General features: G+C 38.1%; 2 protein-coding genes and 2 non-coding genes across 9 annotated transcripts; 3 read left to right on the forward strand and 1 right to left on the reverse strand.

The window, feature by feature from the left end:
* The first annotated feature begins 17,234 nt into the window (after nucleotides 1–17,234).
* LOC122068790 (uncharacterized membrane protein At3g27390-like) lies at nucleotides 17,235–22,486 on the forward strand. Of its 6 annotated transcripts, none has more exons than XM_042632695.1 (11): nucleotides 17,235–17,643; nucleotides 17,756–17,942; nucleotides 18,046–18,154; nucleotides 18,578–18,770; nucleotides 19,347–19,477; nucleotides 20,020–20,308; nucleotides 20,486–20,592; nucleotides 20,737–20,875; nucleotides 21,281–21,473; nucleotides 21,781–22,024; nucleotides 22,097–22,486. In XM_042632695.1, exons 2-11 carry the CDS (start codon nucleotides 17,849–17,851, stop codon nucleotides 22,245–22,247), a joined length of 1,650 nt encoding a protein of 549 aa, XP_042488629.1. In that variant the 5' UTR covers nucleotides 17,235–17,643; nucleotides 17,756–17,848; the 3' UTR covers nucleotides 22,248–22,486. The 6 variants fall into 6 exon arrangements, with proteins under 6 accessions (XP_042488629.1, XP_042488630.1, XP_042488626.1 ...); XM_042632696.1 differs by having other exon boundaries at nucleotides 18,578–18,591; nucleotides 18,682–18,770; nucleotides 21,781–22,486; XM_042632692.1 differs by having other exon boundaries at nucleotides 17,740–17,942; nucleotides 21,781–22,486.
* Nucleotides 22,487–30,467: 7,981 nt separating this feature from the next.
* On the reverse strand, nucleotides 30,468–30,574 carry LOC122068797. Its single transcript, XR_006137245.1, has one exon. It is a non-coding gene; the product is annotated as a small nucleolar RNA R71 (small nucleolar RNA).
* Nucleotides 30,575–46,472: 15,898 nt separating this feature from the next.
* LOC122068798 lies at nucleotides 46,473–46,579 on the forward strand. Its single transcript, XR_006137246.1, has one exon. It is a non-coding gene; the product is annotated as a small nucleolar RNA R71 (small nucleolar RNA).
* Nucleotides 46,580–55,013: 8,434 nt separating this feature from the next.
* On the forward strand, nucleotides 55,014–60,584 carry LOC122068796 (two pore potassium channel a-like; the record flags this gene model as incomplete). Its single annotated transcript, XM_042632704.1, is given in 3 exon segments — nucleotides 55,014–55,137; nucleotides 55,140–55,558; nucleotides 60,261–60,584. Coding segments are annotated over 3 exon segments (696 nt in total), but the record flags the coding sequence as incomplete, so codon positions are not given.
* Nucleotides 60,585–63,524: the final 2,940 nt, after the last annotated feature.

Here is a 63,524-nt window from a genome sequence, read left to right on the forward strand (position 1 = left end):
AACCTAAGGTGACACTCTCTCAATTCATACCTGGTTATGGAAAGGTTGTGATAGAGATTAGACCTCAACAAATAAGGCATAGGGACATAACCATCAGTACCCAATCATATTAACATTCATTAACAACCATGCTCTAATACCAAGATGATGTATGAGAATAACTAGACAATGGGGGGTAGCACAATACATTGTTAAGCATGTATATATTAGGAACAAAAAAAAAAAAGCAATGAAGCAATGACCAATATTAATCTAAAAGGAAAAGCAATTAAGATACCTAGACTTCAAGTGGGAAACATAGGGAAGGGAACATGGCAGCATACTGTAGTTTAAGCATAAATCAGTTCAAGAAACAAAGAGTAAATTTCATACCTTCCATTATTCAGTCAACCAATAAAGAAAACAACAGAATTTTAATAAAAAAGAGACTAATACCTTCCTCAATTCAGTCAACCAATAAAGAAACCAACAAAACTTTAATAAAAAAGAGACTAAGTCTGAAAATAGTAGTAGCAGGTCTTGATTTTAGTAGGATAGAGATGAGGGGAAAGGGGAGAGGGGGGAAAAACCTGAAAGATAGTAGGGGGGAGAAAGAAATAGAAATATGTTAATACCTTACCTAATGTTTAGATCAGAGGAGAAGGAGAAGAAACCAAGTCCACCAAGAAGAAGAAGAGTGGTGCTTCACGTTGAATATAGTAGAGGCGAGAAAGAGAGAGAGAGATGCAAGACTGCAATAGTTATTTTTTATTTTCTTCCATTCACTAAAAATAACCGTGGCCCGTGGCCTTACATAAGTAGGAAAATAATTACGAAAAAAAAGAATTGGCAACTAGGAAATTAATTGAACATAAAAGAAGCTTCCTAATTTAACCCAACCACTTGGGGCAAATAAGATGATATTATTTAGTTTCTTACATTACCTCAAAGACCTAGAAAAACAAATAAAGATACTAGGAAACTAAAATAGATAACTACTTAATCTGTGGGATCCACGATAGGGAGGCCAATATGGACAAGAGGAGAGAAAGGAAAGAGACTAGCAGTAGTCTCTTTTCTCTTCATTCTCACGGCAAAGCAGGGGAGGGTCGACAGCGGCAGTTCCTCCTTCTTCTTTCTTTCTTCCTTCTTCTTCTCTTCTAGTTTCCTTCCATGAAAGTATCTTATAGCCATAGTGAATGTGGCTGGTTCTTGCATCGGCATCTCTGGTACACGTGGATGTCCCCATCACTCTCCCAAATGAAATTGGTGTGTGAAATGGTGAACAATAGTTGGGTTTTAGGTTTTTATAGTCCAGCAAAAATGGTCCTTAGGGCTTTTTTGGCTGAACACATACAAACCCATTTTTCCGTTTAAATGCTAATAACTTGAGATGGGTCCCACCAAGTATTGACATATTAGGTGCAACCTGATCAGCACTAAGAACTCCACACATATGGTGAGTAAGAGGGTAAGGGGTGTAGGGCTATGGGCCCAACAAAGGAAAATGCTGAATTTTCCTGGGTAGCACCATCGGCTTGCTAGTGGTCAGCAAAGTGACCTACCAGTGACCCCAATTATGTTCACCATGCAGTCACCAAGTCTGGGTCCTGAGGTCAGATGTGTGTGGGACCTTGAGACTCTGTCTTCGTTCCAAATTAGCTCAATGAATATATGCCAAATTAGGTGAAACCATGTTCACTGTGTACGCATTACTGGCTAGGTAAGTATCCCAACTGCCCTTAGTGCCTCTAATGACCTAGTGAGGAATCACATAACATACATAAACTTTGAATTTTCATTGAAAGGAATACAAGAATATGATCAACAGTATATGACTCAATAATAGACTCGATAAAAGACTTGGTCCTTTCATCAGTGATATTTGGACCAGTTGACTTTAGAGCATTAATAAACTTAAAGTTGTCTCCAAGGCCTATCAAGTTTAGGAGTGGTTCACCGGCCTAGTGAATTAGTAAGTGTGGTAGTGGACAATCTTCACCTTCGACAATGACCACTGCAATATCTTCCACAGTGCCATAGTTGCTTCTTTCCACTTAAGGATGCTTGGTCACAAAGGCGAACTGGTCAATCTCATGCTCTCGAAATCCAAATTTTTTAGAGGCTCATCTCTCCTAAAGTCGCTTAACCCATTTGGAATGAAGTCAAGCTTCTCCAGCCAACTATTTAAATCCATTCCCATTCCTTGATCACACCTTTTCCTACCACCTTGGGCTTTCCCACTACAATTGATCCTAGTGCAATGCAAGCAGACCATCATTCTCCTCACTCTTCTCTCAAGCATACGTGCTCTTCTCACGGAAAGGCCTGGGTCAGAGATCATGGAGTTCTTTTGCACACATTTCTTGGAGGAATGAGCAAATATGATTTTTCATATCTTTGGGCAGCTGTAAGCACCAGACAAGCTTCACCTTCTTATCCCACTCTCTCTTTAGAAGAATCCAAGGATTTTTTGTTTCCTTAGGTTGGATTAAAGTGGTTGGGCTGAGAAAGGATTCCTCACTTCCAATCATCAATACTTAAGATATCCTGATGATGTGACTTTCTTTGTCATCATCCTTGAGCTGGAGTTGTTCCAATTCATGAGTGACCCAGTCAAACTCATCCTAGAAGAAGACCTCACAATGTGGCTGCATCTTAGCAGGGGTTTCATCAAACCATGGCTCAGCATTTCCACAAAATGGGAAATCTTCCCCTTCCCTAATGAAATATCCATTAAGAGTGCGGTAATATGATGCCACTATTCTTTGGGTCATTTTTAGCACCTTGTGGCCACCTTCCTTTTTACGGCCCTCTTCCTCATCTCATCATTGGGGAACATGTCCCAATCCTCCTCTGCCCCTGTTCTCAACAACATTTGGGAGCGTGGATACACCTTGGTGATATTTACCGAGTCCCATCCTTGGGAAATACTGTATATTCTTCATCAGGTGACAAATCGAGGGACTCCAGATTGCCTCATAATTTGCCAAAATATTTTCTTTAACTGCTTCTTTGGCAAGGAAAGCACATGTTTTTCTATCTCAAAACCTTTGATCATTACTTCCTTCGCCTGACCTTCCCCTTTTTCAATATTAGCTAAAGTTTGTAATAATTCGGGGTCCGTTGAAATGGTTATCACCTTCCCTTTGTGTATGAACTTCACTTTCTAGTGCAGAGTGGATGATACTGCTTTTTCCTTATGAAACCATGGTCTTCTCAAAAGCATGTTGAAAGAAGCTAGGATATCTATTATTTGAATTTCAATATAGAACCTCATCGGTCCAATCTACATGGTTGCAATGAAAATTTCCAAAACTTCCTCCTGAACTATCATAAGCTCACACCGCGTCATTCGATGGCCTCATCTTTTCCAAATTCAAACTCATACTTGAAGCAAACCTCAAAGGTAACACATTCAAGTTTGACCCATTGTCTGTTAGGAATTGGGGGACTATTTTGTTGTTGCATTCTATAGTTACATGTAGATCCTTGTTGTGCATGGCCCCCCTATTGAGCAATTCGGAATCGGAGAACATTAGATATTACACTGCATATGTGGCCCCTACTATCTATGAAAGTTGTGTAGGATCAATTTCAATGGGCACATGTACATTGGCGAGGGACTTGAGTATGTCATCATGGAGTAAGGGTGAAGCCATCAATAATCCCTAAATTAGAATGTTGGCCTGAACCTTTTTGAGTTGGTTTAGCACTGGGTTTTCCAGTTCCACCTGCGAGCTACTATTGCCTGCCCCTTTGGCATTTGATTGTTCAACCGCCAGTCACTTTTTCTTAAACTCCTTTCCAATCTGGGTTTCCATCATGCTCGGCTCTTGACGATGATCTCTATGGTATACTGATTTCCTTTAGCGACGCTATCAGTGATGGTGAAAATTTCGACCATGGGGTTGCTTTCTCTTTTGGGTACTCTTCTAGTTCTCCCTCCCCACTTGGAGTTGGAGTGGGAGGACCTCTGCAAATGTTAAGAGCGTGTGCCCTTACTACTTCTATGACATTAAAGAGTCGATGGAGTTCTTTTTCCAAGACATCTCCTCTTCTTCCTTCTCTGAGGAGTTCTAATCGCTCTGTGCATGATAACAATGTACCCAACATCTGTTCGATTTCATGCAAGTGATATGACATCATGCTCAATAGTCAATCCATGTTCTCACTTCATTCCACAAAGTTTAGATGTATCATAAGTATTGTTTCAAATTCTTCTTTGAAGCCATCTTCATCTTCATTTTCATTAAGGTCTTCATCCGAGTTTGAACATTCACCCTCTATCCAGATGGGAAATGCTGAATGAATGGCATCAGTGGGGTCTGTAAATGGGTTATATCTGCTTCAGAATGAATTACCTCCATAGGGTTGGATCCTACATCGTACCCTTAGAGTTCATTAATGACATTGTCAGATTCTTCTTCTTCAATCTCGCTGCCCATATGGATTAGAAATGAATGATCCTTGACCTGTTCATCGGCTATTAATGCCATTATCGCCCTGAGAAAATCCTTTGTAACTTCTTCGATAACTTTGACTGATGAGTCATTCCCCTGAGGCTTAGTCGGATGAATCAAAGGGGTGGGGTCCATTCCTGAGCTTTCTCCTTCTATCACATTTATTGATCCGGTTGAAGATGTCGCATCTAAGGACTCGGGTAATGTGAAGAAATTATTCCAATTGTATCTGTCTATCCACCCTTTTTCCAAGTCATAGAAAGGAGGATCATCCACCACCCCTAAGTCACATGATGATTGGGAATTAGGACAATATGGTGGTGATAAGGGATATGACGTGGGATGATATGAAGGAGATGAGATGTGGGAATTGGGACATTGTGATGGAGAGAGGAGTGATACGAAGGAGATGACCCCTGGTGATATGAAGGGGATGATGGGTATGACCTCGGGTGGTATGGAGGGGATGACGATGGTGGTGGTAAAGAAGGATGATATGGCGAATCATACATTAGTGAGGTAATAAAATATGATGACTTGTGGAATGTGGGGACCTCAGACTATGGATAGGGAGGTTAAGGAGGTGGAGGACTTGGCAGTCGAGATGGAGGGTAAGTGGGTGATCGTCCCATCACAATGATTTTTGATACTCCCTCATATGCGGCTTTTGTCTTAAGGACCCCATTAGATTCATCCTCTGCAATTAGTGTCCTGTTGCCCATGACTCTTTTGTATATGTGGAAATCAATGAGGCCCTTCCTGGCCCTTGCCAAATGAGCTGAGTCAGATTGCCCTCTTGCATCTCTTCTTCCAAAGCATGCATCTGGCTAGTGTAGGCCCCTCCGCGATCACTTGCCATGGGATAGGTGAAATACATGTTGGCATAATAAATGTACCTTACCTCTTGTCTGGAATTGCATTCTCTTTTACTAGCTTCTTAAAGAAAACCAATGATATGACTTATGATTTTTGGAGGGAAAGGGAATCTTCGTCTAAACAACAACTTTTTTCTCCATTCATGTATTCTGCGGAGATGAAATTTTTTAGTATTCCTGATGAGATGGGTTGGATCAAAGAAACGAGGATCAAAATCTTGGGATTCATTGGCCATAATATTAATCGTCCCATAGTCCAGGAGTGGATTAGTGGTGACATTAGGTGTTTGCTTGAGTTTTACCTCAGTGGTCCCATTGTCCACTAAGTCTTGGATTGCATGCAATAGGTCAATGCATCGGTCCGTAGTGTGACCCTTTTGAATGTGGTAGGAACAAAACGCATTGTCCTTATACCAAGGTGGTGGGGAATTGCTGATGACCCTAGGAGCAATCGTCCCTAAAAAGTCTTGCTTCTTCAACTTTTTGTACACTATGGCCAATGGCATTCCCAGATCTATGAACTGCCTTTTTGGTCGGGGGCCTTTTGGGCCGGAGAATTTGTTTGTATCACAAATGGCTTGGGAGAAAAAGCTGTTGCCAGTGCTGCAGATTGTTGAACTGTATTCACCATATTGGCCCCAAAAAGGTGAGAGGAATTGAACACACAACCACACACTTCCTAAGGCGAAGAACCCTTGCCAACTTCACTACTCCCTTGGGGTTTTAAATATATATATATATATATATATTTTGAAACAATGTGTGATGCCCAGGCAGGTGTTCCCTCAGCCCTCGGCCTAGGCCGCAACTTGCTTTCATAGACTTGATGGTTCACGAGATTCTACAATTAACACCAACTATCACATTTCACTATTGTAGTTTATTGTGTGTACAACAAACTACAATAGTGAAAGGTCAACTAGGCTTGTGTTCCTTAATGCATTAAAATTATCTCTCTATGTAGAGTTTCTAGAAACTAAAATCCATGATAGAGATGAGAATAATTTTAAAAAACAATGGAGAAAGGATTAAACAGTATGTTCCTCATGCTTTTGTGTCTTTACAAATAATTCCTACTAATAACCCTCCCCAATTCAACTATTTAAAAGGAAACAAGTAAAAAAATACTAAATTTCCCAAATTAACCCTGAGCCTCAAGCCCTACGGGCTTTTAATAGCATTTCGAAGGCATCCTGATACGCTCAAAAATTAACCACCCAGTAAGATATGGACACATGGCACCCAGTTACAGGGGATATCCAGAACACCACATCTAACCTTGAACTTCGGATACTAGGATAACAAGGAGACTAGAGTCCTCTTCGGGTAGCAAAGTAGTAATAAAACTCTATCTACCTGAATGGGGATAATACTTGAAAAAGGAATATTCCCCACGAAGGAAGGAAAATATGAAGGATGGCGTCCTCCCCAACAGCCCCAAGTTCATCAAGAGCAAAATGACATTTCCTAGTAGGATTCTACGGGACCCGACTCTATAAGAAGGAGCCTAGAAGGAAGCTGAAGATAAGTTCACTGACTCACCATTACGCTCTGAATTCTGTTGCGTGGGTCTCTAGCTTGGGCGTCAGAGGACTAATCCCATAGCCACCTCCGGGCCCCAGCCTTCTGTGACCATGTAGGACCAACGTTCAGCCTTCTACAGATTCTCAGTAGCAACAGATTGGCACCGTCCGTGTGAACGACAGAGTAATGGTGAAGAAAACTTACACTCATAAGAAAACAAAAGCAGTACCCAAAGCAGTACCGAATCGGGATATGAATGCAGGGGAGCCTTTGGAACCTTGGCCACCTATGACCGCTGAAGGTGGAGAACAATGAGAAGGTCTCTCAAGTGACAATCGTTCGGCTGGAGGCCAGACATGGAGGGAGTCTAACCGTCCACCTGCTCCAATTGGAGGGCAAGAATATATAACTAAATATCATTTCAATGAGCTTTAAGAGAAATACGACTGATTGGATGACACGATGCAGGAACTCTCCAAGGTTGTCAATCAAAGGACTAATGGAACATCAATAGATCCCAGCATCTAGCTGAAACGAGTCTGAGATGAAGCCCGAAGTAGCTTGAGGCCGGTAAGATCTGGCAGAAACCCTCGGAGTTGAGTAGCAAGGGAGAAGCCCCCACCTAGAGAAGAGGCGGGATGCATCACAGGAGTGAGGCATGAAGAGCCACGTTAGAAGGTCGATCAAAGGGCCGAAGATCAAGGTTTGAAGTAGATGATCCTCGACTTGAAAGAAAAAATCTGAAAAGTGGCAGACCACCAAGCAGAACATATAAGTCGGATCTCACTAATGATATGACTTTAGCTGAGGAAGTCATGAGAGAACCACTCCCTGTCGGGTTTCGTTTACCAAAGTAAGACCCTTACGATGGAACGGGAGACCCCTTCGATCATCTGGAAGGCTTCAAGGTCACAATGCAATTTCATCAAGTCTCAGAGAACATTATGTGTTGTGCTTTACCCCTAATGTTCAGAGCAGCCGCAAGACTATGGTACAATCATTTGCCGTCGAAGTCGATTCATAACTTTAACGAGTTGAGCCACACCTTTGTGAAGGGTTTCTCTAGTAACCAACCTCTCTAGAAGATGACCTACAATTTGTTGAGCATCAAGCAACAATCCAAAGAGTCACTGTGGGATTATATGAAACACTTCCATAAATTACAACTTGAGATCAGAGGCTTAGATGTGAAAGAAGAGTTTATAGCCCTCTTAGCAGAAGTCAAAGATAAAGAACTCAAAAGATCCCTGGCAAAGCGTGCACCGAGAAACCTGGCCCAGCTGGAAGCCCGATGTGAAAGGTATATCCACATGAAAGAAACCCTAGAGGTTGATGAGGAAGATGAAGAAAATACCAGAAAAAAGTGAACCTCATTATAGGAGAATAGAGTTTCAGAAGGGAAGAGGCAGCGGTCAAAGCGCAAGTGTGCACCTAGTCCCCCGAAAAAGTTTAAAAGGTATGCCCCTCTCAACAGAAAGAGAACTGATGAATTAACGCAAATAAAGGATTCCTCAAACGCCAAAGTACTAAAGTGGCTAGGAAAGATAGGGTGACACCCTGAGAGGCGCAACATGGACAAATACTGCCACATCCACAGGGATCATGGCCACGACATCGAAGATTGCTAGCACTTGAAGGGAGAGATAAAAGTATGATCCTAAGAGGATACCTAAGTCGGTTTGTAGACCGAGAGAAAGAAGATGCCTAAGACAGTAATGATCGTAGAGACAATTGCCAAGGAGAGAGAAGGGGTCATCATGAAAGGGGGGAACCAAACCGTAGAGACAATCAGGAGTGGTAAAGAGCCCGGACACCTGAGAGGACCAACCCTCGCCCCCAAAACGACCAGAATAGTATAACCAGGGTTATAGCTATAATCAATGGAGGACTAGTTGTAGGAGAAAGTTTCCTCTCGGTCCAAAAGGCTAAGGCCTATGCCAGAAGAGTACATGTGACCAAATGGTTGAATAAGAAGGAAAAGAGCAAACACCCCATGATGATGCCCTGGTGATAAGCATGACGATCGCCGATTACAAGGTGAAGAGGATCCTAGTGGATAACGACAGTTCAGCTGATATCCTATTCCTCGAAGCTTATCAAAAAATGGACCTAAGCAGAGAAAAGTTGAAGAAGGTTGAATACCCTTTCTAAGGGTTCTCAAGGGCTTCGGTTAAAGTCAAAGGCTCAATCAAGCTACTAGTAAGAGCAGGTACCAGGGATCGCCAAGCTTCATTGATGATAAACTTCTTAGTGGTCGACATTACCTCTGCATACAACACCATACTCGAAAGGATTTGCTTCAACCTGCTGAAGGCCATAGTTTCCATGCCCCATCTCAAGATGAAATTCCTGACAAAAAATGGAATCGGGGAATGCAGAGTCGATCAAGAAGTGTCCCGAAAGTGTTATGCTACCACACTATGGGGAAAAGAGAAAACTGGCAAAGTGCTACTGATAAAGAACCTACAGATGAATCTGACCCCTGAAGAGGGGAACCAGCTAAGGACCTTGTCCAAGTTGATATTGAAGAGGGGGACACCACCTGTCAGGTTCAGGTTAGGGCGTTAATGCAAGAAGAGCAATGGGACGAGGTCATATCATTTCTCCAAGCTAACTCAGACGTCTTCACCTTGACAACCTCGGACATACGGGAATAGGCTGAGAGGTAATAGAGCATCAACTAAGTGTTGATCCAACGAAGATACCTATACAACAAAAGAAAAGGACCTTGCCCCTGAAAGGCAGCAGAAGATAAATGAAGAGGTAGACAAGCTAAGTTAATTTGGGAGATTTGGTACCCCCAGTGGATTTCCAATGTGATGATGCTTTCGAAGGCGAATGGGAAGTGGAGGATATGTATAGACTTCACGGATTTAAACAAATCCTACCCAAAGAATAGCTACCCCCTCCCGAAGGTAGACCTCCTAATCGATGCTACGTTAGGGCACGAGATATTGAGCTTTATAGATGCCTATTTGGGATACAACCAAATTAAAATGAGCAAGGTCGATGTCCCGAAGACCTCCTTCATTAATGAGGGTGGGTTGTACTGCTATGAGGTAATGCCCTTTGGGATGAAAAATACAGGGGCCACCTATCAAAGACTAGTGAACACGATCTTCAAGGAGATGATCGCAAGACCATAGAGGTATCTGTAGATGATACATTGGTCAAAAGCTTGAAAGTTGAACACCACATTCAAGACCTAGAACAAGCATTCAAAGTGCTGAGGGAGTACGACATGAAGTTGAACCATACAAAGTGCAGCTTCGGTGTCACATCAGGAAAGTTCCTGGGATTCATCGTGTCGAAAAGAGGGATCGAAGAAAATTCAATGAAAATACGAGCCATCCAAGAGATGACATCCCTGTGGATTGTGAAAGAAGTACAAGAGCTGATAGGGAGAGTTGCCGCATTGGGCCACTTCATGTCTCGGTCAGCCGACAAGTGCCTCCTGTTCTTCAAAGCCTTAAAGGGATCAAAGAAGTTTGAATGGATAGAAGAGTGTGAAAAGTATTTTGAGCATCTAAAAGAGTACCAAAAGACAGCACCACTACTCACGAACCCGGAGATAGGGGACATCCTACAATTATACTTGGCAGTGTCTGTCGTTAGCCGAACCTTACTAGATAGTGAAACAAGATATAAAAAGATGGAGAAAGTAGCATATGCACTTGTGATAGCAGCGAGGAAGCTAAGACCCTACTTCTAGTTGCACATGATCTGTGTGCTCGTGGACTAACCCCTGAAGAAGATACTGCAGAAGCCGAATGTGTTTGGTCGACTTGTCAACTAGGCCATAGAGTTAGCGGAGTTTGACATCCAGTACAAACCAAGGAGTGCGATAAAAGCTTAAGCCCTAGCTGATTTCATAGCTTGGACACAGATCAAAGAAGAACAGGAGCTGGCCGAGATTAGGGATGACATGTCTTGGACACTGTACATAGATGGTGCCTCTAACAGGATAAGGAATGGAGCCAGAATCATACTTATCAGCCCCGAAGGATTTAAAGTAGAGTACGCCTTACAGTTCAACTTCAGTGCCTCCAAAAATGAAGTAGAGCACGAGGCTCTAATAGCAAAAATAAATCTGGCGCAAGCACTCATGGTGCGAAGGTTAGTAGTGCACAATGACTCGCAGCTTATAGTACGACAGGTCAATGGCAACTATGAAGCAAAAGAGCATAGGATGGTAGAATACTTGAGGAAGGTACAAGAAAAGGTGACAAACTTTTAGAAGTTTGAGGTGAAATTGGTACCATGTGTGGAGAACGCTAGCGCGAATGCACTGTCGCAATTGGCAACTTTGAACTTCGCAGAACTAGGGCACTCAGTGTACTTCGAAGTGCTATCCCGACCAAGCACCAAAGACTGCCAAGTGATGCTACCCATAGAATAAGGCAACCCCTGCTGGAAGGACCCCATAGTAAGGTATTTGAAAGAAAGAATACTCCCGAATGATAAAGAGTAGTTAAGGAAAGTACGAGTCAGGTCGGCACACTTTTTGTTAGATGGCGAGCCATTATACAAGATAGGGTTCACAATGCCCTACCTCAAGTACCTTGACCCCACCAATGCAGAATACGTATTCAAGGGGGTGCATGAAGGAATCTATGGGCAACACTTAGGTGCCCGGGCCTTGGCCCATAAGGTGTTGTGACAAGGCCTCTTCTGGCCAACAATGAGGAAAGACACCAAAGAATTAGTCAAGAAGTGTTTGAGATGCCAGATGTATGCACCAGTGCCTCGACAACACTCCACCGAACTGTCTCCCTTATCCATCCCAGTATCCTTCACTATGTGGGGAATGGACAACTTGGGGTCATTCCCACTAGCGACATGACAGAGGAAGTTCGTAGTGGTAACAGTCGAATACTTCACAAAATGGGCAGAGGCAGAAGCATTAGCCACAATAACGGAGAAGAACATCTAGGACTTTTTCCAAAGAGCATTGGTCTATTGGTTTGGAATACACAGAGTGGTAGTAACTGACAATGGGACTCAATTCGTAAACCCTACTTTCGGAGCATTCTGTGAAGCCCTCAACATTGAGCACAGAAAGACATCTGTCGATTACCCCCACCTAATGGGCTAATAGAGGTGACAAATCAGACACTGCTACAGGGAATAAAAAGAGGCTAGACGATGCCAAGGGGCTATGTGTAGATGAACTGCACAACATCCTTTGGGCATACCTAACAACAGAAAGGTAAGCAATGGGAGAGACTCCTTTCACTCTAACTTGCGCACAGAAGTTGTACTCCCGGTGGAGATTGGAGTCATGACCCACAGGGTCCAATATTATGTTGAAGGCTTAAATAATAAAGGCCTTCGAAAAAACTTAGACCTACTGTATGAGGTACAGGAAGGCTCGCAGGAAAGAATCGCAGCTTACCAGTAGAAAGAAGCAAAGGCATTACAACTCCAAAGTGCAAAGGAGTGAGTTCAAGGTCGGAGACCTCGTATTGCAAAGAGCAAAAATATCAGACCCGAGGAACCAAGGAAAACTGGCACCCAACTGGGTAGGACCCTATAGAGTCTCTAGGGTGATACGACCTAACTCTTATCACCTGGAGACTATGGGGGGAGAGAGGGTTCCCCGATCATGGAATTCAAAAAATTTGAGGAAATTCTATCAGTTGTTGTAGCATTTTTAGTTTCAGCATTTTTTTCATTCAGTACTTTATCATTTTTCGGGAGTAGGACTTCCAATTTTAGAGTTTGTAGTTCTTCTTCCCCGAATCTTTCAGAGGATTTTATAAAAATCTGATTCACAGCAAACTAGTCTCATATGACAATACACTATTCAAAGAACCAAAAATCCAAAGGCATCAACGGAAGGGTCTTCCCTCGATTGGGGGATCAGGCTAAGGCCGAGAAGACTTGACCGAAAGACCTACCCTCGGTTGGGGGCTCAGGCTAAGGCTGAGCAAACCTGACCGAAGGGTCATCCCGTGGTTAGGGGCTCTAACCAACATCAAGCAAACCTGACCAAAGGACCTACCCCCAGCTGAAAGCTCGGAGCCGAAGCAAGCCAACTTGATTGAAGGCACAACCTCAAACAATTAACCCAACGGTGAGCACCCCCATTTATAAGGCCCAAATACTAACCAAGTATTGGCCTTTGGGCTTCAGTCAAAAGCTTCTCTAAGAAGAAAATACTAACCAAGTATTGGCCTTCGGGCTTCGACTGTCAGATACCAAGTCAAGGGGCGGTCAACTTGTGAAATACACTAAGTGTTTGCCTTCGGCTTTTGGGTGAAGACAAGATCAACATGTGAAATACACTAAGTGTTTACCTTCGGAATTTGAGTGAAGACTTGATCATAAAAAAAAAAACACTAAAGGAGCGAGAGAAGTTGAAACACAAAGGATCCTTTATTTAAAATAGAAGCCCTAAACGGGAAAGTACAAGAAGAAGGCCGATGGCCTTAGTTACATAACAAAAGAGGCCCAAAGGGTGAAAAAAACATTATGATGGCTACAAAAAGGAGGGACCCTCACAAAACTTCAGCTGACAGGTTGGTCTCTTCGTCAGCATAGACAGGGACATCTCGGTTGGAGCTACCATGGTCAGGGGTAGGATGGACTTCATGAGTCTAATGAACCCATCCCCGTCGCTGCCTTCCTCGTCAACTACTACATCAGTAATAACTAGAGCCAGCTCACCTCCCTCATTTTCGAAGATAAGACCATTTCCTTCGAAAGAGATTTCTGGGTGGTGCTTGAGTATCCAATCTCGAACCACGGTGGCCCCCATGATGTATCCCAGGGCAGCTACACAGGTCACCTCCTACCTGTACCTCTCAACCCCTTGGGCCTCGACGTCCTAAAGCTTTTTCGTAACTTGCACTTTCAGCTCCGACAACTTACGTTCGTACTCTCGACGAGCCCAATCGAGCTCAATCTCCAGGTGCTCCACCTTCTTAAGGACGGTGCGCTCATTATTGATGGTCAACCACTCACGTTCAGACTACTCGAGGTCTCTAGCCAAAGCCTTGGCACGGATGGTAAGTTGGGCGACGTGATTGTTGGCCTATGAAATATGCCCACACTTAGTCATTTTTTAAAGAAACAAAAAAGAAAAGAAAAGGATAAAGTAAGAAGGACGAAGGATTACCCCTGCCATAAAGATGCAGGTACTAGGTACCATAGCCGAGGCCCCTGGTCCTGGATGTCAGTGGCGTCCTTCAAAAGCCTGCCTTTCTACACTAGCTCCCGTGTTGCTCGCCCAATGGCATAGGAGTCATCCTCCTTAACAAACCACCTCAGAATGAATCCGACCATGATTCGACAATGGGTCACTCTGGGGCATCGGTAGTTGGCCTTAGTGGGAACCACGGTTGGAGTCGACACACTGAGACTCGGAGTGGCAAGGGCCTGGATAGCATCGGAGGTAGGGTCATCAACCTTAGCCTTATTCTTCTTCGCAGGAGGTTCGGAGGTCAGAGCCCTCCTCTTGTCTTCTTCTTCTCTTACTACCTCTGGAGCTGCTCCTCCTTCTCCTTGGCTTGCCTTTTGGCTGTCGCCACCTTGATCTCAGCCCTAGTGAGTTGTACTACAATGGAAGCAATATAAGTCAGTACGAAAGACGAACAACCGAAGAAATAACAAATTCGGGTAGGCCTAGGACTCACCCGGGCTAAGCCTAAATCTGAATAGGACAATGTCCATTTGGAGGCTATCGAACTCGATAGGGGGACATCGTACTTTATTCTTAGCCATCTCTAATGACTTTGCATCTGTCCCGAAGAGGGAAGGCACGAAGTTCACTGTCTTCAAGTCTGGGAGGTCCTAGAAGGTACCAAAGGGAAACCCCTCCGATGACCTCACAAAGTACTTAAACTTCCAACAGTGGATCGACAAAGGATACCCCTTCAGTAGCTTGATGTCCTTCCGAGGGCTGAAGTAGTACTAGCCCAAGTCCCCCTTGCTAGCATGGAGGAAGAGACATTTGACAAAGAGAGGAAGGGAGAGGGGCCTCCGAACCCGAGAGAAGAAGGCGATGAAACTAAGGATCTGTCACCACCCATTCATAGTCAGCTGAGTGGGGCAAATCCCATAGTGCTGAAACACTAGAGTGAAGAAGGGGTGAAAGGGGGGAGCCGAAGGCCAGCTTTGAAGGCCTCTTTGTAGAAACATAGTTCCCTGAGGTTCCCATAACTAGCCCTATCTATAGGCTTTGGGACCCGAAGGACAAACGTATTAGGGATCCCACAGGAGGCCCTCAACTCCCGAAGTTCGGCCTTGGTCATGGTAGATGCGATGTCCCTGGCCTCTACCTCCATTGCATCATTATTCTGGGCTCTGGATTCAAAAACCCTCTCCCTAAAGTCCTCATTGGTCGAACCACCTTTAGAATCTCAAGGGGTGGCAATGGAAGAAGAATCCCATGAGGAGGGAGAGTCAGGGGACGAATCCAAAGACATCCCTTGAATGCCCCCAAGACTGCGACCCGTACGGTTAGACATCATCCGTTCGGAGGATTAAATACCACTACCTAAGGAATGCATGACACTTACTTATGAAACCGAAGGAAACAAGTTGGAAAACTGAAGGATGATAAGAAGAGGGACAGCCGAAGGCAATAGCTCTATGAAACTAGAGAGAAAAGTGCCAAAAAATGGAGGGGAAGGCCCCCTTTTATAAACAAAGGGGCGGCAGTCCGACTACCCTAGAGCATTAATGACAATGACACATCATTAGGTGGGATTCCTGAGGCCCACTCTAGTCAAACACACGAGTGAAGTTAAAGGAAAGGTATAACCTTCTGCTTTATCTCTCTTGGTTGGGGGCTCAGGCCAAGGCCGAGTAGACCTGACCTAAGGGTCCACCTTTGGTTGGGGGCTCAGGCCAAGGCCGAGCGGACCTGACCGAAAGGACCTCCCTAAATTGGGGGCTCAAGTCAAGGCCAAGCAGACCTGACTGAAGGGTCCACCCTCAGTTGGGGACTCAGGCCAAGGCCGAGCAAAACTAACCAAAGGGTCCTCCCTCGATTTGGGGGTTCAAACCAACGTTGAGCAGACCTGAACGAAGGGTCCTTCCTCGGTTAGGGGCTCAGGCTAGGGTCAAGCACCCTAGGCTGAAGGATCCAAGACAAAGGCGAATGAAGAAGGCCGAAGGACCAAAAAAAAAAAAAAAAGATGAAGACCAGAATAAAAGCGTTGTTACTCCCTTTAGAAGGACTTTTTAGAGGCAGTAAGGGGGCTTCTGATACGTTTAAATTAACCGCCCAGTAAAATATGGACACGTGGCACGTAATTATAGGGGATATCCAGAACGCCACATCTAACCACGAACTTTGGATACCAGGATAATAATGAGACTGGAGTCCTCTTCGGGTAGCAGAGTCGTAATAGGGCTCTATCTACCTAAAGGGGGATAATACCCGAAAAAAGAATATTCCCCACGAAGGAAGAAAAACATAAAGGATGGAGTCCTCCCCATCCGCCCCAAGTTCATCAAGAGCAGAAGGACGTTTCCTAGTAGGACTCTACGGGACTCAACTCTATGAGAAGGAGCCCAAAAGGAAGTTGAAGGTAAGTTCACTGACTCACCATTACTCTCTGAATTTTGTTGTGCGGGTCTCTAACTTGGGCGTCGAATGACTAATTCTGGAGCCACCTCCAGGCCTCTGCCTTTTATGATTTTGCAGCGCCGACGTTCAACCTTGTCCAGATTCTTAGCAGCAACACAGCCCACAACACAATCCCCAGATTATAAGGCATCAATTCTCAACAATCTCCACCTTGACTTGGATTCTGTAAAGCTCCCATGAAGATAGTTTGTAAATGTCTTCATCCCCATATCTAGAAAGGTATGGAATTGCAATTCGGCATTAAATTGGTGCAACCCTCACTCTCAGTTGTAACATTAATCATGTCCAACGAAAGCTTGAACTTCGTCATAGTGATCGGTTTGGTGAAGATATCTACAAAATTGTAATTGGTATGAATATTTTCAAGTGAATGCTTTCTTTTAACATAATTGAAATACATACAACATTTTCCATAGAAAAGCTACGGAGGGAGATCCAAAGGAAGAGGTGGTTTGGAGTGGACATGAGGGCACTGTTGGATAGAGATCCCAATTAGTTGGCATTGTGCTTGTACAGATTTCAATAGGAGTATAGTTTTAAAAATCAGATCTTAAGTGAAGATCGCCTGATTGGATTCCTCTGATGCCGATCCAATACTTATCCGATCCAATTCATATCTGTCCACTGATAAGTTAAAAGGGCAAAATGGTTAGAAATCTAAATTTTTTAAAGAAAAGGGTAAATCTGTCGGATCTAATCCGATACCGATTTGATCCATGTCGGTATCAGTTGAGACCGATCCGAGTTTTAAAACCTTGAATCCATGTGGATACGCGCAAAAAATAGAAAGTTTCTTCTTTAGCCAGAAGCAGAAGCAGAAGCAGAAGCAGAAGCGAAGCAAAGCAGTGTCCATGAAAAAAAAGGGTTTGCTTGGAAAAAAGTTTCTTCTATTCTGATTCCTCTGTCACTCATTTTTCAAATTGTTTAACAGCAAACCAAGACAAAAGCTTCAGACAGAAAAAAGGGCAAAAACAATAGGGTTTGCTTGGAAAAGTTGGAAGGCACCGCAGAATGTCCAGATGAATGGCAGGCAGAGAAGAAGATAAGGGAACAAAATTCTTTGCTTCCAAATGTAGGCATTGCCTTGCCTCCGTATCTGAACGAAGAACAAACATTTTTTTATTTTATTTTATTTTATTTTGTTTTCCCCCATGCAACACTTACTTGTTGAGCTCCCAGTGCTCTTCTATGATTCTGTAGCCAGGTTCGTTTACGTTCTCCATAATCCTCAAAACCCTAATCTTCTTTACCTTCTTATATCTCAACAGAAATATATTTGAACACTACTAGTGAATTTCAGTCGTTGGAAAATGCAGGGAGTTGCGTCCCTATGTCCTTGAACATTTCTTCATCTTCAACGATTTGCAGTGAAGTCAAAGTTGGAAATAAGGGAACAAAAGATTCTGAAGATGGAAACTCGTAAAAGGTTTCGTGGTCATCTATGGAACTTCCTCGCCTTCTTCCCCATTTTTGTGCTTTTGATAACTCTTGGAATTATAAAAGGTTCTTCCTTTTTCTCCATTTCATTTTCTGTACCCTATTTACACCTATCGTTTGTTGTTGTTGTTGTTGTTCTCTGATTTGACCAATCCAATAAAATACGCAGCGGCTCTTGTTGGCCCGTTTGTGTTCCTTTTGGTATCGTTTGGAAATTCTGCAGTTATTATTGGGTTATGGCCTCTACATGCGATTTGGACTTACTACTGTATAGGAAAGTAAGTGTTTTTGGAATTTCTGTGATTCTTTTCGTAGTCCTTGTTTGGTTCCACTTAATTCCTTGAAAATTGAATTTCTTGTTTTTCCCTATAAATTTGGGTGGGGGAACGAATGTTGAAAATGTTTTTTTTGGTCAGCTTATTTCCTAGATTTTGGTTTCATAAAATTTACTCCAAATTGGGAGGACAATTTTCCCCAAACTTTGGCTTTGTTCTAAAATGCAAGATTATGGGACACATTTCCTGGCATATTTATATTTTACAAACAGTGAAAAAATTGTCAACAAGTAATTTTTGTTTCTTTCCAAATTCTTTTTTTTTTTTTTTTTTTTTCAGTTTCTTTCTTTCGTTTAGTAGTTTGTGGAAAAGAAGATGATATCTGACAATTCCTCTTTTTTTTTTTCATTGTTTGATTCTGAGCAGAACGAGGAAATTCGGTATATTTATGAAATTCTTATTGCTTCTAATATTTATCATCCCATTAAGTTTATGGCTACTCATCGGTATACTAGGAAGCATGCTTACAGGTTTCGGGTATGGGTTCTTTTGGCCTTTGATGGCAACATTTGAGGCTATAGCTGAAGGTGTGGAAAACAAGTTCGTAAGTTGTTTCAAGGTAATTTCATGTTTTTATATTATGACATTCTCTAGTGATTAAACCAAATCAAAATAAAAATCAATGTTGGATAGACAATATTCAAAAGATTTCTTGGTCTGTTAGACCTGATTGATATCCATGGTCTACACAGATAGTATTTCCTATTAGAAGGTGACATGGAAATTCTTAATATTGGATATATAGAAAATATTGCGAAATTTCCACATGTCAAATTTCAATCATTTGCCTTTCCCATGTATTTTTTAGCTGTCCGTGTATTCTCATCTCACGTAAACTACCCAGTCATGGATTTTTCATATTTCTATCTTGTGATTGTTTTGTTAATTCTGTTTGGACTGAAACTTGACATGTGAACTGAGGATGTTCAGTTCTACCTGTGTTCTAAATTTTAATCGTGTTTGACCTGCCATGTGGCAATAAATATGTGGTTACTTGAGACCAATCCATTTTGAGCAACGCAAAGAACCTCTTTTTCTTATTAATTTCTCTTCCTTTTTTTGGTTCCTTTTCTGGCTCACTTCTTTCTATATTGGAAGATGGAAACATTTAAAGTTTTCAATCTTACATCTGCAGGATGGTACTTGGGACACCATTTTGGGGGGATGCACCATAGTACGTGATTTCACTGATGTTTCCTTTCATTCATACTTCTCAGTGATGGATAGCTTGCTGGAGTCCAGAAGTGAGACGCCAATAGAGATCAAGTACTGTCCATAAACAATTACATCTTATTTCTTTCTTCTTTGTTTAAAGGTTTAATATGTGTCAAGGTACATGAAGAACTTGCATGAGCTAATTATCTTTTCCTGGCTCATTTTATTTGAATGAGCTGTAAAAAAACTGGATTATTTTGCAGTAAATATAGTTAGATGGTCTTTTGTAATTTAAAAGAACTTCGTGTTCTGTCTTTTATAATTTCTCTTGGCAAATGTTAGGAAGTTAGAATATATTGTAGGATTTAAAATGGATGTCTTAAAGCTTGTTCTGCTGCTTAAGTATTTACAATAGTCTACAACACAATATTCAAGGGAAGAAAATGCTCTTGTTCGATTAAAACTTTTTTACATTGCATTTGATATTTTTTGGTTCATTTAATTATTTAAAAACTCATTTTACAAAGAATATATGTGGGCATGTAGTATAAGGTCCGTTTCGGATATTTCATGAATGTAACTAATTGATACGTGTAGCCTCTAAACCTGATTCATCATCCTGGTGACAAATCTGACCTCTTTTGTTATTGTAGGGTCACTCTACTACCAACATGCATATTGGCTGGAATTTTAGGGGTACTAATTGATGTGCCTATTATTAGCATTATTGTGATTTATAAAGCTCCAATGATGTTATTAAGAGGATGGCAGAGATTGGTCCAAGATCTCATTGGAAGTGAGGGTCCCTTCTTGGAAACAGTTTGTGTTCCCTTTGCTGGTCTTTCAATTCTGTTATGGCCAGCTGCAGTTTGCTTATCTACTTTAGCTGGAATTATTTCCAGCTTCTTTCTTGGCTGTTATGCTGCTGCTGTTGCATATCAGGTAGACTTATTAATCTTTCAATGCTCCTCTCTCTCTTTTGGCAAGTGATGAACATCTTTCTCATGATTGTGTCCCATATTGCTATTCAGTTTTTATTTTCTGTCTTTTATATTTCAATAGAAAGATTGTATCTTATCCATTGTGTTTATAACATTTACTATGTGTTTTGGATGTCAGGAAAGTTCCACAAAGCAAGGAGTACTCTATGCTTTTGCTATGGTGTCCATGTTTGATGAGTACACGAATGATCTCCTCTGCCTGCGTGAAGGGTCCTGCTTTCCAAGGTATGTAAATGGTGAACTTTTTAGTCATAAATTGTATTAATATTTCTGCTCTTTCTAACTATTACATCCATTGGCATATAAATTGGGTGTCATTTAAGTAATTCGGTGATAAAGGTTATAGCCTCTGTTCATGTGGGCAGCCAGACCTGAGTATCACAAGACAGTTGGTTCTAGCCAGTTGCCGTTTCCCATAAAGACACCAGAAAAGCCTGCGGCTGCTCAAACTAAGAAACATCCAGTACAGGGACCCTACAAGAAATTGATGGCATTGAAGCCTGTGGTGGTAAGCATAACATAAACAATGTGTATGCTATATATTCAACTTGTAGGTATTTTATTTTAATTGCTTCTTTCTATAATGACAGTTTCTTTTCTAGTATTTTACTTTTTTATTCATTAAAAGGAATTGTCAAACTCTTTAAATTTCTATTATATTGACATATGTTCTAGCCATAAATTAGCCTTTCTTTGTCAATACTTACTTTGTAGTCTACTATTCCTAATGGATGGGATGTTGTTGCCAATATATATGTTATATATTCATCTTGTAGGTATTTTTTTTATTCTTTTCCCCTGATCTGATTTTTCCGAAAATTCTTATTTCTTTTCTGGCTTTTACTTCTTATTCATATGACTTACTCTATACTATTCCTAATGGGTGGGATTTTGTTTCCCATGTGTGCGTCAGATATGGGATAACTTCTTCCAAGCATGCGAGCACACTGGAAAAGAGCTTATAAGAGATGGAGCAATTGGGATGCAGGACCTAGAGGCATGGAAACATTCAAAAAACCAGATTGTTAACAATGGAATTCCTGCATATGTATTTCTGCTGTGCTTTCTTCGCTCTATTAAGAGTGGCTTCGAGGGCTTTCTCATGCGTATGCAGAGCTGCTTACTACTGTTTTTCTTTTTCTTCTAATTTTTTTTTTTTCCCCTCTATTTCATGGTTAAATGCATAGAGTGGAGATTGTAATTACCATACATCATGGGTCAATGCATCAGTATGCATCAGTATGCACCAGTTAGATGTATAATAATATCTACATTTATAAGATCCTAACCAATGTTCGGGATCATTTATTTGCATGCTGTTGCTAGGACTCTAGATGCCACAATATACTTTGTTTACATAAACATCAGTAGGTTATCAAATCTCTCCATTTGATATTCTTGTTTTTTTTTCAGGTGATAATGTTGAATTGACAAGTGCGAATAGGCCTGAGGGAAGAGTTTTTGACTGGATGTTTGAGCCAATGTCTTCCATGAAAGAGCAGATAAAGAGTTTGATGTTACTAGAATCTGAAGAATTGTATCTTCATAAATTGACTCTCTACTGTAGTGATATGAAGCGGATAGAAGCTTGGAAGAATGGTGGAGTTCCTCCAAATGATGAGAGCAGAAGTGCTCAATTGCAAGCTATAAGTAGACGGTACTCTCTCTCTCTCTCTCTCTCTCTCTCTCATTTTCAGGTTGTTAGGGAAATGAGAGATTTCTGTTTTAGATTGCATGGCTTTTGTCTTGCTATCTCGAGGCTGCCAACCTTTCGACGACGATACCATGATGTGGTTAAAGCATTAGTACAAGCAGCAAAACAAAGGTCGGAGTCAACTGATTTGGCAGGGAGTAGTGAGGATATAGAAGTAGCTCTTTAGTATCCCTTTTCATTTGGCTCGAAGTTCCCTCAAAGCTCCATGATGAGGTGGGGAAGGCTTCAAATGCAAGAATACAGCATAGAAACAGCTTTACAGCGTCTTATTTGTTCCCCCCTCCACTATTTGTAGAAAAAATAATCTCCTCTTAACTGTTTCTACTAAATTCCATCATAGTGATTTGAAGCTATGGGTAAAAGATTTCATTTCTTCCAAGTCATCAATAAGTACATTCATGAGAATTTTAGTTTGTGTTTCTAGTGGCAAATTGAATTGGTGAAATGGAATAGACACAATTCAGCTGGTTAGATCACCTTTTTTTGGAGCAGAAATGGAATAGAAGAAATTCCAGTAGACCATAAATGAGACAGTTGAAGCTCCAATTTTTCTCTTTTAATTCATCTCCTTGGGGTAAAAGCATTAAAACCAATGAATTATAACACGTATCAAAAGAAAACTAATTTAACTGAAACAAAAACTATGTTAATACATCGTTGCTATCTATGTTGTTGACGCAACCCAAGGGATTAGCGCAGTTGGTGAGCAACGAACTTGGTACGAGCCATAAACCCGGACGTCCTGAGTTCGACTCCCACTAGGTACACCTTGGGTCACTCACACGGGGGTGTTTAGTGCTCTTCACTGCCTTCAGTGAAGGTTAAATGGTTCTCATTCAACCCCGGTATGACCTGGTCCATACAGTTGTGGGGTTAGTATGGGTCTGTGGGATTACTCAGGCCAAAGGCCTAGATATTCATCGTTAGAAAAAAAAAATCTATGTTGTTAATGCAATCAGCCATTAAAAGGGGTAAAAGATAACTAGAGATACCTTCCAAAGTGACCAACCGGGAAGTCATTGTCATTTCTACCTCTGCAGCTAACGAACGTGGGAATGAGTTCGCTTGAGCTTATGAGAAAGAATCACGCTAGCCTAAGGTCCTTAACCGGCAGGAGTATAAGGAGAGATGTAAAGTAGCTAATCGTCCCGCTTTTCCAGGTTTTGCAATATTAGGGAAGCAAGCTCCTTCATTGAAAGATTGGTTTGACAAACCTGAGCCCACAGGTGTCCTACTAGGCTGGTCCACGTCTGGGGTAAGAGGCTTTAGCTCTATATACTAGCTCTATGTGTTAGTTTGAATTTTCCCTTTCTCTCAATCTAATCTTTCATATTTATACAAATCCACTCAATTCCAATGGGTTTACTATATATTGAATGAATAAAAATCTAAAATTGATAAGAATGTAAAGAGACAATTATAAAGCATTAATCTTCTATTATTCCTATGTCTACATCCTATGTAGCTTCAACGAAAGTCTGTTTGATTGTGAAGAACCATATTCATTTGTAGAACTTTTCTACATAGTCATCCTCTTTCTGAAGGAAATTATGACACGTAAGAAGTTTAATCATACTCCTATGATATTGAGACATTCAAGAATGTTCCACAAAACTTGGGAGTAAGAAATATTAGTTTAGCTAGTACAATAGAACTATTCTATATTCCCCAGAACCATATCATAATTTGATACAATTCTATTAAGAAAAATTCAATCAAATATTCAATAGGATTATGAAACCTTATGTTGTTTATTAGGTGTCCCAAAGAAATAGCATCTTCCTAAATTGAATTCCATCTCATTTGACAATCGCTTTCGCATGTAAGCTATATAGTCCTTATACCTTAAGAAATCGTAGAATAGTTTTTCACCCATTCCATTATTCAAAAAATTCATTGTGAAGGTAGCGGCCGGAAATCTTTGGGGGATTTGGGCCCTCTCTCCTCTCTCTATCTCTCTCTTGGTGTGTTTGCCTCTGTAGGCCCCGCACCACCGCATCCCCGCTCAGAGATACATGGGGACCTATGTCACAGGGCTTCGCTCTCTCTCTCTTGAGGAATGGTTTGGAGATATACCCTCCTGGGGTGGGGGTTGATGATGGTCCAATATGAGGGATTAGGATCATGCAAAGGGGGTTTGGAGTTGCCACCTAGGACCCGGGGTGGGTCCAATTCCTAAGAAGAGGGCCCAGAAGTTGGTCTGGTCCAGAGAACAGGATAAGTGCCAGGTTGTAAAATTGGGAAGGTGTTAGGCACTCAATCTACCCGATTCGATTGATCCTCCTATTAGATGCTTGAGAACGAACATTTTCCACGATTATTCCTATACCGCATGCGTGGCTAAATTATTTACATATATATACACTAACAAAAAGTAATTACATATGTACACTAACACAAGGTCAATAAAAGGTCTACAGTATGCTAGTTCGGGTGAGTGATTATACCTAAGCTTAACCCTTGTTTCGGGTCAACAGGGGTGGGCCTCAATTGGAATGGATATGGACCTTTTTAGGGGTTCTCCTGGCTCAGGGGAGGGTGGCTTTGGCCTTCAACTTCCTTTCTTTAGAGATGCTGATTGTAACGGTCTTCAGATATTTGGACAGAGGTTTGGCTAGGGAAGAGTGATTCCCAAGCTCGTATTCTGACGGAACTTTGGCAAAGCTTCAACTAGGGAAGGCTTAGGTGGTATTTCGGCAAAGCTTCATCTAAGGAAGACTACTAAAAGGCTAAGGCTTGGGCATCATTTCTGTAGAGCTCCGGCTAGGGAAGGCTACTAAAAGGCTAAGGCTTGGGTGGCACTTCGGTAGAGCTTCGGCTGGGGAAGGCTTACTAAAAGGCTAAGGGTTGGGCAGCACTTTGGCAGAGCTTTGGCTAGGGAGGGCTAAGGAAGGGCTTGGCAAGCCAAGGGTAGGGGCTAGAGGGGGCTAAGCTAGCCAAGGGAAGGGGCTAGAGGGGTGCCAACAACGGCAAGAAGGGGACCAACAAGGGCTAGAAGGGGGCCAACAAGGGCAAAAGGGAGATGGAATTCACTCACCCAGGGGAGGGGATAGGTATACCAATCAAATGTGTTTTTGGAAGGTGAAAAGGGGCCTATTTATAGATTTTCTGATCCTAAGGGGGTGAAAATTTGATTTTTACACCAAAAAAGTCGAGGGGTTGTAGGGGTCCTGGCGGGGCAGTTGGGGCTGCTGACAGGGCCCTAGGGGGTTCCTGGCAAGACCATAGGGGTCATGGGGCCACGCGGGTCTAGCGGGGCAGCAGAGGTGATGGCGGGGGCCGTGGGAATGGATCCCAATCGGAAAGTTGTTTTTGGGAATGAATACGAGAGATTCGATGGTCTAATTTTGTCATACCTTATATCGTTGGAATCATGATTTCAAGCACTATTCATTTGTATGGTCATTTTGGACCAAATTCCTTCATATATATGATGCCATAATTGGACCCCTTTTTTCTCCAGTTTTAGGGTTTTTATGGTTTTGGATGTAAAAGGAGTGTTTTGGGGTTGGATCATCTCAGTTAGTTGTCATCATTGTTGATTGGAAGTGAGAGGCCGTGCCCACGATCCAAAAGTCATTATAGCTGGGGGAGGATGACAAAACTGGGAGTCTACACTCATTAAGTACAAATGTAAAAGGATTCTTATTCAAAATGGTTACTATTATTTCAAAAGTACAATACCAATAAAACAACTATTGAACCTTGTTAATGTTAGATTCAGACTTTTCACCATATTATACAATATGATGTCTCTGGACATCTCAATTAGATATTTTATAATGTTTTAGGAAATTCAAAAAATATCCGATAAATACACCCACTTGATCTAATCAAGAGTTAACACTTATACCGAGCTAACACTTGTCGGGTTAGATTATGTACTGGATCACCTGCATTAGTATGAATCAACCCTAACACAAATGACTACATCAATATGGATCAACTCCGAACACAAATAAATTTTCGCCCCTGTACTCGGCTATATTTCCTCATAAATATGACTTACAAGTTGATATAGGATTTTCCTTCGAGCAATATGGAGATTTATCCTACATCAACTTACAAGTTTCATTAACTGTATACAATCAATGACAAGCATCAAATGTGTGTGAAGTCTACAATAGCACATAAATAAAATTTTTCATTGCCATCATGATGATAACAACTCCAATCCTGGTTATAAGATTTTTAAATTTTACGAAACATACTGATCACATTTAAACCATACAACAAGGTTGTAAACATGCATGAAGGAACCAAAGTCCACATATTATGTGGTGTTAGGTCATACCAACACACTATATTTAAACAGGATAGGTGTTTTATGAATACTTTCATTTAGCTACTTTCTTAAAGTTGGTAAGTAAAGTTGACAATTCTTTGTATCATTCTTTCCCTTCATACTTGAATTCATGGGTCCTACCCATGCTTTCTTCCCTTCTTCTTGTTTTGGCCATTAGGCACAAGACATGAAGAGAAAATAGTAAACGCGATGACTATTGCCTAGATTTTCTTAAAACTCAAATTCCATCATTTACATTAAATGTAATAGGTGGCACGATTAAGGCATTAAAATGAACATGCATGACTAACTTAAAGGATTTTTCAATCTTATATAGTAACCTATCATTATCATGATATGGTCAAGAATTGGAAAACCTTCAATCATCTTGTATAATATGATAGAGTTTAGTTAACGACCAATGAGCATTATTAGTTTACTCATCGAAAATCTCTTTAGCATCTCATTATGTCTATAGTCCTTTGTAGTTTCTAAATTGCATCATAGAGTCAACTAGGGAAAGACAATTTTTTTCTCAGGATAAATTAATTTGCACAAATATAATCAAGAGTAAATAATCTTGTCTAGTCCAAACAATTTAGATCAGCGAAGGGGTCTATATTAAAATAACTAGTCTGATAGTAGTGATAAAATAGGCGATGATGTATAATTAATTCAAAGATAGAAGCCATTAAATACAAGTGGGTGAAACTCAATCAATGATTTCTCACACACGTAAGCTTTGAGATGTAAATTAGAATAATTACCCTTACATGCACAACTTAGCCTATTAGAGTTCATTGTACACGTATTGGTTGACTGGATTGATTCTGTCTGTTATGAAGACATCTAATATTTTTGGCCGCCTAAGTATCATGCTCATTCCTATCGGCTGACACATACTCAGGTCAATTGTATACTTGTTGTCTTGAAGTGAATCATGACATCAAGGGCTAGTATCTACTATCGCAATACACTTCTCACTGATAATGTCCTTTACTTATCATATAGGAGACGAGTGTTGACTGTCTCATTGACCAATCATAGGTATTATCCTATCGACATCTGCCAGAGCTGGCTTACGAAATCTCTAAACTCATTGACCACGGGAGGCTATGGAAATCTCTCTTATTAGGGTTCCCCATGTCATACTTGGTTTGAATTGAGGGAATTGGGGAACACAAATAAATAATTGTACCTACATACATTCATCATATGATCGTATGTAAACTAAACATTCATCGTATGAGTTTAAACTATATTATCATCGTATGTAATAAAGCATACATTTATCTCAAACAATTAAAGTAAGCATCATAGGTAAATAATTAACTTTAGTAGCTATAGGATGACATCTAGCGCCAAGTTAACTTTGCTTCTCATGCAATTTTGTTTGACTCCATGTTGGGTGGGAGAAACTGATGAGCACATTTATGTGTGAAATCTAGTGTAGTAAAACATGTATTTTACATATTTAGAATAAAACTACCTTGGGTTTTACTCTCTTTTTGTAGGTTTTATATTTTCAAGGCCTTAAGAATTATCGGGCGCTATATCTCTAATTTTACAAATAAAGAGATCTTATTTCTTTTCATGGTTGCGAAGAGGATAAAATTCTGAGCAAGATGGATGTGTTCAATTGCAAGTACACATTCGTTTGGTCAATAATACAAGTGATTATTCTTTTCGTGGTAGAAAAAGAATAATGAATCAAAACTGAACTGAGATGTAGAACCAGCGCATCTACAGTTGGCCCAAGGGTATAAGGAGTATTCCAAATGCCAACAAGGATCAATGGACCACATCCTTAAGTGATTGAAGATTCATTTTTGGTAACAACAACTACCTAGCATAGTTGGTGAGTTGTGGTGTACAAAATCCCTTGCTTATTAGGATGTCTCAAGTTCGAACCTCTTAGCTGCCATTTTATTGAGGTTTTTTTTAGAACTTTTTTTTTCTCCTACTCATCACTTAAAAGAGGTTGGCCAAGATGGTTGTACGCAAGTTTGAAGAAGAGAGAAAAAATAAAGAGAATAAATAGGAAAGAAGAAGAAAAAAAAAAGACAAGGGCATGGATGGAATTTCCTGTGGGAGATCTCTCTCCGCACGTTTTCTCTCTTCTCTCTCCTCCACCTCATCAACAAGATAAACAAAAAATATTTTTTTTAGAAGCAAAAATCATTAGCTTCCCTCCCCCATTCTCTATATAATATAATTAATACAAGGGGAGGAGGCACTTCATTCTTCTTCTAGGGTTTTTTCTTAGTTGCTCTATCTCTTTCTCTATTTTCTCTTTCTCCAGCTCTAGTTCTAGGTTTATGCTTTAAACACTTTTGTAAGATCTTTTTATTCAATTAATGCAAACACTTTTATTTTTTATTCAGTCTTTTCTTTTTATTGTTTAAACAATTGAAGTCATTTTCAAGTTCTAGTTCTAGGCTTAGTTCTAGGTGACAAAAATAAGCTATGAAGCATGTCTTTCAAGTTCAATTTTTTTTTCTTCACATTTGTTTTCTCTAGTACTAGAAATTTTAGATTTGGTTTATTCCAGATCTAGTTTTTAGTACTAGTAGTATCTCAAATCGATCAAGTTTTCAGTTTAAGGGTTGAAGTTCAAGTAAGTAGGCTCCTTCAATAGTCTTCTCTCCTCCCTCTCATTCCCTCTTATGACTATCCTTTCTTTTTTAATTTAGGATTTAATTTCAGTTGTTACATTATTGCTATCCCTTTCCCCCAAGGTTCATGGCTAGTGTATATGTTGGCTTTGCCCCTCCTAGCCATAGAACCATCATTTTATTGTTTTTATTTTAATTGTCTCCCTTTCTCTAAAGCCAAGTATAGTAACCCTTGTAAGAGTGACTCTCTGGTCAAGTAGGGAAGCTCATATTATATGCATCCCTCGAGCTAAGTAGAGAAACCTACTTGTGAGTCTCTCTCTAGCTTTATCTCCTTTCTTTTATTTTATTTTTTTTTCAACATTTTTTTCCTTCATTTCTTTTTAATTGCGTGGGGTATTTATTTTTAGTTATTTATTTATTTAATTTTAATTGCATGGCTTGCGTGTTTAAGTTCTTAGATGACGAATGGTTAGGACGTTATTTTAGATACATATGTTTAGGACGGTAATTAGAATTAGATCACAATCATTAATCGATTCACTTTTACATTATTAAAAAAAGCAAAAGAATAAAGTGACTGCTCTCCCTGTGTTCAACCCGTAGCTACACTGATCCGTACACTTGCGGTTACATTTTAAAATCTCAAATAAGTTTTTGGCGTCGTTGTCGGGAGACAGTTCCATGTTATTTTTGTTTTCTTTTGGTAAATTGGAGTGCTTTGTTTGCTTTGTTTTGTTTTTCCTTTTCTTTTATTGAATTCCTGAGAAGAACAACTTGCAATAATAGTTGTATTAGTGGAGGTCGCCATGCCTCACAGTATGATAAAGACAGGTTTCGCCCTGTAGCAGTACCTTAGGAATTGACCTAAGCAACCCTGGATCCCTGCCGGTAAGCTCCCAAAAAGCCAAAAAAAAATCAAAAAAATCATAAAAAAAAAAGTTTTTCTATCCATTCTTTTGTGCTTGTCTTACTCTAGTTGTGGGTAGTTTTCTATTGCATGAGTGTTAGGTGGATACGTAATACTAATAATCGGATAAAAAGAAGAGATCCAACAAGTAGTGATCCTATACATTTACTCTCTTTAAAACCTTTCAATATGGGAGACCAACATCAAAACCCTTCACCTAAATCTCTGAAAGATAGGTTCTACCCTGCTAGAATAGCACAACCCTCCTGAATAGTTCTACCACAAGCCCAAGACAATAATTTTGAACTCAAATTTTAATACAACACTATGTTGCCCCACTTCCATGGGTTGACCTCTGAGGATGCATACCTATTTCTAAGGAAATTTGAAGAGGTATGTGTTCTAATTAAGATCCAACAGCTTTCTGATGATGTTGTTAAGCTTAGGTTTATCACTTTTGCATTAAAAGACCAAGCTAAGAAGTGGTTGTATAGGTTACCCGCAAATTCCATAACCTTATGGGAACAGTTCACAGTTGCCTTCCTTAAGAAGTTTTTCTCAACTCACAAGACCAATAAGCTTAGAAGTGATATCCTTCAGTTTAGGCAAAAGCCTAGTGAGTCATTTTCCAAACTTATTGAGAGATTCAAGGATCTACTCCAAGAATGCCCTCAACATGGCCTAGACTTATAGTATTTATATCAAATAATTTATGAGGGTATTGATTACCCAACTAAACAAATGATAGAGTCTATGTGCCCTAAGGGATTCACATCCTTTACAGATGAAGGAAAGGCATGGGAATTCTTACTTGACTTAGCTGAAAAAACCCATGAGTGAGAATAAACCCAAGAGAGTGAAAGAACCATATAAAGAAAAGGATATTTTGTGGATGGGATAGTACCCAAGGTAGCCCATTTTGATAGTTTAATTAAGAGGATTGAAGCTATTGTTCCTAGAGAGCCATCATCAGTCAATTTGCTTAAGATTTATGCTTGGTGCCAATCTCCTAGATATGTCATAGAAGAATGCCCCAACACCTCTGGAGGCACTTTTAATGATAGTGTTAATGCCTTATACCAGAATAATCTATATAGTAACACCTACAATCCAGGATGGAGAAATCACTCAAATTTCTCTTGGAATCAGGGCAACCAAGCAGGGTCTTCCGATTTTCATAATCAAGGTCAACCTGGACCCCAAAGGCCTCCCTTTGCACAATAATTTTTTTTCCAAAATACTTTTCTTAGGTCAAATGTAGGACCTCATGCTAGTTTTCCTAGGGCCCCTCTCCTATCATCTTTTCAGCAATCCCCTGGGTTTATCAACACTGAAGAGGCAAGTAGAATAAGTGACTTGAAAAAAAATATGGCCCTCCTTATGACAAGCCATCCAAATCTTACGAGAGAACTTACCCAAGTTATCTCAATTATGCGTGAAAGGGAGAAAGGAACTTTATCCAGTCAACCAGAGCCAAATCCTAGGCATCATCAGCCTATTAGTTCACAAGCACCAACTAATGCAACACTGAATATAGTACAAGGTCAGACCCAACAAGGGCCCTCTAACCAATATAATGTTGTTTATGCCCTTAGGAGTGATAGAGAGTACCAACAGAGCGTTCCTAAATCTTTCCCATCTATTACTCCTGTTAACTCTCCTTCAATTGAGGACACAAGTGTGCCTCTTATTTTAGGTTCGTCTAGTGAACCTAAAGATTCTTTTGAAATTAAAGATGATTTGGTTGAGAAAACTAAAAATGATTCTTCTAAAAAATGGCAAATCCTTAACAGTCATTATATTCCTCCTGTCCCATTTTCTAATCGCTTAGTAAACAAAAATAAGATTGCTTCCATGGATAAAATTTTAGAACCCTTCAAAAAGGTAGAAGTAAACAACCCTCTTTTGGATGCCATATCACAGATCTCCGCCTATGCAAAGGTACTGAAAGATTTGTGTACTCACAAACGTATCACTAGTGTGCCCAAAAAAGCGTTCTTGGCAGGTAACATTAGTTCCATAATTACTCAGCCTATAACAGCCAAATGTAAGGATACAAGGAGCCCTACCATATCTTGTGTCATAGGCAACACCTACATTAAGCATGCCTTACTTGACCTTGGTGCAAGTGTGAATCTTTTACCTTACCATGTGTACAAGCAACTAGGACTGGGAGAATTGAAAGCCACTGGAACTACTCTTCAGTTAGCAGATAGGTCTGTTAAGATTCCTAAAGGGATGGTTGAGGATGTCTTACTAAAGGTGGGGGAATTTATTTTCCTTATTGATTTTATTGTGTTAGATACCAAGCCCTTTTCAACCAAGGATTAGATCCCAATAATTCTAGGAAGATCATTCTTGGCTACTAGTAATACATTAATCAATTGCTAGAATGGTTTCCTAAGGTTATCTTTTGGCAACCAAATTTTTGAGTTTAACATGTTTAGGATAGGCAAGCAACCACATACGGAAGAAGAGATCAATATGTTTGAGGATTTTTTGGATTTTTTTGATGATTTAATTACCAACTTTGATATTGATTTTGATTCAGAATTTTAAAAGTGTATGGATGAGTTGGATGATGATAGTGAAAATTTCTTTTATGAAGTCTTGAGTCTTCACATACCTGTGGAGCCCTTAGGACCCCTTTCTAATTTCATTCCCAAACCTTCCATAGTTGAGCCTCCTAAGCTAGATCTTAAGGAGCTGCCAAAATTTGAGCTATGCTTTCCTAAGGCCTGACCAAACTCTTCCTATAATAATTTCTTCAAATTTAACTTCTAGCCAGGAAGAGGAGTTACTTAAAGTGTTAAAAGATAATAAGGAAGCCCTAGGTTGGACCATGGCTAATATCAAGGATATAAATCCTTCTATTATGTAACATCATATACATCTTATGGAGGATTCCAAACCATCCACGGAACCCCAAAGAAGAGCTAACACAGTGATGATGGAAGCCATTAAGAACGAAATCCTAAAGTGCTTGGATTATGGAATAATTTATCTTATTTCTGACAGCCAATGGGTAAGCCTAGTTCACGTAGTGCCTAAGAAGTCTGGGGTGACTATAGTTCTCAATACCAATAATGAACTAATTCCAACCTGTGTCCAATCAGGGTGGAGAGTGTGCATAGACTATATGAAACTTAATGTGGTAACCTGGAAGAACCACTTCCTATTGCCATTCATTGACCAGATGTTAGAGAGGTTAGCTGGACATGAATACTATTGTTTTCTTGATGGATATTCCGGCTATAACCAGATCCCAATTGCTTTAGAGGACCAATATAAGACCACTTTTACATGCCCATATGGAACATTTGCTTACAGGCGTATGCCCTTTGGGCTTTGCAATGCCCCTGCTATGTTCCAACGATGCATGATGAGCATCTTTTCTGACATAGTCAAAAAATTCTTAGAAGAATTTATGGATGACTTTTTAATTCATGGGGATTCCTATTCTGAATGTCTTCATCATCTTTCCCTAGTTTTGAAAAGGTGCATATCTAAGAATTTGGTTTTGAATTGGGAGAAATGTCATTTTATGGTTAAATCTGGTATTGTTTTAGGCCATGTAATATCCAAGGAGAGAATTAAGGTAGATAGAGCCAAAGTGGATTTAATTGATAATTTATCACCTCCTCAATCTGTTAAGGACGTCCAATCTTTTCTAGGGCATGCGGGCTTCTACAGAAGGTTTATTAAGAACTTTAGTCAATTAGCCCGACCTCTTACTTCATTACTTGCCAAAGATCAAACTTTTGAGTTTTCTAAAGAGTGCCTAGAATCCTTCAAATACCTTAAGAAGGAGTTGATCAATGCACCCATTGTTCAACCACCTATTTGGACTGAACCTTTTGAACTGATGTGTGATGCTTCAGATTTTGCCATAGGAGCGATTTTGGGTTAAAGGATTATTAAGTTGCCCACTGTCATTTACTATACTAGTAGGACCTTAAATGATGCACAACTCAATTATACAACCACTGAAAAAGAATTTTTAACTGTTGTGTTTGTAATAGAAAAATTTCGGTCTTACTTAGTTGGTTCACATATGGTGATGTATACTGATCATTCTGCTCTTAGATACCTAGTTTAGAAGAAGAATGCCAAAGCCCGTCTCATTAGGTGGGTTTTAATTTTGCGAAAGTTTGATTTAGAAATTAGGGATAAGAAAGTAATTGAAAACCTAGTTGCAGACCATTTATCTCAGCTTCCTAATTCCTTGACTCTCGATTCTCTAGTCAATGAGAACTTTTCAGTTGAATAGTTATTTGTAGTGTCCAATGAACCATAATTTTCTGACATTGTCAACTTCTTAGTTTCAGGTGTGACTCCGGATCATTGGTCCACCCAAGATAAGTATAGGTTTCATTCCCAAGTTAAGCACTTTTTCTGGGATGATCCTTATTTGTTTAAGATATGTCTGGATCAAATTATCCGACGATGTGTTCCTGATTATGAGAAACATTCTATTCTCTCTTTTTGTCATGATTATGCATATGATGGACACTTTGGACCTAAGAAGATTACCACAAAGGTTCTTCAATGCGGATTTTATTGGCCCACTTTTTTTAGAGATGCTTTTGATTTTTACAAGGCTTGTCCCGCCTGCCAGTCTTTTAGTCGTATCAATAGAGGAACATGATGCCCTTCAACCCTATTTTGGTAGTTAAGATCTTTGATGTATGGGGCATCGATTTCATAGGACCATTCCCTAATTCCTTTGAAAATGTATACATACTTTTGGTTGTTGATTACGTTTCTAAATGGATAGAGGCCATACCTTGTAAATCTAATGACCACAAAGTGGTGGTCTAGTTTCTCAAAGAGAACATTTTTTCCGCTTTGGTGCATCACATGTCATAATTAGTGATAGGAGTACTCATTTTTGTAATCGACCTTTTGAGGCCTTAATGAAAATGTATGGGATCATCCATAAGTTATCTACCCTTTAACACCTCCAAACTAGTGGTCAAGTGGAGGTGTCTAATAAGCAAATCAAACAAATCTTGGAGAAAACTATTAATCCCAACCGTAAGGATTGGTCCCTTAGGCTCATTGATGCCTTGTGGGCCCATGGACTGCATTCAAGACTGACCTTGGTCAGTCTCCCTACCGTTTGGCGTATGGGAAAGCTTATCATTTACTAGTTGAGTTGGAGCATAAGGCCTTTTGGGCCATCAAGAAGCTCAACTTTGATTTGTCTGATGCAGGAATTCATCGTAGGCTCCAACTATCAGAGTTTAAAGAACCTAGGAATGATGCCTATGAAAGTTCTAGGATTTACAAGGAAAATACCAAAGCTTTCCATAATAAGCACATTCTACGTAAATCTTTTACAATTGGTGATAAAGTCTTATTATACAACTCTTGATTGCATCTTTTCTCTGGTAAGCTTAGATCCCGATGGAATGGACCGTTTATTTTCCATAATGGTCAGCATTTGAAACCATTCCTCGAGTTTCTTAACTGGTAGTGAAGAGATCATGGATCTCCATGAACCTCTTTACACTGATGACTATCTTTTAATCAGGTATGACCCCCCTGCATTGTCTTTACTTTTAATTCTTTCCATGCATTGAGGACATTGTATGACTTAAGTGTGGGGGAGGGAAACCAATTTTTGATTTTTCCACTTTGTTTTGTTTGTTTTTCTTTTTATTTTTGAGCTTGCTAAGGATGAAGTCCTACTTTGGCTTTTGGCTAATGATCATACTATTTGGTTGCTTGATGTATAAAAAGAAAAGTTTTGATTAAGGCACCCATTTTGAACGTATAAAAACCCTGTTGAGAAAAAAGAAATAAGCCTATGTCTTGGATGAGACTTTCTTTTGAAAAATAAGAGACCCTTATTTTATGGTGTTGGACCGGATGTAAGACTTTGGGTTCCTTGTACTTTTGATTTGGAGTTGAGACATTCTTTTTAATTTGGCATGAGTTGAGAAATGCATAATTTTAAATGAAGTGTGAAATGTGGTATAAAGAAGAATAAGCATTGATTCCCTTGGAACAAGATAGGGCATTGCGCCTCAAGAAGCATGGTGTCTTGATCGAAATTTCTAGGGAAAAAATTTCTAAAAGAACTCTAGCATCACTGTCTTTGTGGGCATATGCAAAAAAGTGAAGCTACATAGTAACTTGGGTGTCTGGTGTTTGCTCCACCATGTCATTTAAGCAAAAGGTAGTGAAGTAGAATAGAGTTTATTAAGCGAAAAAAGAAAAAAAATGTGCAAATGTCATTAATGCTAGATAACATGTTTGGTCAAAAACACTCCAACGCCTTAGTCATTGGTTTTCTATTTCTTCACAAGTGATTTTGCCTTATGGTAAGGATGTTTTGGAAGAGACGAAGTGAGTTCCAAATTAAGAAATATGCTAATGCCTGGAATTGATAAAGGGTAATAAAAGTTCAAGTGTGGGGGTCCCTTATAAGAGGAATTATCTTTGCTCCAGATCGGTATGGCCCTTACCTTTAGCTAAGGTTGGGATTTTTTTTATTCTGAATTTTGGGTATATATTCACTGAAAACACCTACGAAATACAACTCATCCACTAGGGGTGACCTAGGGGTTTAAAGGCTTATTGCACATGCTAAGCGCAACCGTAATTCCTACGAAAGTGAGTTAGGTTTTTTGTTTTTATTCTTTTTCTTTTTGTTTTGTTCGAGGACTAGCAAAGTCTAAGTGTGGGAGAATTCTGATGAGAACATTTATGTGTGAAATCTAGTGTAATAAAACATGCATTTTACAGATTTAGAATAGAGCTACCTTGGGTTTTACTCTCTTTTTATAGATTTTATATTTTCATTTTCAAGGCCTTAAGGACTATCGGGCGCTATATCTCCAATTTTACTCATAAAGAGGTCTTATTTCTTTTCATGGTTGCGAAGAGAATGAAATTCTGAGCAAGATAGACGTGTTCAATTGCAAGTACACATTCGTTTGGTCAACCGTATAGGTGATTATTATTTTTGGACCAAAAAAAGAATAATGGATCAGAACTGAACCGAGATGCAGAACCAGCGCATCTGCAATTGTCCCAAGGGTATAAGGAATATTTTAAATACCAACAAGGATCGATGGACTACATCCTTAAGTCACTGAGGATTCACTTTTGGTAACAACAACTACCTAGCATAATTGGTGAGTTGTGGTGTGTAAAATCCCTTGCCTATTAGGAGGTCTCAAGTTCGAACCTCTTAGCTAGTACGCAACTTTGAAGAAGAGAGAGAAAATAAAGAGAAAAAATAGGAAAGAAGAAAAAAAAAGACAAGGGTATGGATGAAATTTTTTATCAAAATAAAATATTATCCAAATCCAAGCAAGAAAAATAGGCCAAAGGGGGTTTCTTGCGCAAGAAAAGAAAGAAAAATAGAAAAAGGGAGAAAAAAAAGGCAAGAAAAATCGTGGGAGATCTCTCTCCACACGTTTTCTCTCTTCTCTCTCCTCCACCTCATCAACAACATAAAAAAAATATTTTTTTTAAAAGTTATAATCGTTAGCTTCCCTCCCCCATTCTCTATATAATAGAATTAACACAAGAGTAGGAGGCACTTCATTCTTCTTCTAGGGTTTTTTCTTAGTTGCTCTCTATCTCTTTCTCTAGTTTTCTCTTTCTCTAGCTCTAGTTCTAGGTTTATGCTTTAAACACTTTTGTAAGTTCTTTTTATTCAATTAATGCAAGCACTTTTGTTTTTTATTTAATCTTTTATTTTTATTGTTTAAATAATCGAAGCTGTAATTTTCAAGTTCTAGTTCTAGGCTTAGTTCTAGGTGACAAGAATAAGCTATGAAGCATGTCTTTCAAGTTCAATTTTTTTTTCTTCACATTTGTTTTCTCTAGTACTAGAAATTTTAGATTTGATTTATTCCAGATCTAGTTTTTAGTACTAGTAGTATCTCAAATCGATCAAGTTTTTAGTTTAAGGGTTGAAGTTCAAGTAAGTAGGCTCCTTCAATAGTCTTCTCTCCTCCCTCTCATTCCCTCTTATGACTATCCTTTCTTTTTTAATTTAGGATTTAATTTCAGTTGTTACATTATTGCTATCCCTTTCCCCCAAGGTTCATGGCTAGTGTATATGTTGGCTTTGCCCCTCCTAGCCATAGAACCATCATTTTATTGTTTTTATTTTAATTGTCTCCCTTTCTCTAAAGCCAAGTATAGTAACCCTTGTAAGAGTGACTCTCTGGTCAAGTAGGGAAGCTCATATTATATGCATCTCTCGAGCTAAGTAGAGAAACCTACTTGTGAGTCTCTCTCTAGCTTTATCTCCTTTCTTTTATTTTATTTTTATTTCAGCATTTTTTTCCTTCATTGCTTTTTAATTGCGTGGGGTGTTTATTTTCAGCTATTTATTTATTTAATTTTAATTGCGTGGCTTAAGTGTTTAAATTCTTAGATGACGAATGGTTATGCTATTATTTTAGATACTTATGTTTAGGATAGTAATTAGAATTAGATCACAATTATTAATCGGTTCGCCTTCGCATTATTAAAAGAAACAAAAGAATAAAGTGACTGCTCTCCCTGTATTCGACCCGTAGCTACACTGATCCGTATGCTTGCGGTTACAGTAACACAGTCATAATAGCTACTTCCATTGAACTTTAGTAATAATAAGAATGCAAATAACATCCAAAAATAACAATTACATTGGAAATAATAAAATAAAACTCTCAATCTTAATCTTGGCCACTTCCTCCAAATGTTCAACATTTTTTATCTATCCTCAATCATCATCTTTGATAATCTTGATCAAATAAAGTAAAATCCTAATGCTATTTGAAATTTTATTTATTAAAGAAACCTCAAAAAACTAACCCACAAGTTAAGCTACCCTAGGGGGAGTACACCAATTTATAAAATAGATTGGAGGAAAGAGAGAGGAATTTCACAATTAAATATATGTAAGAATAATTTATAAGATCGATATGATGGATCAATGAACAAAACCAATAATACAATTATGAATCTAACTAACATATACCTGGATCCATATCTTATTGGGAAGATTCCACAAGCTTTAGTTTTTTCCCTTGCTGTATGTTTGAGATTTTAAATATAACCGCAAGCGTACGGATCAGTGTAGCTACTGGTCGAACTCAGAGAGAGCAGCCACTTTATTTTTTTTCTTTTAATAATGCGAAAGTGAACTTATTAATGGTTGTGATCTAATTCTAACTACTGTCCTAAACATATGTATCTAAAATAACGTCATAACCATTCGTCATCTAAGAATTTAAAGACGCAAGCCACATAATTAAAATTAAATAAATAAATAAGTGAAAATAAACAACCCACGCAATTAAAAAAAAATAAAGGAAAAAAAATGTTGTAATAAAAATAAAGTAAAAGAAAAGGGAGAAAGCTAGAGAGAGACTCACAAGTAGATTTCTCTACTTAGCCCAAGGAATGCATCATAATATAAGCTTCCCTACTTGACCAGAGAGTCCTCTTATAAGGATTACTCTACTTAGCTTTAGGGAAAGAAAGACAATTAAAATAAAAGCAATAAATTGATGGTTCCATGGCTAAGAGGGGGCAAATCCAATACATACACTAGCCATGAACCTTGGGGGAAAGGGATAGCAATAATGTAACGACTGAAATTAAAATCCTAAATTAAGAAAGAAAGGATAGTCATAAGAGGGAATGAGAGGGGGGAGAGAAGACTATTGAAGGAGCCTACTTACTTGAACTTGAAAGCTTGGGTGATTTGAGATACTACCAGTACTAAAAACCAGATCTAGAATAAACCAAATCTGAAATTTTTAGTACTAGAGAAAATAAATCTTAAAACAAAAAAAAACTGAACTTGAAAAAAAAGATGCTCCATGGCTTGTGATCTTGTCACCTAGATCTAAGCCTAGAACTATAACTGTAAAAATTACAACTCAATTGTATAAATCATAAACATAAAAGGTTGAATAAGAATAAAAGAGTGATTACATTAATTGACATAAAAAAAAACTATTACAAAAGTGATTAAAGCAAAAATAGAGAAGAACTAAAACTAAAGAGAGAGAGGGAGAGAGAGAAGAAAACTAAGCATAAACTAGGAAATAAACTAAGAGGAATAATAATTAGGAGAGGGGAGGAAGGGGCTTTTATAGGGCTTTTGTCTTGCCTCCTTCCTTCTACAAGTCTTCTTTAAGAAAATAAAGAAAATAAAATAAAATCTTGGTAAAAATCCTCATTCTCTGAGATATTGTGTGAGAAAAGAAATAATCCGTTTCCAAAATTAACAAATTTTATTCCTTCATTGCAATATTAACCAATATCTTGCAATCTTGATAAAATCAGAAAAGAATCTCTGCATAGCATCTTTAAGATCTTGTGAGGTGGTAAATAGAGAGAATAATCTTTAAGATTTTGTAGGAGAGAGAATGTGATACCAATGAGTGGGTCTCACCTTTGGACTGGTTCTTGATTCACTTTAAACACTTTCTCTTGTAAACTTGGAAACTAAAAAAACAAGAAAAATAAAAATAGTACTATCCAAAGTGGGGCAAAATGTACACTTATATCCCTAAGATTTCACACATTATTGTACTCATCAAATTCCCCTATACTTGACTTTTGCTCGTCCTTGAGCAAGATAAATAAATAAAGAAATGAAAGAAAAAGCCTAACTCACTTTCGTAGGAATCACGGTTGCTCTTAGCATGTGCAAGAAGCCTTAAACCCCTAAGTTACCCTAGTGGACGAGTTGTGTCTCGTGCATGTTTATAGTGAATATACACCCAAAATTCAGAATAAATAAATCCTAACTTTGGCTAAAGGTAAGGCTCATACCGATCCAAATCAAAGATAATTTTTCTTACAAAGGATCCCCACACTTGAATTTTTATTACCCTTGATCAATTCCAGGCACTAGCATATTTCTTAATTTGGAACTCACCTCGTCTCTTCCAAAACATCCTTATCTTAAGGTAAAACCACTTGTGAAGAAATAGGAAACCAATGACTAAGGCATTGGAGTGTTTTTGACCAAAACATATTACTAAGCATTAATGACATTTGTACATTTTTTTGTCCTTTTTTTTTCGCTCAAACTCTATTCTACTCCACTACTTTTGGCCTGAATGACATGGTGGAGCAAACACCAGACACCCAAGTTACTATGTAGCTTCGCTTTTGGCATATGCCCACAAAGACGGTGATGTTAGAGTTCCTTCAGAAGTTTTCTCCTAAGGAATTTTGATCAAAACACCACGCTTCCTGAGGCGCAATGCCCTGTCTAGTTCCAAGGGAATCAACTCTTATTCTTTTTTATACCACATTTCACATTTCATTTAAAATTGTGCATTTGTCAACCCATGCCAAATTAAAAAGAAGGTCTCAACTTCAAATCAAAAGTATAAGGAACCCACAGACTTACATATGGTCCAACACCATAAAACAGGGGTCTCCTATTTTTCAAAAGAAAGTCTCATCTCAAGACACAGACTTGTTTCTTTCTTCTCAACAGGGTTTTTATAGGTTCAAAATGGGTACCTTAGTCAAAACTTTTATTTTCATACATCAAGCAACCGAATGGTATGATCATTAGCCAAAAGCCAAAGTAGGACTTCATCCTTAGCAAGCTCAAAAAAAACAAAAAGAAAAACAAATAAAACAAAGTGAAAAAAAACAGAAACTGGTTTCCCTCCCCCACACTTAAGTCATGCAATGTCCTCAATGCATGGAAAGAATTAAAAGCAAAGACAATGCAAGGGGGTCATACCTGATTAAAAGTTAGTCATCAATGTAAAGAGGTTCATGGAGATCCATGACCTCTTCACTACTAGTATTAGGAAACTCGAGGAATGGCTTCAAACGCTGACCATTAACCTTCGAAATTACCCTTGTTCCTGGATTCAAAATCTCCAAAGCCCCATAGAGATATATATTATAGACAATAAATGGGCCATCCCATCGGGATCTAAGCTTACCAGGAAAAAGATGAAATCGAGAGTTGTACAATAAGACCTTATCACCAATTGTAAAAGATTTACACAAAATGTGTTTATCATGAAAAGCTTTGGTCTTTTCCTTGTAAATCCTAGAACTTTCATAGGCTTCATTCCTAAGTTCCTCCAACTCAGATAGTTGGAGCCTACGATGAATTCCCGCATCAGACAAATCAAAGTTGAGCTTCTTGATGGCCCAAAAGGCCTTATGCTCCAACTCAACTGGTAAGTGACAAGCTTTCCAATACACCAAACGGTAGGGAGACTGACCAAGATCGGTCTTAAATGTAGTCCGATGGGCCCACAAGGCATCAATGAGCCTAAAGGACCAATCCTTATGGTTGGGATTAACAATTTTCTCCAAGATTTGTTTGATCTGCCTATTAGACACCTCCACTTGGCCACTAGTTTGGGGGTGATAAGGGATAGATAACTTATGGGTGATCCTATACTTTTTCATTAGGGCCTCAAAAGGCCGATTACAAAAATGAGTCCCCCTATGTGGTCATTAGATTTACAAGGTATGGCCTCTATCCATTTAGAAACATAATCAACAGCCAAAAGTATGTACAGATTCCCAAAGGAATTAGGAAATGGTCCCATAAAATCGATGTCCCAAACATCAAAGATCTCAACTATCAAAATAGGATTAAGGGGCATCATGTTCCTCTTATTGATATGGCCAAAAGACTGGCAGGCGGGACAAGCCTTGCAAAAATCAAAAGCATCTCTAAAAAGAGTGGGCCAATAAAATCCGCATTGGAGAACCTTTGCAGCAATTTTCTTAGGTCCAAAGTGTCCACCACATGCATGATCATAACAAAAAGAGATAATAGAATGTTGCTCATAATCAGGAACACATCGTCGGATAAACTGATCCGGACATATCTTAAACAAATAAGGATCATCCCAGAAAAAGTGCTTAACTTGGGAATGAAATCTATATGTATCTTGGGTGGACCAGTGATCCGGAGTCACACCTGAAACTAAGAAGTTGATAATGTCAGCAAACCATGGTTCACTGGACACTGCAAATAACTGTTCAACTGAAAAGCTCTCGTTGACTGGAGAATCGACAGTCAAGGAATTGGGAAGCTGGGATAAATGGTCTGCAACTAGGTTTTCAACTCCTTTTTTATCCCTAATTTCTAAATCAAACTCTTACAAAAGTAAAACCCACCTAATAAGACGGGCTTTGGCATCCTTCTTCTGAACTAAGTATCTGAGAGTAAAATGATCAGTATACACCATCACATGTGAACCAACTAAGTGAGATCGAAACTTTTCTAATGCAAACACAACCGTTAAAAATTCTTTTCCAGTAGTTGTATAATTGATTTATGCATCATTTAAGGTCATACTAGCATAATAAATGACAGTGGGCAACTTATTAATCCTTTGACCCAAAACCACTCATATGGTAAAATCTAAAACATCACACATCAGTTCAAAAGGTTCAGTCCAAACAGGTGGTTGAACAATGGGTGCATTGGTCAACTCCTTCTTAAGTTGTTAGAAGGATTCTAGGCACTCTTTAGAAAACTCAAAACTTTGATCTTTGGCAAGTAATGAAGTGAGAGGTCAGGCTAACTAACGAAAGTTCTTAATAAACCTTCTGTAGAAGCCCGCATGCCCTAGAAAAGATCGGACGTCCTTAACAAATTGAGGAACTGGTAAATTATCAATTAAATTCACTTTGGCTCTATCTACCTTAATTCCCTTTTTGGATATTACATGGCCTAAAACAATACCAGATTTAACCATAAAATGGCATTTCTACCAATTCAAAATCAAATTCTTAGATATGCACCTTTTCAAAACTAAAGAAAGATGATGAAGACATTAAGAATAGGAATTATCATGAATTGAAAAGTCATCCATAAATACTTCTAAGAATTTTTAGACCATGTGAGAAAATATGCTCATCATGCATCGTTGGAACGTAGCAGGGGCATTACAAAGCCCAAAAGGCATACGTTTGTAAGCAAATGTTCCATATGGGCATGTAAAAGTGGTTTTATGTTGGTCCTCTAAAGCAATTGGGATCTGGTTATAGTTGAAATATCCATTAAGAAAACAATAGTATTCATGTCCAGCTAACCTCTCTAACATCTGGTCAATGAATGGCAATGGGAAGTGGTCCTTCCAGGTTACCACATTAAGTTTCCTGTAGTCTATGCACACTCTCCACCCAGATTGGACGCGGGTTGGAATTAGTTCATTATTGGTATTGGGAACTACAGTCACACCAGACTTCTTAGGCACTACGTGAACTGGACTTACCCATTCGCTATCAGAAATAGGATAAATTATTCCATGATTCAAGAACTTTAGGTTCTCTTTCTTAATAGCTTCCATCATCACTGGGTTAGCTCTTTTTTGGGGTTCCATGGATGGTTTGAAATCCTCCACAAGATGTATATGAAGTTGCACAAAAGAAGGGCTTATACCCTTGATATCAGTCATGGTTTAACCTAGGGCTTTCTTATTATCTTTTAACACTTTAAGTAACTCCTCTTCCTGGCTAGAAGTCAAATTTGAAGAGATTATTATAGGAAGAGTCTGGTCAGGCCCTAGGAAAGCATACCTCAAATTAGATGGCAACTCCTTAAGATCTAGCTTAGGGGGCTCAACTATGGAAGGTTTAGGAATGGAATTGGAAAGGGATCCTAAGGGCTTCATAGGTGTGTGAAGACTCAAGACTTCAGAAAACAAATTTTCACTATCATCATCCAACTCATCCATACACTCTTAGAATTCTAAATCAAAATTAATATCAAAGTTGGTAATTAAATCATCAGAAAAATCCAAAAAATCCTCAATCATATTAATCTCTTCTTCCATATGTGGTTGTTTGCCTATCCTAAACATGTTAAACTCAATAGTTTGATTACCAAAAGATAATCTTATGAAACCATTCCGGCAATTGATTAATGCATTACTAGTAGCCAAGAATGGTCTTCCTAGAATTATTGGGATCTCATCCTTGGTTGAGAAGGGCTTGGTATCTAACATAATGAAATCAATAGGAAAAATAAATTCCCCCACCTTTAATAAGACATCCACAATGATCCCTTTAGGAATTTTAACAGACCTATCTGCCAACTGAAGAGTAGTTCCAGTGGCTTTCAATTCTTCCAATCCAAGTTGCTTGTACACATTGTAAGGTAAAAGATTCACATTTGCGCCAAGGTCAAGTAAGGCATGCTCAATGTAAGTGTTGCCTATGACACAAGATATGGTAGGGCTCCCTGGATCCTTATACTTGGCTGCTATAGGCTGAGTAATTATGGAACTAATGTTACCTACCAAGAAAGCCTTTTTGGGCACACTAATGATACGTTTGTGAGTACACAAATCTTTTAGTACCTTTGCATAGGCAGGGATCTAGGATATGGCATCCAAAAGGGGGATGTTCACTTCTACCTTTTTGAAGACTTCTAAAATTTTATCCATGAAAGCAGTCTTCCTTTTGTTTACCAAGTGATTAGGAAATGGGACAGAATGAACATAAGGACTGTTAGGGATTTGCCCCTGTTCAGAAGAATCATTTTTGGTTTCCTTAACCAAATCATCTTTAGTTTCAGAAAAATCTTTAGGTTCATCCGACGAACCTAAAACAAGAGGCACACTTGTGTCCTCAACTGAAGGATAGTTAACATGATTAATAGATGAGGAAGATTTTGGAACACTCAGTTGGTACGCTCTACCACTCCTAAGGGCATAAACAACATTACATTGGTTAGAGGGCCCTTGTTGGCTTTGACCTTGTATTATATTCAGTGGTGCATTAGTTGATGTTTGTAAACTAACAGGCTGATGATGCCTAGGGTTAGGCTCTGGCTGACTGAGTAAAGTTCCTTTCTCCCTCTCACGCATAATTGAGACAACTTGAGTGAGTTCTCTCGTAAGATTTTGATGGATTGTCATAAGGAGGGCCATATTTTTTTTTAAGTCACTTATTCTACTTGCCTCTCCAGTGTTGGTAAACCCAAGGGGTTGCTGATAAGATGATAGGAGAGAGGCCTTAGGAAAACTAGCCTGAAGTCCTACATTTAGCCTAGGAAAAGTATTTTGAGAAAAAGATTGCCGTGCAAAGGGAGGCCTTTGAAGTCTAGGTTGATCTTGATTATGAAAATTGGAAGGCCCTGCTTGGTTGCCCTGATTCCAAGAGAAATTTGGGTGATTTCTCCATCTAAGATTTTAGGTATTACTATATGGATTATTCTGGTATAAGGCATTAACATTATCATTAGAAATGCCCCCAGAGGTGTTGGGGCATTCTTCTAGGAGATGTCCAGGGGACTGGCACCAAGCACAAATCTTAACCAAATTGACTGATGATGACTCTCTAGGAACAATAGCCTCAATTCTCTTGATTAGGCTATCCAAATGAGCTTTCTTGGCTATTATCCCATCCACAAAATATCTTTTTTCTCCTATGGTTCTTTCACTCCCTTGGGTTGATTCTCACTCATGGGTTTTGTCAGCTAAGTCAAGTAAGAATTCCCATGCCTTTCCTTCATCTGTAAAGGATGTGAATCCCTCATGGCACATAGACTCTATCATTTGTTTAGTTGCATAATCAATAGCCTCATAAATTATTTGACATAAATGCCATAAGTCTAGGCCATGGTAAGGGCATTCTTGGAGTAGATCCTTGAATCTCTCTATAAGTTTAGAAAATGAGTCACTAGACTTTTGCCTAAACTGAAGGATATCACTTTTAAGCTTATTGGTATTGTGAGTTGGGAAAAACTTCTTAAGGAAGACAACTGTGAACTGTTCCCATGAGGTTATGGAATTTGTGGGTAACCCATACAACCACTTCTTAGCTTAGTCTTTCAATACAAAAGTGATAAACCTAAGCTTAACAACATCATCAGAAAGCTGTTGAATCTTAATTAGAACACATACCTCTTCAAATTCCCTTAGAAATAGGTATGCATCCTCAGAGGTCAACCCATGAAAGTGGGGCAACATAGTGATGTATTGGGATTTGAGTTCAAAATTATTGCCCTAGGCTTGTGGTAGAACTATGCAGGAAGGTTGGGCTGTTCTAGCAGGGTAGAACCTATCTTTCAGAGATTTAGGTGAAGGGTTTTGCTGTTGGTCTCCTATATTGAAGGGTTTTAAAGAGAGCAAACATATAGGGTCACTACTTGTTGGATCTCTTCTTTCTAACTGATTCTTAATATTACGTACCCACCTAACACTCATGCAACAGAAAACTACCCACAACTAGAGTAAAATAAGCATAAAAGAATGGATAGCAAAACTTTTTTTTTATGATTTTTTTGATTTTTTTTTTTTTTTGTCTTTTTGAGAGCTTACTGGTAGGGATCCGGGGTTACTCAGGTCAATTCCTGAGGTACTGCTACAGGGAGAAACCTGTCTTTATCATATTGTAAGGCATGACGACCTCCACCGATACAACTATTATTGCAAGTTGTTCTTCTTAGGAATTCAATAAAAGAAAAGGAAAAACAAAATAAAGCAAACAAAGCACTCCGATTTAACAAAAGAAAGCGAAAAATAACATGGAACTATCTCCCCAGCAACGGCCGCCAAAAACTTGTTTGAGATTTTAAATATAACCGCAAGCGTACGGATCAGTGTAGCTACGGGTCGAACTCAGAGAGAGTAGCTACTTTATTTTTTTTCTTTTAATAATGCGAAAGTGAACCTATTAATGGTTGTGATCTATTTCTAACTATTGTCCTAAACATATGTATCTAAAATAACGTCCTAACCATTAATCATCTAAGAATTTAAAGACGCAAGCCACGCAATTAAAATTAAATAAATAAATAAGTGAAAATAAACAACCCACGCAATTAAAAAAAAATAAAGGAAAAAATGCTGAAATAAAAATAAAGTAAAAGAAAAGGGAGAAAGCTAGAGAGAAACTCACAAGTAGATTTCTCTACTTAGCCCAAGGAATGCATCATAATATGAGCTTCCCTACTTGACCAGAGAGTCACTCTTATAAGGATTACTCTACTTGGCTTTAGGGAAAGGGAGACAATTAAAATAAAAGCAATAAATTGATGGTTATATGGCTAAGAGGGGCAAATCCAATACATACACTAGCCATGAACCTTAGGGGAAAGGGATAGCAATAATGTAACGATTGAAATTAAAATCCTAAATTAAGAAAGAAAGGGTAGTCAGAAGAGTAAATGAGAGGGGGGAGAGAAGACTATTGAAGGAGCCTACTTACTTGAACTTGAAAGCTTGGGTGATTTGAGATACTACCAGTACTAAAAACCAGATCTAAAATAAACCAAATCTGAAATTTTTAGTACTAGAGAAAACAAATCTTGAAACAAAAAAATGAACTTGAAAAAAAAAAGATGCTCCATGGCTTGTGATCTTGTAACCTAGATCTAAGCCTAGAACTATAACTTTAAAAATTACAACTCAATTGCATAAATCATAAACATAAAAGGTTGAATAAGAATAAAAGAGTGATTGCATTAATTGACATAAAAAAAAAACTATTACAAAAGTGATTAAAGCAAAAATAGAGAAGAACTAAAACTAAAGAGAGAGAGGGAGAGAGAAGAAAACTAAGCATAAACTAAGAGGAATAATAATTAGAAGAGGGGAAGAAGGGGCTTTTTTATAGGGCTTTTGTCTTGCCTCCTTTCTTTTACAAGTCTTCTTTAAGAAAATAAAGAAAATAAAATAAAATATTGGTAAAAATCCTCATTCTCTGAGATATTGTGTGAGGAAAGAGAGAATCCGTTTCCAAAATTAACAAATTCTATTCCTTCCTTGCAATATTAACCAATATCTTGCAATCTTGATTAAATTAGAAATGAATCTCTGCATAGCATCTTCAAGATCTTGTGAGGTGTGACAAGGAGAGAGAATAATCTTCAGGATTTTGTTGGAGAGAGGATATGGTACCAATGAATGTGTCCCACCTTTGAACTGGTTCTTGATTCACTTTAAGCACTTTCTCTTGTAAACTTAAAAACTAAAAAAAATAAGAAAAATAAAAGTAGTACTATCCAAAGTGGGGCAAAATGTACACTTATCTCCTAAGATTTCGCACATTATTGTGCTCATCACTGTACAATCTTCTTCCTTAAGCTTCCTCTCTTTGTTAATATTATCTGCTCCCCTCTCTATGTAAATTGTCAATTGGTAACAACTAATAGGTGTTGCTTCTTTTATATAGATGAGGAGCAGATATTAACCCTGAAATAGAATACAAGTGGGATCCTCCCATAATAGGACCCAATTGTAAAGAGGCTCACTGGTCTTTACACTTTAAGGTGGTTAACCAAAGACTTGTTCCATTAGGGGATCACTCCTAAACTGTTCTTCGTCCAACCCAGCCTACCGATCGACACCCAACCACTAATTTGACCTCTCACAATGACTGGTACTAAATCATACATAGAAAAACATTATATTCTCCCACTTGGCCAGTAACATGTTATTGCTTCAACCTTAGATTAGATAATTTGTTATCACAAAATAGGAAGTGTTGAAAGTAGCTCACCTGAAAACATTACACCGTTGGACCAATTAAGAACACAAATACCCAATCGTAAGCGTTATCACATCTTAAGTTAACATAGGACACTACACGTCAAAGTGCATGTACCTCACCCACTTTTGGGCTACACAGTAAAGTAGTGGTATAGAAATTACATGTCACAGTGATCGAACATGTCAAATCCAAATTAATCATGACTTCCAACTGAAGTCGCTAGTTACTCCAACACTGGGAGCTCACTGGAATCATTCTTCACATGGTAAACTACCACTAGAACTACCAAAATAGTTACTTCGTATAGAAGCAGACTACACCTCTTATCAAGAAGCCAATGGGGACTGGATCCATAAGTCCTTATACACTAGCCCGAGCTCTCAAACCGAGAAAACTCTACTAGATTAGTATATACTAGCCCAAGTCCTCAAACTGAGTAACTCTACTAGCTCACATAATAGTATATCCAACTTTAAATAACCTTTAGTACATGAGGGGGATAACACTACACACTACCTCTACTATCATTCAAGGTTGATAACAATTACATGTATAAATCACAGAAATAATATGGTCATAAAGCATCAAGCAACAATAATATTAAAACAAAAAAGCAAGGTATCGTTGAATAAATAAAACAATTAACAAACACCGTGTATCAATAAAAAAAATTATACTCCCCACTAACCAAATACATCAAAGGATCCAACTAATCCCATAGTAGTCATACGCTCTTTAAAAGGAACTTTAGAATCAATCATTTGTTAGTGAATTTATCATCATACAAAGAATGATGAAATTATATTACTCCCACTGATCTTAAGCATATACTCTCATCGATGATATTTTCCTTATTAAAAACAATATGATAAATTTGAATTAAACTATTTATTTGACCTCTTAGAATTGTCAATAATGTCCACTAATGGTCTTGGCTCCTGTGGGTTATAAGTCCACCACGCTTCCATTGTGGACCCCTAAACATGTAAGTGTCTTTCAAGTTTAATCTCAACCTTAATAAAAATTATTTGTATCTTGGCAAACATAGCTATGTTTGGACGTTTAGTAATATAAAATGAATTTGTAAAGGACATTCAAAAAAAAATTTATTAAGCAGGATCCAAAACTAGTATACCATAAGACTATCAACAAAGTTAAAAGAAAAGAGTTTCCATCTGAGTGACGGTATATAAACATCATTATTCAACTTCTAAAAACAAAATCAAAAGATTTAATAAATAACTACTTCTACGTAATCTACTTGAATTCTCTCATCATTCCATGCATATGCAGCCATTCCATCACTTGAGTCTCTTTCTATTTCAAAAGTTCTTCCAATATTTCTTGAAGTTGAGTACATAATGTTAAGGTCTCCTTTTCCTTCATAAATTCTCATGTCTAGGTTTATAAAATTGGCCATTGTTTCTGAAATTTGTTGGCAACTGCTGCTAGAAAATCCTTGGCCTTCTTTGGTTCAATTATACTCTCTCTAATAGACTTATCAATGGTGTGCCTTATAACCAAGGTACACAGACGGTTTGATTCCTCCCACTCTTTGGAGAGTATCTTGGTTTCAGTATTACTTTCAGCTGTGGGTTTGAGAGGCTCATCAGTTAATAAAGCGATATCCAAATGCATGATTACTAGTGTCACAGTTAAGGATTCAAACCACTCTTCGTAATTTGTGCCATTGAGTGCCTTGATTGATGTAAGGTGGGATATCAAAGTTGATAAACACAAAAATAGTTTACCCAAAAAATATACATAACAAAGCATATATCATAACAATGCCACTAATTAAAATCATAAATATGACCAAGTGGGCAAATGATCAAATTTCTACCAGTCTCGTTCCCATAACAAAATAATAGAAAAACCCAAAAGAACTGGGTGAAAGGTCCTACATCATTGGGGTCACACCTGTGGTGGCAAGACCACCCAATACTCGGTGAACTCTAAGTAAAATGAGATGCTTAAAAAAACAATTCATTGAAAATCTCGTCACCTGTGGTGGCAAGACAAAGACTCCTAATTCCATGAAGCTCAATAACATCATCCTTACTTGATCGAGTGGGACCAACCAAACGAAGACTCACCTGTGGTGGCAAGAGCATGACGTTCGTCATATGGTCTTCTCGAGGGCAATCTATAAACACTACCAGCGGTGGTCCCATGCCCCGAGAAACTAGTTCGTTGAACGGAAGCATCGTCACTCAAGTCATGGAATCCCGTCAACAAGATTGCAGACAAGGCCCATGGGTTCAGTCTTGGGTGCAATATAATATTATGGACTATTTCAACCTATTAAATGGAAATATTCCAAGCCTAAATCCATGTAAGCGACCCAGTATGATAATCCCATAAATAAAATATCACATGGCACATCCCAAAATTACAATCATGGTGGGTAAACAGATTTATAAACATTGAGAAATCTAGTGTAAATGTATTATCACAGTTGTTTATTAATATTTGGTTCTATTTATATAGCAATTTATACACTTTTTAATGCATAAATAAGCTATTTACATTTGGTTTTACATCATAAACGAATCCAAACTAAATTCTGTTTCTATTTATATAAATAGAAAGCATGAAAGGTAGGTAGAAATAGGCTTATTTCATATTATGTTTATATAAATTGCTATCAGAAATAAATAAAAACAGACACAAACATATTTATGCAATTCTGTTCACATAAATCAATTCTAGAAATAAACAGAAAGCAAAACAAACCTATTTATGATTCTGTTTATAAAAGAATACATTTTAAGAAATAGAAACAGAATCAAAAGTGAAACTAATAAAAGAGTTTCACAAAATTATTTCTCACAAACTGTTTCCAAACAAACAAACCAAAAATATATATATATATATATATATGTTTTAATACAGTCAGCAGTCAGCCTTTGATCGGTCAACGGTCAATGGTCAAAGTTGACTAGTCAATGGTCAAACGTTGATTGGGTCAATAGGTCAACTCGATGGGTCAACGAAGTGGGTTTTCAGGTAGGGAAATGGGTCAACCTGGCCCAACTGATCTGGTCCATTTCAGACCGGTTTTTTTGACCATCTTGAACCATTTAATTTGTTTTGAGTTAATTTGGTTCACTATGAACCAATTTTGGTTCAATCAAAACGAAAAACAAAAAAAGACAAAAACTTGTAAATAAAGTAAGGCATGACTTGTACAGGAAGCTTTTAATGCTTACAGTACTGTACTTTCCAATTAAAAAAAAAAACTTACTTTCCCAATGAAGTAACGGAATCATATTAAATTAGATTCTAATATCTAATTAGAAACAAACAGAAAAAGACAATTCTTAAAATAAACTTATTTCCATTAAATTATTAGAAATCAAAAGTTTGCAAGTTTCATGGCTGCGTTCCATGGCATCAGCCGTAAGGAAAAATAAAATAAAATAAAAAAACTCAAATTTGTGCAATGATAACCAAACTATAGGGAGCGTGCATAGGCATACACTTTTCAGATTTTGCCAATTAATCAATCAAACCTTTTTTTTTTTTTTTTAATTCCATGAAACCCACGTTAATCTCCTCTCAAATCGAAAATAAAAAATTCAATCTTATAATGAAACACAAGAAATCAACATAAACAATGGAAGGAAACGATACTTGTAAACTCAAGATCAAAACTTCCATAGATCTTAAAAAAAAAATAAAAAAAATTGATCAAAACCTAAAAATGATTCAGGGAGGCAAACAACAAGAATAATATAGATTGTTCAATTATCCAATCATATCCCTCACTCTAATACCAAGTGTAAGAATAATTTATAGGATCGATATGATGGATTAATGAACAAAACCAATAATACAATTATGAATCTAACTAACACATACAAAATCCAAATCGTATTGGAAAAACTCTACAAGCTTTAGCTTTGCCCTCGTTGTATAATCTTCTTCTCTGAGCTTCCTCTCTTTGTTAGTCTTGTATGCTCCCATCTTTATGTAAATTGTCAATTGGTAACAACTAATGGGTGTTGCTTCCTTTATATAGATGAGGAGTAGGGATTAACCCTGAAATAAAATACAAGTGGGACCCTCCCATAATAGCATTCAATTGTACAGAGGTTCACTGGTCTTTATATTTTTAGGCGGTTAATCGAAGACCAGAATTCCCATTAGGGGATCACTCCTGAACCGGTCTTCGTCCAACTTAGCCTGTCGATCAACACCCAACCACTAATTCGACTCTACACAATGACTGGTACTAGCCCATACATAGAAAAACATTACTATATATGCATGACATCCACCATTCACATGGTTCAATTTAAATCCCATAACCACTAACAATTGCTTGCATTTAATCATTTCATTTCATTCATGTGGAAATTAACTTTTACAAAACCACATTTCAAATTGCCAAAATTTGATAATGCTTTTAAGTGTTATCTTATAACAAGTGTATATCTCATGTACAAGAAATTTTCACACCCTTAAACAATACTCAAACATTAAATCATATTTAATTATAAGAGTTTAAGTGCCCATGGGCCCACAAGCATTTCAAGAAACTAAAATAATGTGTGTGTATATATAGATATATATATATATATATAACCCCATATAGGCAAAAGTTTCTTTGGTCGGCACTACAGCTAAACGAATAACTGGTCGGGACTAATTTCATCCTTTGAAATGGAATCCTAAAATCTCAACCGTTCAAGCATATCGTCTCCTGGCTTCCCACCACTGTCGAGCGAAGACCAACTCCGGATGGCCAGCGGCTCCGGTGGGGCCATGCCTTATCTCTCTATTTCTCGTATGGTACTCCTAGGTCTCGCTCTCTGGTCTCTCGACGCTCACCCCTGTTCTCTCTCTATCGGCATGTACCTGTTCCACAGACTCAATCGAGACTATTAGACCTTAGGTCCTTCTCCTCTTTTCCTCCTTTTTCTTTTCCCTATGATGTCTTGCCCACATATCTCTGATCAAACCATATCACAGCTTCAAGTTTTTTTACCAAAGGTGTAGATTGATTCTCTTTTTTTTTTTTCTTTCCCATATTTTTTCATCATGGACATGTCTTTGGAAGAATCGTAGCTTGGAGAGCATTTGGAAAGGAGCGGGATAAGATTTTTTCCTATCACCGTTGTTGTCCGCGAACCACGATATTGGTCGTGCTTGCAGGTAATCTCTGCCTTTTAATATCTATGGTTTACGATTTTTTATTTTCCCTTCTTTTTTTTTCCATCAGTTATCGATTTTCCTTTTGCCTTCTATATTTGTTTTTTGATAGGTAAATTTCAGTGTCAAACTCCCTAAATTCATTATTTGCTTTCTTCTGATCTGACTTTTAGCTTTGATTGTTCACTCCTATCCTGCAAACAAGAGGGATTTTTTTTTTTTTTGGGTTAAATGCATAGTTATTGATGGGTGTGCTAAATATTTGATTGGATGAATTGACAATCTTGGAGCTTCTCAGTTGAAATTGTCAAAAAATTGATTTTTGCTTTGATCTTAAAGAATTAAATTCGATTTGCCCCTTATTATTTCATTTTCTGTTTAAGCATCTGATGATAGGGTGTATAGGTTCTCCATATCAATGTAGTTCTTTCTTAGTTAAATTCATTGATTCTTGTATCTTCTGTTCCTAGAGTTTGATTCTTACTTCTTAGCTAAATTCAGTGATATGGAGACCTTGTCCCAAATAGCAAAGTCCCCAAACTAGTTGCATGTGCTTTTGTCTTCTCTGCTATGGCGCTTGTTGGGTTAATACTTAGTAAAGCAACAGATTATCTTGTTGAAAAACAAGAAAGTTTGTTAGTTACCACCTGCATTAAAAAGCCGGAGAAAGGGAGATTTTCAAAGAGCTTGAAAATAACAGAGTGAAATACAAGTTTTCTATGACTTTGATCCTTCTTTTGTTGCTAATATTGGTTGGGACAATTTTGTTATACAAATTTGAGAAGTTGGATCTTGTTGATGCTTTCTATTGTAGTTGTTTTACTATCAAAGCTTTAGGATATGGTGATAAGAGCTTTTCAACTGAAATGGGACATGTATTTGCTGTGTTTTGGATATTGACAAGCACAATTTGCATAGCTCAGTTCTTTCTATACTTAGCTGAGCTAAATACTAAACGGAGGCAACATTTGCTAGTCAAATGGGTTCTGAACCAGAGAATGACATACACAGATCTTGAGGCAGCTGATCTCGACGATGATGGGGTTGAGGTATGTTGAGTTTCCATTGCTTTGAACACAAAGAAAAACTTGCACTGAATTTTCTTCCCTCACGATTTCAGTTATACAATGGTTTCTTTATATTCTCTCATCTATCTATTCTAAACTTTACATTCTCCTATAGATGGTTTAGTTTCTCTATAATGTTCTTTTCCTTTGCTTCAGTTTCTTGGTAGTGTACACCATAGAATGAAATATGTTGCCAAACCAACCAATCAAATAATTGTTAGCAGATCATTCAGCACAATGACTACAAGTTTGAAATACAGAGTCGGACATGTCATTTTTAAAGGGGGGCAGCAACTAGCATCATCAATGAACCCACCTCAACCACCCAGCCAGTCCAACTAAGTTCAGTTGAGGGTTTAAGATAGCATTTTTATTCTTGAACATGAAAGAAAATTGAGGAAATAACTGAACTCAATGCTTTTTAAAGCATCCTTCATAGCTGTCAAGACTTCTTCCTCTCCTGCATTCCCTCTTGCTCTTTGGACATTTGACTATAACCAAGAGAAGGTTGAGAAGATTAATAGTAAGCTTCATAGTGGAGCTGCCCAAATTTATTTTTATGAATTTATGTAGTGGCCAAAATTCAACTAAATTTCATAGAATTATCCTTGACATAAGACCTCTAAAGAACTTCAAATAGATGAAACAATTCCCATAAACCACACAAAATTTGTCCACTCACTGTTCACAGAAATGCAGCAAACTTTAGTTTTAAATGAAGCACATATTAACCAAAATCAGATGTGACCCAAAATATTTGTGTTGTCTCTGGTAGGGGTTCCACTGAAATTGCAACTACATAACACACAATTTTAGTAAGGAAATGTATTCCAAACTGAAGAGGTGGTGGGGAGTAGGAAGAAAAGGTTCAAACCAGATAAATTACGCTTCATGAAGCTCTGTTTTCACATTCTCAAGGCCACCAATATCAAACTTTAAAGGCATTTCATTTTCCCTGCACTCCCCATCTCTGCTGCCATTTCTGTCTCTCTCACATTCAGCATCCTATCACGATCACTATGGAATGTCTCACAAAATAGAACTTCAACATGATTCTGAAAACAATGCATAAATCAAATGCTCTTGATTCATTTGTAAAAGCATTCCATCAGGAAGTGATCATCCATTGTCTGTGATCTTGAAACAAAAGGGGAAAAGAAAGAAAGAACACTACTTACTATAACAGTTAGCCTTGAAACTTGAGAAATTAGAAGATTCACATGCTAACCCAAGCTCTGCATAATGTATTGGGTCATAAATGATGATTTAAGAAGGGGAAAGAAGAAGAAGAAAAGAGGACATCAGTTTCTACAGCTCTGAACTCAAAAACAGAGTAACTATTATAGGCAAGAGGCAATGAGAATGCAACCTCGTGGAGTCTAGCCATTCTCAGAATTAACTCAAAAAATTAGAAATTAGGATAAATAAGAGTATGAATTCCCATTGAAACCCATCTATTCAACTTCAATACTACTCCAGGTTTTCTTTGCAAAGCTGACAGATACATATAACAAGGTAAAACTAACAACAGAAATGGAAAAAAACATAAAATAAACACAAAACTGAAGAAAGCAAGAAAACAAAAGGAACCCATGAAGCTAAAGTTGATTACTTGACTCCAGAAATTTATTTACCAAAAAAATAAAAAGGGTTGAGGTTTTCTGGTCGGACGCCTCATATAGGAATCTTGTGAGGGGTGTTTTTTGGACCGTTGGATTTAAATTTCATTGTCCTTTTGCGCTGCTGCTGGTTTGCTCGTCTTCTCCTCCTCCTCCTCCTCCTCCCCCAAGAGGAGAAGAGAAAGGAGGGCTCGGCTTAAGATTTCTACTTTATTCTCTTTAAATTTTCATTATTCCTGGATTCCCCAGCCGCTCCGTCAACAACTCCATCGATTAGTTTGGTTTTGGATCGAGACTATCGCAATAGGTTTTCTGGTTTGAGGTCAGAGTTTTCTTCCTTTGACCATTTCTTATTCACCTGTTTTCGTCTTGCATTTTATTTGTTATGGAGTGATTCCGTGTTCTTCTAGTTTCTTTGATTAGTGTTGTCTATTGCATTCAGCGTATGGGCTTCACGAGTCACATAAATTTAATATGAGAACGTTTCCACTTTCTAATGAAGATGGGTTTCCTTTTCTTTGAGTTTTGGGGTGGGGATTCGGGTTGCAAACTTATCTTACATCGTTACAATTACACTGCATTGTGTTCTTATTATTAATTTTTTCCCCTATTCAATATTCTACAACTGAATGGTGATTTTGGGATTTGGACGTTGCATTTTTTGTTGCCTTCATTATATATATTCCTTTTGGAAGAAGTTAAAGTTCCATTAATCATCAGGGATACATCACCAAATCGAAAAAGACTTGGATTTGGAATGCAGGATTTGGTTCGCTATGAATTATCTCACTAAGACAAAAAACAGTTCAAATAAGATATGATCGTCCATAAACATTTTTGGGCAACTGTTGTGGTCCGTAAAATAAAGTTTCCAACATAATTATAAGTTGGGAAGATAAAAGATGCCAGTCGCATCGGATATTTAGACAGAAACAAGACAAAGAGGGGTATGTGAGCCCAAGCCAACGCCCCTCTCTAGTCATGATTTGTTACTGAATTTTTTGTATCTTTGTCTATAGGCATCATGTGGGTGGGCTACATATTGATGAGAAGTTGCTATCGATAGGGACTTGAGGTGTTATTTGGGTTGTAAATTAATGCCCAAGGTAAATTGGAATATCTAGTATCTTCACCATCTACAAATGCTGCAGGATATACAGAGTGGGTGTGTGAGAATGATACTTCACTTGTATGGCTATGGAATAACATTAAATCCTCAGTGGCATGACCTGACGGTCGCCTGACTGAGATACTGTAAGTCTATAACCGAAAAATTATAGCCTGATTATAGCATGGTAACTGACTGACTGAATAGAAATGCGTCTATACCCTGGATTATATGGCCTGATTAACTAAACGGGTGGAAACAGTGCAGGGCTACCTACTTGAGAGTGGGTTCTCTTTGATGAAGGTAATGAAATTTGATAAAGGGGGAAAAAGGGTTTTAGGTGGAGGTTCATAAACTGCCCAGTTGGTTTAGGTTGGATTTCTTGATGAATCTGGTATGGTAAATTTCTTGGACCAGTTTGCTAGTGGATGATGGTCTCTTGTCTAGTCAATTTTGGTATGCTTTGATGAAAGGTTGGTTCTTGGGGTAAGAAAATGAAAACACTAAATTAGAGATCTGCTGATTAAAGAAAGAATAGTAGACCAAGAATCATGACAGGTTGATAGAACATCAAGAGATAATAGAAACATTTATCTGATAAGAGAAACATTTATCTGCCATAATCTGATAAACCACAATTAATTTTGTGATCCTTAGTAATTTTAAGATGTTTACCATTGTACTCCTGTTATGTGGGTATTAACTTGATGCAAAGATGAATATATCAACAGAAAAAAAAAAAGGAAGAAAAAAAGAAGAAAGGGATGAAGAGTTATTCATTGCTTCTAGATGTGTGGGCTTCCTTGCCAATAACTACTCCAATGCCGAAAAGGCCTTACTGGTTTAATGGGCCTTTTCAGACTTTCTATGCTTCTACCCCTTTCCTGTACTTCTTCCCTATTGGCTGAGCTTGTTGAGCTCTAACACTTAAGTTGATGGATGGACCACTCTAGACACTTGGTTCCTTTTCTTAGAGCCTGTGGTGCCCTCATTGTTGTAGGGTGTGAATTAATGCTTACTCAGTTATCCATGGGTGCGGTCCAAATTGGGTGTCGAATCAATAGTTGGTTTGGGTCGGGTTGGGTTCCATATAATAATGTCCCATTTAAGTTTAGGTCCTTGAGGGCAGACCTTGGCGCAACGACAAGGTTGCTCTATTGCAACCAATATGGTTCGAGTCAGGAAAAAGCCTCTCCGCAAAGCGGGGATAAAGCTGTGTATATTATGATCCTCCTCAGACCCTGCAGTGGCGGGAGCCTCGTGCACTGGGTACATGCCCCTTAACTTTAGGTCCAACCATTTGCTGCCCATCAGGTAGGGCTGTAAAAAGGTCGGACATGGAGCGGATGCATGCATTTCCAATACCCAAACCAATTCTTTAACTGGATATCTGATTAAATATGCAATGGATCTCTATAGGTGTATCTGTATCTGACTCCATTTGTTATCCTAATACTCGATATAGTAACTGGATATTCAATTAGGTTAAGTTAGACATTAACCTATTGGTATGTGTATAAAATTAATAAATAAAAATCCACTCTAACATAAGGCTTTCTCAATGGCTTAGTAAAAATGTTTTTGGTGAAATCTTCAATGGCTGATTAACCATCTTTTGGGAACACCTGAGAGCTGAGATGGCCATGAAAAGAGACTAAAATATGTAAATCTCTAATCTGAGGAGTACTTACTGCTGGATGTAGGCTTTGTAGTTTACCGCATATAATTCTATTGGTTCCCTGCTTGACATCTGGGTGTTTCTATTGGGCAATCTGCTTTTGTACTTTCAGTTATATGGTGCATTTTTAAAATGTGCAGTTGTTTGCCTTTGTTTTGAATCATATTCTACATTTTCACTTTATAGTTTAGGAACCAGATGCTTTATACACTTTGGAACATTATGCACAGTTATGGGATTTAGATCCTGTTCAAGCTGATTTTTACTGCCAATCCATAGGTTGTTTTTGTCTCGATGGTATGCACACTTGGAAAGGGGAGAATGGCAGCTATGGTGAGGCTTCTGGAAACTGGAAACTTCTCGGAAATCACAGCAGGTACTCTTGAGATTTATTCTTGCCCCCTGACATCCATGGTTCGAGGACTGTGGTAAATCTATGTGCTGGGTGCAGTTTAGGAAATCAAGTTGACAAGCATCAAGTAATATCTGCATCATAAAGGGAAATCATAGAGAGTGTAATTATTTATTGGTGTTGTAGAAAATCATAAATTTAAGCTGATGCCAATATTAGAAATAATGGCTTCTATGGTTGTTTCATGTATGGGGCACACACCTTCTCTTTGATGAGATCTTTGTGTTACTTATCAAGATAGGAAGGAATGGTTTTACTGTGTGTGTGTTCTCTGGACTGGTTTTTTGTTGCACTGAATGTAACTGGTTGAATTATGACTACTTACACGGTGAATGAATCTGAAGTCATATGGTTTTTGCTTATAAATATTTTAGCTGGATTTAATACTGAAGTTGGTGAATCCTCGATTTCACAATCCATTCATAGAGAATTTCGTGAGGCAGATGCAGCAAATTTGCTTGAAGAAGAAGGTTAGATATTTTTTCTTTCTCCAGATGTTATGCTACAAGGCTTGATGATTTCTGATACATCCTGGAATATTAATACTTGCATTAAACTAATTCAGCTAGTGAATTACATTTAGTTCAATTGATGTGACTAAATTAAGCGGAGCCATTAAACAAGCTTTTATTGGCATTTAGCTTATATGCAGAAGGAATTTGTTAATGTCTTTTTTGTGTTGAACAGCTATATCAGTAATTCTATCAAAAAGCAAAATTTTTAAGGTTAGGTAATGTGGTCCTGATGCTTAAGATCAATACCAACACAACTGGACGATTACAGAGTAGGAGAAATTAAATAAAGTCAAATCAGAAAGTCAGACCAGTAGATCCTACTGGTCAATTGGACTTCCTTATGCCTAGAATAGTTTCTGAAAATATTAGCAGGATCCAAGGGTTGAATCTGCTTAATTAGCCAAGTCCTTGTGTGAGTAGAAAATCTCATCCAACCTTTTCGCTATCGTTTCACCTAAAAGCTCAAACTGTTAGGAAGGGGTTAGTAGCAAAACAACTTGATAATTTATTAAAATATCTCCGCTCCTCATGAATCAATTCAACTCTAATAAGTCTCATCTCAACTGCACAGTGGTAGGGACTAACCAAATCCTATGTTGATATTCTGGTCTGATTTGATATTCTCATGAGTTCTGTGCTCATCAAGGTTCTTGGTCAATGATTTATGTTGTTGAGAATTGTGTGGGTTGTTTTGATGACTGATTTACTTCTTCTGACTCACAGGTCATTCACGCTGCATGCAACAAATGTTGCAGATTACTCTGCAGTCCCTATTTCAACCCTTCTCATAGGAGATTTTAATGGTTTGACTTCTTATTTGCATATTATGTTGAGTTGTTGATGCTTCTTCATTTCTGTATTTGGTTCGACACTAATTCACAAAATGAATTATCCATTGATGATTTTGAGTAAATGCACAGTGCCTCTATAAGTTGAGCAAATCTTTAAGATCTAAATAGATGATGAATCCAGTTAGGGAAAAAAAAAAGAGCTTTATATATTTTGATGGTAGACCAGTTAAGAATAGGAGTTATATTATGCTATTTGATGGTAGACCATTTTGTAACTATAAAATGTTAAATAGTGATTGCACTCTTGACAAGATACAAATTAAAACCCCAGAGAGTACAATTTGTATAGATAACTGAGTGGCAGTGACCAGTCTTTTCTAGGATTCAAAAAGGGCGTACCCAGTGCACGAGACTCCTTGTGCTTGCTTTATTGCAAGAAGTAAAGGCTTCTAAATGATCAATTTGACCAGTTGAAAACATCTATTGATATTGGCGATATTTTGGGTGCAAGTGGCTCAATGTAGAGAGCAGAGAAAGGTGATTTATGCAATAACTTGCTTTGTATTTTTTTATCAATCAAATATTTATTTGAGCCCTATTATTTTTTAATCCGAATTCTATTAATCAACAAGACTTCCTTTACAATGATCTGCTTCTTTTTTCTTCTTCTTCATCATGGAAAAGAAATGTACAGATCATTGGTTATACTTTTATGTTCTCTCAAGATTGGATTTGGAATTTTTGATCATTTTCACTTCATTAGATTTTAACTTGTGATAATGGAAATTGATTAACAGATTTGATATATTCAATGGATGAATAGATCATGGATGTTTTACTATTATTTCTTATTTGGGATATAGATGATGATCGTGTGAGGAGGCATGATTTGGTTTCATACAATGCAATGAATAAAATAATGCTACGGGTCATAAATTTCACCACTTATATGAGTCTTTAGTTCAAAAAGGTAGAGCACTTGGGAAATTCCCAAGAAATGGTGGTTCGAATCCATCAAGATTCATTAATTGTTATTAAGTTTCATTTTTTTACCCACTTAGGTCACGATATATGAATTGGTTTTATAAAGAAAGAAGAAAAAAACAAAAAAGAAGAGAAAATTGTTTTAAAAAACTTATTGGGGGTCAATATGCTTTCAATTTGTTTTGGGAATAGGTCTCTTTAGATATCAGGATTTGAAATGTTGGTTTTTTATTTTATAGTACAAGATCTATCTTTCATAAATTTTGTTTGATCGGAGTAAATTAACCAAGATGATTTTGATTTTATTGATTTTTTACTCTAAAGATCTATTTTGTTGTATCATAATATATATGTACTTTTTCTCTTTTTAAGGTGGCTTGAGCTTTTGGAATATATTTGATTCATTTGGAATATCAAGGCTAGTAAAGCTTATATTTGATTGTATTTCATATTATAGAGAAGGCAATATCAATTCCATTCAAGTCAAGGCATTCGAACAATAAATTTTTTCGACATGCTAGCTTACGTGACAAGTGAGGAAGAAAAAAAATAACAAATAAGTTATTGTGTTTTCCCAACAAAATTTAATTGGTGTTTAGTATTTATTTAATTTTAATAAAATCAAAGATGAGGCAACATAAGATCCATTCGGGTCAGCATTTGGATCAATTCCCCTAGATGACATGTCAACTCCTAGCATAGATGGCCAAAAAACTCCAACAAACTAGGTCAAGTTGTCTGTAATAAATATCCATTTGTGTTTAGAATTAAAAAAAAAAAAAAAAAAAAGAATTAGTGTGGATGATAGTGGAGGCATTGTATGATCTACTAGGGTCTAGCC

The sequence above is a fragment of the Macadamia integrifolia genome, unplaced genomic scaffold (assembly GCF_013358625.1).
Source record: "Macadamia integrifolia cultivar HAES 741 unplaced genomic scaffold, SCU_Mint_v3 scaffold459, whole genome shotgun sequence".
Classification (NCBI taxonomy): domain Eukaryota; kingdom Viridiplantae; phylum Streptophyta; class Magnoliopsida; order Proteales; family Proteaceae; genus Macadamia; species Macadamia integrifolia.

Bases quoted from the DNA above. Each gene is read 5' to 3' on its own strand.
- LOC122068790 (XM_042632692.1), top strand. From the start codon at position 17,849: ATGGAAACTCGTAAAAGGTTTCGTGGTCATCTATGGAACTTCCTCGCC. The intron at 19,478-20,019 runs GTACTGTCCATA...TTGTTATTGTAG, and splicing joins GAGACGCCAATAGAGATCAA to GGTCACTCTACTACCAACAT. The intron at 21,474-21,780 runs GTATGCAGAGCT...TTTTTTTTTCAG, and splicing joins CTTCGAGGGCTTTCTCATGC to GTGATAATGTTGAATTGACA.